At 42.7% G+C, this 68,462-nt stretch overlaps 1 pseudogene across 1 annotated transcript; it reads right to left on the reverse strand.

Annotated features, from left to right (window-relative positions):
* Positions 1-21,191: 21,191 nt before the first annotated feature.
* Positions 21,192-25,523, reverse strand: LOC308611457 (3-hydroxyisobutyrate dehydrogenase, mitochondrial-like; annotated as a pseudogene). The gene is made up of 2 exons: positions 25,512-25,523; positions 21,192-22,411 (listed from the first exon to the last, which is right to left on the reverse strand). The product of its transcript is annotated as a 3-hydroxyisobutyrate dehydrogenase, mitochondrial-like (transcript).
* Between the last annotated feature and the right edge of the window lie 42,939 nt (positions 25,524-68,462).

Genomic DNA, 68,462 nt, shown 5'->3' on the forward strand with positions numbered 1-68,462 from the left:
GGAGAAAATAGTTGCAAACGAAGCAACTGACAAGGGATTCATCTCCAAAAAATATAAACATAAATAAATTTGTAAACTAGATAAGCAACTCATGCAGATCAATATCAAAAAAACAACCCAATGAAACAATGGACAGAAGACCTAAATAGACATTTCTCCAAAGATGGCCAACAAACACATGAAAAGATGCTCAACAGCACGAATTATGAGAGAAATGCAAATCAACACTACAAGGAGGTATCACCTCACACCGGTCAGAATGGCCATCATCAAAAAATCTACAAACAATAAATGCTGGAGAGGATGTGGAGAAAACGGAACGCTCCTATACTGTTAGTGGGAGTGTAAATTGGTACAGCCACTAGGGAGAGCAGTATGGAGGTTCCTTAAAAAAAAAACTACAAATAGAACTACCATATGACCCAGCAATCCCACTACTGGGCCTATACCCTGAGAAAACCGTAATTCAAAAGGAGTCATGTACCAAAATGTTCATTGCAGCTCTATTTACAATAGCCAGGAGATGGAAACAACCTCAGTGTCCATCGTCGGATGAATGGATAAAGAAGATGTGGCACAGATACACAGTGGAATATTACTCAGCCATAAAAAGAAACGAAATTGAGCTATTTGTAATGAGGTGGACGGACCTAGAGTCCGTCATACAGAGTGAAGGAAGTCAGAAAGAGAAAGACAAATACCGTATGCTAACACACATATATATATATATATATATATATATATATGGAATTTAAGAAAAAAATGTCATGAAGAACCTAGGGGTAAGACAGGAATAAAGACACAGACCTACTAGAGAATGGACTTGAGGATATGGGGAGGGCGAAGGGTAAGCCATGACAAAGTGAGAGAGTGGCATGGACATATACACACTACCAAACGTAAAATAGATAGCTAGTGGGAAGCAGCCGCATAGCACAGAGAGATCAGCTCGGTGCTTTGTGACCACCTAGAGGGGTGGGATAGGGAGGGTGGGAGGGAGGGAGACGCAAGAGGGAAGAGTTATGGGAACTTATGTATAACTGATTCACTTTGGTATAAAGCAGAAACTAACACACCATTGTAAAGCCATTATACTCCAATAAAGATGTTAAAAAAAAGAACACATGTTTTTTGTTTTGTTTTGTTTTTTGTTTCTGTGTTTTTTTACCGTTTAGTTTAAATTTTAGTTCCTGCCCCCAAACATCCATTAAGCCCCCAGAAGAAGGAAAAGGGGATGTGACTAGCAATAGAGAGAAACTTTCTTCCCAACAATGGCCATGGCAAGCTTAGGCACTTTTGGTGAAATCTCTCTGGGAAGTACTGGCAGAGGAATAAAAGGCAAACTGACACAGAAGTATTGCCTGGTGTGCATTTCCAGGCTCTGCCTTCTTTCTCATGTCTTAGCGGCAGGTGGAGGAAGAGGAGAAAAGGTTAAACTTTTGTATCGACCGGCAGAATAAGCTTATAACATCCTCTCACTATCTCTGCATAGGTTCTAGTCTCTGCAGCACTACATAAGCTTTGCCCAAAGTAATGAACAGTTGAAAGTCAAATGTAATACTTCACCAAACAACTTAAAAATGCTTGCACACTGGAAAGGATTCAGTTGCAGAGAACACAAATGGACCCAGAGCAACTTTTGCCAAAAGAGAATATTGTGCTAAATGTACAGCCATAGCTCTTTTCCATATGAAGAAACAGTCAGAAAGATAAAAGAACTGGGTCAAAATCACACAAGCAAGTAGGACAGAATCTGGTCTGCCTGTCGTAAGGGTTGTGTTTTTTAACCACCAGGCTAGCTTTTCCCAAACCTGATTCATGCATAGAATAACTATACACCTCTGTTTGCCTTGAATATTCCGTTTATACGTATGCCTGCTGCAGTTTTTAATATTGCCCACTTTGACTCCCCAAAGCAACCGAGAACACACAATAATTTGGTCACTCTATCCATGGAGCACTGTGGTGGGACTGCCCAGGAAGCTTAAAAGTGCAGCCTCCAGAGCCCTACTCCAGATCTAGATAAGTTTTCTTAGGGTTGGCTCAAGAATCCAGGTACAAGTCTTTTTCAGTGCTTTTGTGAGTCTCTCGCTCTCGTAAATTAATAAAACCATTTATTCCGCCTTCCCCAGATGCCCAGCCAGGTCCTGTTAAGGTAGGAGTCCCCCCGCCACATCACAGGGATGCTCCCAGTCAAGTGATCTCTGGAGCCGTGGAGAATCTGAATGGTCTCATGCTGGCCCACCTGCCATGACAAACCTCCTCTAGAGCATGCCCCTTCACAGCTTACATTCTACCACTCCCAGAGGCAGTCCGCTCCAATGAGGCCTGACTTCGTCTGTCCTAACGTGTACCCGCTGATTCAAGCAGTTTAGGAAGAGAAGGTGCTGTGCTTCTCAACCACGGTGGCCCAACCTCTAAAATGGTAGTCGAAGCAGTCTCTACCTCCTGGGAACAACGCCTCTGCAACAGTCCCATTAAACGAATGTCCCATCTTTGCTTTTTCAGGGTCGGCAACAGGGAGTCCCCTCCTAAAGAAGGTTCTCTCTCATTGCCACACTATCAGAGGCTGCCCCAAATGTGCTTGCTTCCTGTGGGCCTGATCAGGCTAAGGGCAGAGTTGTCTCTTTCCTTCTCTGAGGTGGACCAAATCGTCTTAGTAACACCTCTTCACACTGTTGACCATGTTTCTCACGGGGGCTGCTGCTGAGTCTTTATCTCATTCTTTCATGGTGGAGAGAGAGAGGATTCTAATGACTTTTACTTCTAGGGGAGAGGGGCCTGTAGTAATTATGTTGTCATTTTGTATTATGTCCTTTTGTCATGAATTTGTTTTCAATTTCATGTTCAAATGGGCCCACCATTCCCACTCTGTGAGGTCATTCAGCACCCGCATTTTGCACCTTTAACATCTCTCTCAGTATCACTTGGAAATGTTTGAAATGGCAGGAGCTTGTCCTCACATTCCTATCAGCTGTAAACCTGGAGCCCCGACATGAACCTAACCATTGAGCAGAACACCTCTCCACTACCTGTGTACCACTGCGAAGGCCCCTTAACCTCTTGGTTTTTTTAAGTCCTCAGTTGTAAAAATTTCAGGGTGCTAGGAATTTATATTGGGGGCAGGACAAGGTCGAGAAGAGTGTGTCTTTGCTTTTATTCTTCCAAACTGGAATGTCTTCCCTCTCTTCCCCATGGGTCCAAATCTCACTTGTCCTTCAGGCCCACTGCAAAGGAGCCTTCCCTGATTCCCCAGTCCACACAAATCTCTGCCTCTTAGGGTAAGCGCCATACAACCTAGCTGTCTCTTACGTTAATCTTGCCTCTCAAGCCAATCACAGAATGCGGGTCTCTCTTGCCCTCCTGTGGCCCCTGGGGCTGTGCCAGACCACCAGCACGCCCCACCTGGGGTGTCTACTAGACTAGGGCATTGGTGGGGAGGCCCAGCTGTGAGGGGCCAGGCAGAGTACCTCTGCCTCTACCCTGTTCTCCTCCAAAAAACTGCCCCTCCTCCTGAAGCCTGCCCCTCAAGTCACAGGTTCCATATATGACCTCACTGGGTAGTGATGCCCTCGCAGGCCTTCTCACAGATTCCGTGGTAACAGATTCCATGGTAGCTGACAACCGAGCAGATTCGTACCTGGTGGAGAACTGGTGGGAAGTTTCTCTGACGGTCAGAGCCCATGTCTGACGTCATAGGCTATAGATACTCAACCCTGTGCTCTGTTCCCTGGGTGGGCAGTGCAGCAGGTACACCCGGACCGGCCACCTCCACAGGAGGTGTGGGATACAATCCACCTCACCTGGCTGGCACATGTTTTTGTGGGGCCTGCCAACCATGTACAACTGAGCACACTCCCACATGTAAGTAATACCAGTGACCTGGGACACCTTCAGGGACCCACAGGGCTCACTGCTGAGGACAAGTGAAAGGTCATCCCTGGACAAGTGTGCAGGACAGTTCTAAGCTTTATAAAGTAGCCTTCCCCTTTGGGCTACAGGATGCTTCCGTTCAGACCCTTTCCTGAGTGGCCTCTCAGCAAAAGACAAGTGCATTTTTGTTGGCAGACGGTAAATGGAGCCGTTTGAGGAAGAGGGGCCACAATTAGAAGCACACCTTCAAACCCAGGCACCTCTGTGTTGTCATGCAGACATCGCTAGCGGTCCCCTCAGACACATCCCGTACTGAGTTGCTGAGTACTCGGGGACAGGGTGGTGCCATATTGATGGGAAGACCGGAAGAATGAAGGGGGGGGTGGTGAAGTGCTAATGAGACTGGAGGGCTGAGGGGATGGTGTCCCAGGAGGCTGCGTTGATGTGAGCCTAGACTTGGTACCCAGACCCCGGTTCTGAGTCTCCTGATCACTCGGCCTCAGTATTTAGCCTTGTTCTCATCTAGATAAAAGTACCAGAGGGCTAGAGTTCAGTGTGGTTGAAACAGGCAGTATAACTGGGGCCCAAGAGGGATTGCCAAAGTGAGAGGGGTTCTTAACAGATTTGTATTAGATTATTTCTTTCCAAAACTTGAAAGACATTTCCATTGAAGCCTCAGAAGTGACAGACGGCAAGAAATGTTTTCTCTGTTGTGGAAGGCAGAGATGGAGAGCATCATGAGTGCAATTTCTTTCGGGTTCTACTGTTTTCCCTGGAAACGGTGAAGAGACTTCCTCATCTGCTGCAGCCGTAGGCTCTAGGGGTTGCTTTTGCAGCCAGTGTCCCTTCTCTAGGGACTCATAGAGGTGATGGGCCAAGGCTGTGTTTTGGATGTCAAGTACATTAAAGGTCTTCAGCCAGAAACTGGGAGAGACATGAGAGGGGGAAACTGTGGCAGGAGACTGTGCACAGCACAAGTGACTGATCAGTTCTGATTTTCTTTGCAGCAGCAGTGGCTCCCGTTTCTCCTCCCACACCCGGGCACTACCATGTCCTCTACCGAGGGTGTGGAGAAACGCAGTTGGGCTGGCATGGGGAGACATACTGCCTGGTTGGTGGCTACCGGGCCTACGGGGATGTCCCTTTGGCCCCACCAGCAAAGGTGGAAGCAGTGAAGCCAGTCCCCAGACGTGCTCCCAAACGAAAGCACTCTTCAGAAAGTTCGGACGAAGAGCTGGGCTGCTCCAGACCCAAAAACCGGCGATTGGAGCATGGTGGACCTGCTCCCTGAAGCAAGAACAGGATGGAGAGTCAAGCAGCATGCACCCTGCCCCGAGGTTCACATGCTCCTTTACTGCCAGCCCTTTCTGTCCCCACTGGGGTCCCTTACTGCTCAATAAAATGTTTGTGTGTTACAGATTTCTAGGGTCGCCAGTGCTCAGACTTAGGTCACTACCCCTGTGCTAGGCACTCCTGCCACCTGGGAAAGGTTCCAAAGGTGGAACAGCTCCAGGGGGTGCCAGGGATCAGAGCAAAAACTTGAGAGGCTGGGGATGAAGGAGTTTGGGCACAGTCCCTAAAGCATCTCTGTGGTTGAGCTTCTGTGAGAAGGCACATCCCCAGAGACAGAGAGAGAGAGAGAGAGAGACAGAGAGAGAGAGAGAGAGTGTGTGTTGAGGAGAAGGGGTCTCTAGAGGAGGCAGCTAGGGGGAGGGCCTGAGGCTGGAAATGGGGAATGGCGTGTGGCCTCTGAGTAAGCACAGGCACTTAAGCCCTTGAGCTTTCTGGGAAAGCTAGAGCCACAAGGGCCACGAGATAAGGCAAGTGTAGCAGCAGAACCCAGGTGCCAGGTCTTTCCTCAGAACCTATACTTCTCCACGAGGCCGGGCCTTCCACGCTGAGGTAGGAGGGATCCTGGCCAGAAGGTCAGCCAGCAGCTCTGGGAGGAAGGTTGCTGCGGTGGGGGCTCTGCTGCCATGGAAATCACTTCATTTCCTTCCAGTCAAATAGCCTGCTGACTGGGTTCCTGCTCTGTTGAGTAAAAGGGTCGCTGACTCTCCCCAGAAGGTCGTTCAGTTCACATCCCCAAAGTCCCTCTATTCAGGCCCTGGGGAGGTGTAGCGGCTCCTGAGGGCGCTCTTTCCTGAGGCTGGCTGACAGAAGTGGGGGAGGTTCCTAATAGTTCCCAGGTGCTGGTTGAAGTCCCCAGAGAATGGTCATGCAGGTTGGGGAGTCAAGTAGGTGGAGAGAGAAGGTCGGGGGCAGAGGGCCCCTTCCTGAATCCACAGCTCACATGGTTACCCCCCCATTTCCAGAAACTCTCTCTTTCCCCACACAAGCCCTCATGGCCCAGTCCCGGGAAACCGGGAGCCCAGAGCACCTGTGGCCACAGAGACACTGGCACGCAGCCCTCAGGGCGGGCGGGGCCGGCTGCAGGCAGATGGGGACAAGGTGTGCTCCCGGGAGGCCTCGGGCTGAAGGTGGCCCTCTGAGAGAAGCACCCCAGCTTGGACAGGAAGGTTACAGGCCGGGGAGAGCAACCTAGGGCGCCCCCTCAGAGCAGTGAGAGTGGGAAGAGAGGCAGGGGTGGAGGGAACCCACGATGGGAGGTGAGTGGGCTCTCCGCAGAGGCCAGCTTAGCCCGCAGGAGCTGCCTGTGAGCAGGGGGCGGGAGGGCACTGCCGCCCTGTGGCTGCTGGGCTTCCCGGATCGCGGCTCTCTGCGCACGGGTTGCAGGGTCCTGTGACTCTGTATCCCCTCCCTCAAACCGCCCCCCTCGCGAGGCCGCGCCGCTGGGTGCCCTGTGTCGACAGGCAGAACCCCACTGCCCGCCCCCTCAGACCCACCTCTGCCCGCCTCGATGGTCCCCGCGCACTCAGCCAGCGGCCTCTGCTGTGTCTGCTGCTCCTGCTGGGTCTGCTGCTGCGGCCGGTTACCGGTGAAGACCACGCCGGGCACCTCCAGCACCCCAAGTCCGCGGGAGCGCACGCGGGCCCTGATGCGGGACTTCGCGCTTGTGGACGGGTGGCTGCAGTGTGTGCAGGCTGCTGGGGGCCGCTGGGTGCCTAGCCTGGCCCCGGGGAGGGCAGGAGGTCCGGAGCATGCAGAGCTAGTGGGGAGGCTCCCTCACACCACCCCTGGATGTCCTCTCCATCATCTATGGATGCCCTTCCCCTTCTCTGTCATCCCCTCCCTGGTGGGAACCCCTCAGCCCAGGCCTCAGCTGCTCCTAGTATAGTCTGTGTGACAGTGGGAGGTGGGGGACCCACAGGCTGGCCCAGGCCAGGCAATGTGTCCTGCCTGATCCCAAGACCTAAGGAGCCCACCTATTTGCCTTGACCTCCCTCCAGCCACAACGACATGCCCCTGGTCCTGAGGCAGTTTTACCACCACGGGCTACAGGATGTTAATCTGTGCAATTTCAGCCATGGCCAGACCAGCTTGGACAGGCTGAAAAAATGATCTCGTGGGTGCCCATGTACCAAAGGGACACACAAGGTGCCACCATGGCTGCTGGGGAATGTGGGGCAGTTTGGGGGCCTCAGAGACCACAGGTTAGTCACATTGGAACTAAGTTACCATAGTGACCTAGAAAGTGCCATGCCATGGATGCTGGGGGAACAGGGGTCACAGTGAGCCAACCTGACGGGCATCCAAGTACCACAGAAAAAGCAACGCATTACATGTGACTTCTGGGCACAGTGAGTGTTGTGCCAGCTGAGGAGGCTATGAGAAGCCCAAGGAGCTCCAAAGCCCAAACTAAGCCCTTGCCTTCCCTCACTTCTGGTGAGCCTACGTCCCATGCCGGACCCACGAACGCGATGCTGTGCGCCTCACCCTGGAGCAAGTTCACCTCATCTGCCTCATGTGTGCCTCCTATTCTGAGCTGGAGCTTGTGACCTCAGTTAAAGGTAGACGGGGGACTTCCCTGGTAGTCCAGAGGTGAAGACTCCACGCTTCCACTGCAGGGGCCTCGGGTTTGATCCCCGGTGGGGGAACTAAGAGCCCTCATGCTGCGCGGCACGGCCAAAAAAACAAAAAAAAATGGTAAAGAGACTGGTGGTGGTAGGTGTTAGGGACTTCAGTTAGCTACCCCTGCCTCTGAAAATGATCATCTGACCTACCTGCCCCCAGCTCTCAACAACACCCGGAAGTTGGCTAGCCTCATTGGTGTGGAGGGCGGCCACTCACTGGACAGGAGCCTCTCCATCTTGCGTACCTTCTATGCGCTGGGTGTGCACTACGTGACACTCACCCACACCTGCAACACGCCCTGGTGAGCACAGTGCAGGTGGTAAGGGCCCAGTGAGGCAGGGATCTGCCCAAGATCACGCTGGGCCCAAAGCAAGTTTACCCCTGGGATCCAGCCCTGAACCTGGGGTCGGGAGGGGAATGGAGGTTTGCAGAACAAGACTGAATCCCCAGAAGGGCCCTCCTACTGCCAGGCACAGTCCAGTCTGGGTCCCTCCTCTTGCACCAGGGAGCTGCAGGTGTAGACGGTTCGACAGAACCTCTTTCTACGCTCTTGTAGCCAAGTCATGGCCACCAGTTAGACTGCCTCCTGGCCATCCTGCAGGGCACAGAGCTCAGCAAAGGGTATCCACCCCTTCTACAGCAATGTCAGTCGGCTCACCGGCTTTGGCGAGGTAAGGACCCGGCTTCCATACCCTGCCCCACATGGATGTACAGCCCCGCCTGTTCCCTACAGATAAATACACACAAGATAAATGCAGCCCTCATGCCCTCTCCCCATCCTGTCCCGGCAGAAGGTGGTGGCAGAAATGAACCGCCTGGGCATGATGGTGGACTTGGCCCATGTCTCGGATGCTGTGACACGGCGAGCCCTACAAGTGTCACAGGCACCGGTCATCTTCTCCCACTCAGCTGCCCGGGGTATGTGCAAGAACACTCGCAATGTTCCTGATGATATCCTGCAGCTTCTGGTGAGAGACTGCCCTGGCCCTCAAACCTAAAGCAAGAGATTCAAACCAGGAGCCCTTGAACCTGAGCCTCTTCTCCCTCCATTTCCTCAAACGCCAGGTTAAATATCTTCTGCCCCCAAAACCCACGGTCCACAGCCCCTGAACTCTTCAGCCCTAGGTGGGGGTCTAGGTGGTAAGATACTCCTCCAAACCCGGAAACCCAGGGCCAACACACCACCCAGACCAGGGCTGCGGCTCCTCCATTCACACAAACCCAGAGAGGAGACGACTCTGACCTCAAAGCCAGGGCTGAACACCTTCCTCACAGGGGCCGAGAGAGTGAACAGGCAGCTGGCTGTGCTGGGGGCCAAGCTGACTGTCCACGGGTCCACCCCTGCAGAAGAAGAACGGTGGCAACGTGATGGTGCCCTTGTCTGAGCGGGTGCTGCAGTGCAACCCGTTAGCCAATGTGTCTACTGTGGCAGGCGAGCCTCAGCCTGGGCTCTCTGAAGACTCGGATTTGGAGCTGAAGCTGGGTCCAAATTTAGGGAGGACTTCAGAAGAGCCCCAGTGGTTTGACCCACCTATTGGCAATAGGTACAGCACCCAAAAACCCAAGAATGGACAGTACAGAGCACCTTGGTGCCATGTGGAACTGGAGCCACAGAATCAAAACTGCGATACTGATGGGTATCAGGGAGGCTGTCAGACACTGCTTTATGTCAAACACATAAAGAAAATATCCACTATCAGAACCGTTGGTTGACTGACATTTTTTCACATCTTTCTGACAAAATTCGTGAAGTTGTGAGTACCTCAAGCGTCATTACACTTCTGTTCAAGATGGAATCTCTGGCTCACAATCATTGTTTAGCTTCTGTATATTGCAGTGTACATGAAGGTCTGTATTAGTCTGGTTGGGCTGTTATAGTGAAATACTATAGACTGAATGACTTAAACAGCAGAAATTTATTTTCTCACAGTTCTGGAGGGTGGAAGTCCAAGATTAAGGTATTGAATACCATGAGAATTGGTTCCTGGTGAGAACAATCTTCCTGGCTTGCTGATGGCTGTCTTCTTGCAGTGTCCTCACACGGCCTTTCCTCTACGAGCAGAGGGAGAGAGATCTCTGGAATCTATTCCCCTTCTTATAAAGGCATCATCAGTCCCTGTCAGATTATTTCCTCACCCTTATGACTTCAGTTAACTTCAGTTACCTCCCTAAAGGACCTATCTCCTATCTTCTACAGTCAAATTAGGAGGGGCTTCAACATATAATTTTTCGGGGGACACAATTCAGTCCATAACAACAACTTAAGATAGCTTTCTCTGATTTTCAGTCTTTCACTAATACCTCCCTCTTTGTCTACGAATTATTCAAGTTTCCTTAAATTTTTTTTTGATTTTCTTACATTATCCCTTCCCTTTAAAGGCTCTCTTCACTTCTTAATTGGCATTTCTTGCAAATGAAGGCAACTTTCCTCACAATACATTGATTACTCTCCCCACTGTAACACAGCATCTTCTCCCATGACTTTCCTGAAATGGTTCCACTTTTGTTCATAAAAGTTTAGCCATCCAATCAGATGCTTTATTTTCAGTTCCCATAGCATTTTGCCTTTGGGAAACAACTGACTCCATTAAATGGCGCTTCTTTGAAAACTACCTTCCTTTATGTTTTATAGCCATCTTATGATTTCTGTTGGCATACCACCTAGCTTCTTTCTCATCATTCTTTTTATTTTTATTTTTCAGTTGTTTCTCTCCTCACTCCTTAGCGTTAGATACTACAGACAGTTGGCCTTCTTCTCATCTCTTATATACTCTCTCTCTTACTCCAGCAGCTTTGTTTACCATTTAATATATTATCTGCCAGGCGCCTTCCATCTGTTACCAACATCTCTCCCTCTGTCTTTGTCATTTCAGCCTTCGCTATGCTCTCTGAGCTCTCACAGGCAGATCTATTGAACACAGGAATCTCAGTGGAAAATACGAGTACGTTATTTCTCTACTGAGTAAAGCCCTTACAGATCACATGGTCCTGATCCATCTTGCAGCCACGTCATCTGGACTATCTGACCTCCCATGTCACAATAGCAGAGGACCAGACAAGAGGGACACTGGCTCCTAATGACCTCAGCTCAGAAGTGATACACTTGATTCTGCTTCTTTGCCACTGGCCACAACGAATCAAAGGAAAACAGTTGAACTACAAAGGAGGATGAAAAATGTAGATAAGCACATAGGATATTTGATGAGTGCTATCTCGAGGTGACATCACCTCCCATCAAACTTTTATTTCACAGAGAAAACACAGACTATAAAGCAAAAACACCCCAAACTAACTTTTTCTCTTTACGTCCATGAATAGCTTTTCGACATAGTTTATCAATACCTATTCTCACTTTCTCAGTATCTTCCATTCATTTTCCCACCTCACTGGGATTGTTAAGGTTTTCCTCTTTAGCGATTTTATTTTGGCCCCCTCCCATTAAAAAGCTGCCCTCCTCCCATTAAAAATTACTCTTGCTTGATGCCAAGTAATTCTCTAGTTACCTTTTCTCTCTTCCTAATTTCACAGTGCAGTTTATCAAAAATTGTATTTATTCTCACTGTCTGTATTTTCTTATCTTTATGTACCTCGTGACTCACACAATTTTGCTCTTTTCTTCTTACTTATCTGCACTGGAATTGCATTCACCAACATTTAATTTGTGATTAAATTGAGTGAATGCTGTTTGGTCATTATGTCACCTTTCAGCAATATTTGATTTTGTTGATCAAACTTGTCATCTCAGAAAAATCTTTCACCTTAACAACAGTAGCATCTTAACCTGCTACTTCTTCCTCCTGCCTCTGGACATCCTTATCTCTTTCACTGGGCACTCTCACTTTGCCCTCTGCCAAGAGATGTGTATTTCTCAGAAGCTCTCTTCTGCCCTTGATAGATGGTCTCATCTACTCTTGTGATTCCAGCCACCATATATATCACAGATCTTGACCTAAAACGTACATCTCTCTCTCCTGAGTCTCTTACAAACTTAACTAATTGCCAACTGAACAACTCTGCCCAAATATAACATGGGCACTTAAAATTAATTATGTGATGTTACTGAACGATTAATTTTACCTTCAATACTTACTTCCACTATTCATCTCTCTACATCATTTAGACCACCACTATTTGTACACTTGTCCAAGTTGGATACTGGGGGAACACTGAAGACTCTGGACTCTGACAACCCTCAGAATGGGAGAAAATAGTTGCAAACGAAGCAACTGACAAGGGATTCATCTCCAAAAAATATAAACATAAATAAATTTGTAAACTAGATAAGCAACTCATGCAGATCAATATCAAAAAAAAACAAATACCGTATAATATCACTTATATGTGGAACCTAGAAATATGGTACAGATGAACTTATTCGCAAAGCAGAAATAGAGACCCAGATGTAGAGAAGAAACACATGGATACCAAGGCGGGGGGAAGGGGGGGATCAATTTGGAGATTTGGTTTGACATATATACACCAGTATGTATAAAATAGATAACTAATGATAAACTATGGTACAGCACAGGGAACGCTACTCAATGCTCTCTGGTGACCTAAATGGTTAGAAATATTAAAAAGAGGAAATATATGTATAGGTATAACTGATTCACTTTGCTGTATAGCAGAAACTACCACAACATTGTAAAGCAACTATACTCTAATAAAAATTAATTTAAAGGAATAATAAAACTCTGGACGCTGTATAATCATCCCTCACCTTCACAATTAATTCAGTAACCAAGTACTCTCTAACCTAAATTCCTACTCTCTCTCAATATTGTCTACTTTTATTCAAGCCTCTTGCCACTACTTGGTTCTGAGCTACATTTTCTCTTATTTATGGAACATAAACAGTCTCTTAACTTTTAACAGAATAAATCTTTTAACAGAATAAATATTCATTGAGTACCTACAACACTGGTAAATAAGGACATTGTTCACATGCAGTTTACAATGTAGTAGGGGCAATGAACTATAAAATAGAACTTTACCTCTCATAGGTAACTGGACAGCCAAGTTTTATAAGAACACGTAGAAAGGGAATTTAATCTCTAATGGAAGTCATGAAAAGCCAGAGATTCAATGTTTATTTTGAAACTTGTATGATGAGAGTGCATTAACCAAGGATTGAATGAGTAAAGTATGATACAAATTGATGACATTACCTGGAGAAAGTTCATCAGTAAGAGAAGTCTAACCCTGAAGTCTACTGAGTATTGCTGAAAATTTATGGAAGAAGGAGATGCTAAGTAAGGATAGAGAAAGCAGATGAGGGTGGACTAGTAGGCAAGAGCACAGTGCTTGAAGCCTTTTCCCCAAAATTAAAGAGAAGCTATCAAAGAGCTCTAAGCCGTTGAGTGAAATTTAGGTTGCAATGCAGAGAATAAACAAGACAGAAATAATACTGGAGTCAGGGAAAAAGTGAACTGGGATGTTACATCCGAGTAAGAAATGTAAAAGATATGACAATGGACATAGAGAAGAATGGACATATGTGTGTGTGTGTGTGTGTGTGTGTGTGTATACATATATACACACATATATGTGTGTATATATATGTGTGTGTATATATATATGTATGTGTATATATATATATATATATATATATATATATATATATACACACACATATATATATATATATAGTATAATTATGACGATTCTTAGGGATTGTTCCAGAGTTTAAGGGTGGGGAGAAGAGTAAAGAATGACTCTCAGTTTCTTGCTTGGTTAATTGGGTTAAAACAGTTTGCAATAAAAAAGATTTAGCTTAAGTCATTTAATCATTTTAAGTGCATTCTGAATCCTATACAAATAAGTTTGAGAAATTTAAGAAAATTGTGTTTCCTTAAGTTTTGCATATCTTTTGTTATTCCATGTAAATTCCCTTCTTTTTCATATGATTAAAGAAAAGTTATGAAAAAAATAAGAGAGAAATGAGAGAAAATAAGATCTTATGAAGAATTATGAATGATCTTTATCTGTTTTTGTGCTTACTGTAATTTCTTACTGTTTATCTCTCTATATACATATTCTGAGATATCTTCTCAGACCTGCTGAATCAATCTGTGAGGAGTAAGTTTAACTAATCACTCAGATGAACCTAAAATTGGTTCATCTACAGGAATAACCAACATAAGAGAGTAGTCATGGTAGTCTCAAAATTAGAGAAGACTTCCCAATTATTCCCATTATGTCCAAGAGAGAATATGAGCAGGTACTTCAAGTATCCGAACTTCGTACGATTTGATTCTGCAAAAGCATTTTAAATAGGAAAAATACATAGAAGAAAGGTTAAGACAAAACTTCCCCAGGATAAAATGGATCCCATATTTTCACCAGATGCCTTTACTTAGGAAAAAGAAATGTTGAAGAATTGTAACAGTATCCAACCTGGAAAACAAAATACAGAAATTTTCACCACTAAGCCTGAGCTCTGTACAACTCTGATTTAGTGCTTTTTCAAGCCTTACACAGCAGTCTCTATTTTTAAAATATTTATAAGTAACCCATTTTGTAGGAAAACACCTAACTTTCATCATAAGAATTATGACACTTTATACTTTTATTCCAGCCTAACTTTTATACTCTATTTTCTACCATTTGGCAACTTATACCCTACGCTCTAGTCAAAAAAATCTCAGTTACAATCACTTAAACATATTGTGTTGGTTCTCAAGTCCAGGATGTTCCTTCTGCCTGGTATGCCCCTGACCTTCTCTCCACGTGGAACATTCCTACTGACATTCAAAACCTAATTCCAAACCCCCTCATTGTTGGCATTCTCTTTAATATCCCCTATTAGCAGGGTTAGTGACTCTAAGTTCTGTTTTACAAAGTTACATTTTTATGATCTATTTATTTAATAGCCTCTCCCTATTTGATTGTAATGAGTTGTTTATGCATCTCTCACACTCTCTTTTGAGTTCCTCTGGCCTTTATTTTTTCTTTTATCTCTTACCCATAAGCACAGTGCTTGCCCCATAGTACGTGCTCAACGTGTTGGCTGAGTGAAAAAAGACACCTTTTAGCTCTCTAATCATTTGTGAAATGTCATTTAAAATGACATCAGATTACCCTTTGTTTCCTAACTTAATTTCTAGTACTATAGAATGTACACTCAGAACACCGTCAGTGGCCTACAGAAACAGTGTTCTCACTGGACTTCATGCACATAGTCAACCCCCTTATAACTTTCTCTGGCATACAACTGCCAGACATGTTATTAAAAGAAAATGATGTACCAACCCCTCACCTATTGGAAAACTTCCAGAAGCTCTCCATTCCTTATTGTATCTTTTCTACTTGATTTTTCAAATACCTCTGTCTTACTTCATCTATTCAGAACTGGCTTTTCTACCTTTGCTTTCATTTTCAATTTCATTCATATCATTATCTGCACTTACCCATAGAACCTAAGCATATTTTAGTTTCTTATGCAAGTTTCCTCACTAGAGGTCAAAGGGGCAAGGACTATTGTGATAAAATATTAAATAAATAGACGATAGGACTTTGTTCTATTGGTCTGGGAAAATTACTACCTGAAACAAAAGAATTCTGGAAACTGAAGGGGTCAGACCAGTCAGCTTTGTTTACTTCAGACTCAAATCAATGTCTTGTCTTTACCTGAGCTCTGGTTACATTTAGAAAAAAGTACTGTAAATACAGTGAATGAGCAAGGCCACTATCTGAGACGTGTCTGGGTCCTTAGTATAGTAACTGAGGGAATGGTAAGCATTGGTCAATGTTTGCTGATTGATGACTCAATAGATCTGGTTAAGCCTCACCGTCAGAATTCCAGATTTTTTAACAAGCTTCTCAGTCTTTTCAACCCAAAGAAAAAACTAAAGAAAACCAGATGACAAGAATTTCAAATTATAAAATATCCCGATTGTCAAATTTAAATAGGGATATCCTGTGCAATGGAGAGGCTGGCTGGTGCCAATTTCACATTTTGTTCTCTAGTGTCTGGACGAAGCCTGCTCTGCCAGTGAGCTGACAGGTCGAGAGCACTCCAGCTTCCACAGACACCCGAGAACTTTCTATTTCTCATGGTGTTCCTACCTTACCTAAGGGAAGGACTATATTCACAATGAAAAGAGTTATGATTCATCACCAGTAGAGAGATTCTTCCACTTTCTGGGTGCCCACGTTAAAAGTCTGGTATAGTCAACACTCCCTCTAACATAGATCATGTATTGAAATGAGAAAACCATCACCTAATATGGCCAGAGAGGTGAAGGGACTTGGCCCAGCTGAGCCCAGGAGACACCACTAATTCAAAACCTCAACCATTAACACAGTGATTGTGATCAAGGAGACTTACAGCACATAAGAGATTCAAAGAGCATATTAATCCACCTCTGGCAACACTGCCAGTTTAAAAGAATGATGAACCTTGTCTCCCACTTGATTCAACCTGGCTATGTATTATACCACTCTAAACGCTAGCAGACTCTATGCTATGGCTTCCATTAGGTAGCACTTAGTATACATGAAAACTTTCTTCAAGAAGTAATTACTTTTGAAACCATAAACATTTCAGTTGGGAAAAGTGAAAAAGAAAGGAGGTGCAAGTAAAGGGAACTAGGAAAAAATAAGAAAATACCCTCAAATATAAACATGTTGATTCAAAAAATAATTTAATGGGGATTTAAATGATACTAGGTGAGCATTTATTCTGTTTCTGCTTTAAATAAAGCATTCTGTTCTATTTGTTAGGTGTTGTACTTGTTTAAGATCTAATGTCTGTTAAAAACCTCTCGAAAGAGATGTATTCATTCTGGTATCCTAAGCACCTATCTGGATGAAAAGCACAAGCAATGGGAAGTCATGGGGCATAAAGGACCTTGCAAAGGCTCTGAAATCCATCTCTTACTTATGGCCTTTGAGACTCAGCCTCCTCCTCTATGTAGTGTTCATAAAACTTAGTGGAGATAGAACACTAGGGACACAGAAGGTCAAAAGAGGTATTTACTACGACTTTCCAAATATCTTCCTTTAGGAAAACAAATATATTTTATTTGCAATGAGGCTTTCTTGTGAATTTTATTCCTCTAAAGAAGAATATTTTTAGTGAACAATTGATTCGTTTGCCTCCCTGTGCTACTTTATTGACAATACTCAGGTAGGGGTGGTTTTCCCTCAAGCAGTTACCTCCATGTGATTTGTATATCAGACCTTCCTAAAAGCATGTTTTCCTGCTCTTTCGTTCCACCCCATCCCAGCTCTACTTCAAATATTGTGATCCTCTATTAAAATGCACAGAACCCTGGGAAAATAAGGAGAAGCAAAATGTTTGTCACTCCCAGCTCTGGTATGCATATATCAGAGGCTAAATTATAACTGATGAAGACAGAAATGGGACCCATATCTGTCTGACTTCAGAAACCAGAAGTGTATCTACTACAAGCTGATGAATGGGAACTCAGATCAAGGCCTAGAGTGGAGAGGAGTCTTCTGATCAGAAGGGGAAAGTAAACAAAGGGCAGCGTTTAATTATTTAATAATAAGTAAGAGAATGACTAGGGTGTTTTTACAGAACAGGATATAATATTGAAATAAAATCCCCCAAAGTGACACAGAAACATAATGCAATCCTCTTAAGCTACAACCCTTCCTAAACCAAACCATACCATTCTCTTCACACATCCTGGAAAGTCAAAAGAAAGGGGATACTGATCTGCATCACACTGGCATTAGAAGCAGATCTAGTTTTAATGAAGTATTACTTCAGGGACTGAAGTTTCCCCCCAAAAAGGGTAAGCTTTTTTCTCAAGAAACATCACTGTGTAATAATCAAGGAGCCAGGGATGGTGGTATTAATTGTTCTAAGTACAGGGATTTGTTTTGCAGAAAGAAGTACCAATCAGAAAGAGAACTGACCAATAATTACTTAACAAAACTGCTTCAGAAGTAGATTTCTAAATCTACTTTTAGACTGATAGTTAGAAAAATCTTACTAAGTTTATTCATTTAGAGGAAATCTGTGCAAGCCTCTGAAACCAAGAGGTATTGTATCAAAAGAGATAAGGTCACTAGACACTTATGTAAGAGCTACTTCTTCCTCAAATGGCCACCATTAAGAGGAGAAACTATTTGCTGTATTTTCTGACTATTACATTACCAAGAAGTAACAATGCACCTTTAGGAAACTAGTATGAAAGAAAAACATAATAAAATTTTTTGCAGGTGACTCTTTGATCTCATAGGTGTGTGTTAATTTTCCAAAGTTGGCACTGGATCCTGCCTTTACAAAATGCTCCTTGAAATATCACATTGAAAATCTTCTCTTTTACTCCTTATTGTAAACACTGTGTATGTTTTTAAGAAGACCAATAAAAAATATGGACTATGGGGCTTCCCTGGTGGCGCAGTGGTTGAGAGTCCGCCTGCTGATGCAGGGGACACGGGTTCGTGCCCCGGTCTGGGAAGATCCCACATGCCACGGAGCAGCTGGGCCTGTGAGCCAGGGCCGCTGAGACTGCGTGTGCAGAGCCTGTGCTCCACAACAGGAGAGGCCACAGTAGTGAGAGGCCCGCGTACCGCAAAAAAAAAAAAAAAAAAAAAAATATATATATATATATATATATATATATATATATATATATATAGAGAGAGAGAGAGAGAGAGAGAGAGAGACTATGAAATTATTTTTCCAATAGTGAAATTGTGGAGAATACATCTTGCATTTCTACTGTATTCCCGCAAAAAGAGGAAGTTCTTTTCCACAAAGACTCTCATCAATGTTAACTCTGGGAGAGAAGTATTTGTAGTTGTCTCATGCTTTGTGGTGAGAGACTCGCACTTTTTCCCCTGTCTCTATTGTGGGAAACAGGGCACACTTTGGGCTGAGAATTCATGCTGTGGTCGGAAAAGAAAGAAACGAAAAATACCCTCATTAACACTGCTCTTTAACAAGTTCAGCAAATGGGCTTCAGGCATTCTAAACAGCAGCAATTAAAAAATAACTTTAGATTTCATACATTTCTTCCAGTAGGATGAAAAGCTGAGGTATGTTAACTTTAATTTTATGGTTTGCGTGAATACCGAGTTCGATTACTCCCTGTCAAAGCAGAAATCAGCCTCTTACAGGGAGTAAGTGCTAATTAAGCAAAACAGAGTAAGCATGTTATCTGAAGTATATTTGATTCTTTCCTGTGCACTTTGGCTGCACAAGCTCTAACCACAGTTTCCGGAGGGACCATCAGTGCTCCCTAAGAATGCCAATGCAGTGTTCCGTCCAGTTAGTGGGGTGCAGAGACCAGTCAGAATGCTGATGCTTTCCACAAAGGAGATGGGGCTAGGGAGGCAAATGCAATCAGGGAGTATTAGCTCTGTCTTGTGTGCCTGCTACAAAACCGTGTCCTCTCAAGACTGCCCTATCCCTTCTTTGCTTTATACGTGTATGTGTAAGTTTGTATATGTAAGCTTTACAAGTCTCTCCTAAGAGAAAACTGAAAATGCCCAGGAAAAAGACAAAACTGCTTCAACAGAGAAAGGTCTCTCTGTTCCAGTTGAAGAGGATATAGAGTTAATAACAGGAAATATCCATCCCCTGAAACTGTATGAAACATGGATGCTTCCACAATTTACTCAAGGTCTCACTGACCAGGCTATAAGTAATTTTAATTATTATTTCTTATGATTATGGTTGATAAAAAGGCTCAGTGGTATGCTAAAAATCTTTAACACTTGTTGACCTTTTTTCTTGATAGCTTTCCTCCTCCCAGGCTCCAGCCAACAGGAGCAGTAACAGATATCCAGATCTTAAGAGGATAGAAGTATAATGGTGCACTGAATATGGAAAGGAAGAACCAGTAATGGTTCCTATACATTCATAACGCGAATCAGCATCAAACTAAGCTTCCCCAAGAAGAAGCTGACAGCAAATAGTTTCTCCTCTTAATGAATTGAGGAAACAACTTTGAAGTTATCCGTAGCCACCGCTTCTGAAGCAACCAGTAGCTTTGCAACTATTAGTTTACTTGTATTAGATTAATTTATATTAGAGTTTATTTAATGCAATTGCTCACAAATTTTAAACCATTTTGTAGAGTAGTGTTCTCTATCTGTTTAAATGAAATGCTTTCCTAAGCTCAAAATCAGTGTTTTTATGTTGTGTAAATTATGAAATTACTGTGAAATATCTGGTAAACTTGATAGGAAACCCCAGATGTCAGCACTTTGCTGGGCAAGATTTAAAGTGGCCCACACCATTAGCCCTCATCAGGAGCAGTAGCAGTGGGCTAAGTCATAAGGGCACGCCCGTCCATTACACTCACCCAGGATACTGTGAGTGAGAAACAAAGGGCAGTCAGACAGGGACCTCTATGCTCAGATTCCACTGCCAAGAAATGGCCTAAGTCAGCTCTTGTTGTTGAAGAAAATAACCCTTTAGCAATCAGACTGAATCCTATTTTAAGTTTTAGAGGAAGAAGGATACTATTTAAACATTGATGAAATGTGCCTCTCTTTTTTTATCAGCATAGAAATCTATTTGAATTCAAAAGAATATGGTTATATTTAGCATAGTGTAATAATTATCTAAAGCACATATCATCGTTGGCTCTGAAACAGTTCTAAAGATGTCATTCTTTTGAAGTCAAAAAATATGCAGTAAAAATGGACAAGGAAGCAAAAATATGAAAAAACAAGTTTGCTGAGTATGGGAAGTTGTTACAAGAGGGGCACAACAAGATAATGTAACAGAGTCCAAATTACATAACATGCAGCAAGGAGTTCTCTTGCTTTAACAACTCCTAGAAAATAAACCAGTAATCTCAATGCAAGAATATCACCACTGGGTTATTTAACAGGACAAATTTTCTGAGGGACACAGGTAGTAACTCACTATACTTCCCCTTTCTCTAATATCTTTTCTCACACCAATTTCTTTTCTTTCCTCGAGGATAGATTTTATCCTGTTGAAAACAATTTTAGTTTTATTTGTAAAGTGGAGTAAATAATATCCTGAGTGAAGTAGGCAGCGTTTTAGCTGAAGATGCTTAGGAATCAAACTTTTGAAAAAGGCCAATCAGCTAGCTAGCTAGCAGTTACCATCAGTGGCTTGCAGAGAAAAAAATTACAGATGATATGTTTGCTAAATAGATAAAAAGAATAAGCAGTTTAGAATGGGTGAAAAATCCCAGGATCTACTGTGACCTAGACCAGAGGTGCCTAAACTTTTTGGAACCAGGGACCGGTTTCCTGGAAGCAAATTTTTCCAGGGAGGGGGGGCGGGGTGTGTGAGGTTCAGGCGGTAATGTGAGGCATAGGGAGCAGCAGATGAAGCTTAGTTGGCTTGCTTGCGACTCACCTCCTGCTGTGCAGCCCGGTTCCTAAGAGGCTGTGGACTGGTACCCGTCCAAGGCCAAGGGGTTGGGAACCCCTGACCTACACACTCAAAAGCAGACAGCTGACCTTTGATTAAGCCCATTTTCCTGTGGAGTGAGCCATAAGGGGCTCCAAGACACAGTTTGGTTTCAATGTTTCAGTGTTCACAGCCAGAGGGCAAACTCAGAATGTCTCCTCCTCTTGCAAAAACTGGACCACGGATGAGAAGTCTTTTTTTTTTGAGTAGCCCTTCACGCACAACATCCCTGCAGATCTGATGGGCTTGACTGCCCAGAAGGACTGGGCTCTTTGTGCTGGTAGCAGAGTCTCATGCTAATCCCAGATCCTTAGCCATTAGTGTTGCTCCAAATCCGCCCTGATAGTAATTAGCCGAGGGAACTCCATCCATCACCCCAGGTACAGGATTATAAGTGTCACTTGACCAACATTGTCCTGAGCTCGTATTTAGGATTTTAGCCAAGAGTTTTGGGTCAAGCCCTAACCTGAGTCCCAGATTCATAGCTTCAGCAGTTCCAATCCTACTAATAGCCAGCAGCAAGTTTTTGCAGATCTTCGAAGCCTGGCCAGTCCCAACAGCTCCACGATGCACCACATGGGAGCCCATGCACCACAGCAGCTCAACCCCTCCCATCCTAAGTGTGAGGTGGCCAGATCGAGCCATTCCCACACTACCAGAAACAGGGGCATCCGTGAAAACCGCTCCCATTTTCTCAACTTCTTTGGCCAATTCTCCGAAAACCATAGGATCAACAGTACTGGAATCTATTAATAGTGAGTCTTTCTTCACTTTTTTTTGAATTCCATTTGCTCCACAATAAGCTTCTAGTGCATTGATGCATTGTAATAATTCTGTCACCTTTTTCGGCTACATCCCCTGCAGAAGACACTACAGGGTTCATCTGCATCTAGAAGCTCTTTGCATGAATCAGGGAACACATCAACAATGGTGAGTGGCTAGCCATGTTTCATGAGCTCTTTTGCCACTGGACTCCCCACGTTGCCTACTCCAATGAATCCAACTGGAGTCTTGGAAGCTACTGACCTAGAACACAGCGCTGCAAGGCTGGCCACCACTGGTTGCTGCAGACGACTCCCTGTACCGGAGGCCGGAGGTGGCTCCACGGAGACGGAAGGAGGCTGCCACGCTGCCCGTGCCCCTCCTTCCCACGGTGACCTCCTCGACTCCCGGCTCACCCACTGGCTGCTATAGGGTGCGTGATGCGGAGGGCCGGCTCGGCTGTGGCGATTCTTAATACCTCTTTGGTACTAGGTTACACATACAGTTTCACCTAGTGAGCGATTTAACAGAAGGAATTTTTTTCTACGGCATTTTTGCGGCACAGCAGATAGAAGCGAGGTCACTATTTCTTTGAAAAACTGAATTAAAAATTTATAGAAAGTCATGATTCATTCTACAAATATGCTGAGTCAAAGAAACGTGAAAATTGATGCGATGGAGGAAGAGCGCTAGACTTCCCTGATGCTCAACTGGCACCTTTCTTCTGGTGTCAGAACATGGTTGTGTAACTCCTTTAATCCCAGTGGATTTTCCAAAAATTCCAGAATCTTCAGATTTTGGTAGCCTCTGTTTACTGCCTTTGCCCCCCTATGCCAAACCCCACCCCACCCCGCACACATTCATTTTTTACCAGTTGTCCTCCGGGGTGTTTTTCTTTATAGAGTTATTGCAGCAGTTTGTTAGACTACTGACCCCCAGTGCAAATGCCCCTCCCCCCGTTTTCTCACCCTGTGTAGTTTTGTTCCACCTTGACCTGGGCTTGGTCACGTGACTTGCTTTGGCCCAATGGCATATCAAGAGCTGAAGCTTGAAGAGCACTCGTGCTTTAGGGCTTGTCCTCATGGAAACCTGACATGTTAGGAAGCCTGGCTAACCTAGTGGAGACTAGGCACAGGCCACAGCCAGCACCAATGGCCAGACATGTGAAAGCAACCAGCCCCAGTCCAGCAACCAGATGATGGCAGCCTCAGTAGTCACCTCAGGTGAAAGCAAGATAGATCCACCCAGGAGATCCCAGCCCATTCTGCTGATTCACAAATTGTGAGGAGATAAAGTGCCTGCTGTTTTAAACCACCAAGCTTAGGAGTAGTTCATCACACAGGAAGAGATATAACTATCTTTACTGTTAGATTATCTTCCCATTTTATACCATGTTTCCCCTCAAACGACTGTTCCTTAATCCAAGATTCTAGAAAAGAAATTAACAACTGATGAGGCTGATAGAGCCTTAACATTTTTTATAAGTTTTGTAAACTTTTAAAATAACTGTTAATAAAATCAATATTTATTTGATCACAAAATTATTTTCTTCAGTTGCCTTAAGAAGTAATGCAGAATTGTACTAAGTTTATACATTTGGAGGCTCTAAAAATGTGTTATTCCTTGGATTCAAGTCCTAGTGTACTTTATGTGGGCATTCACGTTTGCAAAATGATTCCAGGAAAGTTGCGATTTCATTTTACAACTTTGGCCTAAGGAGTCTTATGATATTTTACCTGAGAAAAAGAACACATTAATTCCACTTTCAGCTATTAAACCCATGGCTTCCTGTATTTTCTAAATTCCCTATCAGTGAAGAAGACTATGTATAGCGTACAAGACTGTCATGATTAGGAGGAAGGTAGTACAGAAAGAGCCCATCAAATTAGGCATTGCCCAGTCATGTCAGTATACTAACGTGGCGAGCCACAGGCAGCTTGAAGCCTGGAAAAAAGACAGATACAGTGTAATGATTATCCTAAGGATCCGGATAATGATTCCCATGATTTTGTTTTAAATATTAATGGCAGAGGATTCTGGGGAAATGGTGGTGGCTACAGAGAAGATTTTTATCCCTGAATATGCCACCCCTCCCCTAAATACACAACCCCCCACCCCCACAAAGAAGAAAGAAAAGCATCTAGGATAGCAAGATCAAAAACCCACAGACAACATCTACAACAAGGTGTCCACATTAACTGCAACATACAGCCAGGTAGGAACAAACCAACAACAGGAAAAAGACCTACATATGTGTATCCCAAGGTGTGTGGGAGGAAGACGAGGGAAGGACTCTCTCTCTCTTTAAGGAGAGCCAAAGGTTACTATGGTTCACGAACTCACTGAGATTGAAAAACTCACTGAGAACAGCGGCAGAAACCGGGAGTGAATGTTGCAGGCTCCACTTTGCAGCTGAGTGCAAGAACTTTGAAATGTTCTGAGGATGCCAAGTGTTCTGGGGTCTGTGAAACCTTGACACCTATCAAACCAAAGCACCATTCCAGAACAAATCCCCATACTCAACAAGGACAGGAAAGAGGAGGCCTGGGTAAATGGGCATAGGAGGGCCGAGGAGGAAGATTTTAGAAATTTTAAGGTCATTTTTTAAAATTATGTTGTGGGGCCTCCCTGGTGGCGCAGTGGTTGAGAGTCCGCCTGCTGGGACACAGGTTCGTGCCCCGGTCTGGGAAGATCCCACATGCCGCGGAGCGGCTGGGTCCGTGCACCATGGCCGCTGAGCCTGCGCATCCGGAGCCTGTGCTCCACAACGGGAGAGGCCACAGCAGTGAGAAGCCTGCGTACCGCAAAAAATAAATAAATAAAAAAAATTATGTTGTGAAAATAATAGAAGATAGTGAGCCCTGGAGTTCTGAAGCTAGAAATTATATTCTGATCTATGTTTCCCTCCTAAAGTGGAAACTTATTTCATTTAAAAATGAGCGACAGAAGAGTATTCCATTCACATCCTGTAGAAAATCAGTGAGAAAAAAAAAGAAAAAAGAGGGGTGAAAAGAAAGTTCCAGCAAATCCTGAAAACGTCACAGAAAGACACGTCCACAGAACAAATGAAATTTATTGCCTGATATTGCGGAAAAAGTAAAAGAAATTTTCAAAGGAATAGAAACTGGTTTTAAGAAAAACATAAAAGAAATTAGAAAAATTCAGAAATGAAGTGATTGGAGAATAGCAAGATTTGAAAAGGTGAAAAATTCAGTAAGTAATTTGTTTAAAAAAAATCATGTCTCGAGAGAAGGTTAAACTAGAAGGAACACAAGTTTGAATAAACACAGTGGATAATGTCTCCTTGGAGAAACAGCTGATTTCAAATCCAGCATAAGAAATGAACAAGATGTTCCTGGTACCTCTTGTCATATAAGAGAGCTGGGAAGACTTCAAAGACTACTGTGGTTGTGTGGAAAGGACTCAGGAGCCAACTTGAACAGGATCCGTGAACCTAAGAGGGGACAATCTCTGCATCGATATTTATAACAACCTCACTGAAAACAACAACAAAGCAAGAAAATACCTCATTAGTCATCTTTGGAAGAGTCAACCTTTCTCTCTCTTGTTTTTTCTTTTTTTGTAAAACTGGTAAATAAAATAAAAGAAACATTTATTCTTCCTTTCCTAATTAAACTGTAACTCAGGGCAACCAAGTAGTTGATGAAATAATGTTCTAGCTAGTAAATGAATAATCATCTAGTTAGTAGAATATCACCATTTGGTACCCTTAATAAATTAATGGATCTAGACATTGATCATTAATGGCTGCAACGTCACAGTAAGACAGACACTTTATAGTTCCTTTTGGAATTCATCAGTATTATCTATGAAGTAAACTTGACAAAAAAATCACACCTGAATTATGTCAGTGCTCTAGATCTATCTACCAACTGACAGTAAATACATGGACCAAAGGAGCATGATAAACATATAAGCAGAAAGGGGATGCAATCAGCATAATCCAGACAGTTGGGAACCCTACTGGATGAATGCTTTGAATTCAAGGACAAATACTTGCAAGAAAAATGAGCAAACTGAGTTCTTTTAAACCTATACTTTAAAAGAAATTGTGTTTGGATCAGCAATCAAATAAATAATGGTTATTAAAATAAAAATACATTTAGAGGACAATCAAGGAAACATGAACTGACTGGCTATTTGTTGATATTAAGGAATCATTATTATTTGCGGATGTGTGATAATGACATAGTTGAGCTTAAAAAGGGCAGTTCTTGCATTTTAGAAATATGGATACTGACGTTTTCACTGAGAAAAAGAAATCTGGGATTTGCTTTAAAATTGCTGGGGATGATGGTGGTAGTAGTAAGAGAGGGTGCAGAGACAATCTATTGGCCTGAAATGGACATTTGATGAGAACAATGGATGAAAGTTTCTACTTCTTTCTCTTTATTTCTGTAGATGTTTGAAATTTTCCATACTAAAACATGTTTTATAAATGTAGATGGCTTGCAATGTGCTCTTCTGAGCTCTCAGAAGGCAAAAAGCCATTCTTAAATTAGGAGCTTTCTTCTCTAGCCAAGAATTCTAATGATAATTTTGTCCCAACTGGCCAGTGCACTCAGATTGCTCTGAGATCTGTTGGTGGGAAAAAATCAGCACAAACAATAAAGAGGCTCTTCAGTCTTAGAAGAAAACAACAAAGAGTAAAGGCTGCTGCTAGGTCTGGGGCAATAGTGTAGTTACCAGTATAAGACAAAATATTAGTTTCTTCCAAAATCCACCTGTTACTACTGTGTATACTTTTGCAGCAAAGTATCTTTTCTACGTTGTCAGCATTAAAGTAAATTTACTATTTAGGTAGCATTTAAATTATCATATACTCAAAGCCTAGAAAGAATCCCCTAGGCTGAAATGACGTTAAATCTTAGTTGGGCCATTGCAGTGTATTCTCCAGTCTTACTTGCTTTGTCTATAACTGTCGTAAAAAGGTGTGAGGAGATCTGCCAATATTAATGCCAGGATTCAAAATGAGTTCTTTGTAGCTTGCTTCCTTCAGGATCTTCTGCCCTCAGACCCATGTATTTACTTAATGCCTCAGATTATTGTATATGTCACATCTTTCCAACTAGAAGACAAGCTCCTTTAAGGGCAGTGACTAGTCTCATCAACATCGAATTTACTCCAACACCAGTGCTTTCAAAATGTGTGTTGTTTAGTATATGTCTGATCGTAAGAAGTTATAGAAACATTTCTACTCTAACTAAATAATAATGATACTACTACTACTATTTCTACTACTACTGCTAATAAAATGTATGAAATAGAGTATAAATGGGAAAATAAAGATCACACTGGAAATCCCAGACTATAAAATGAATGATCCCAAAGCCACTGGCCAATCCATCGACTGTAAACAGTTACTTGTGAATTGGTCAACATTTAAATGCATAATTGAGACAAGGGTTAAAACAAATTTTATTACCAAAAAACACAATTTTTATACCTACAATTTTTGAGCTCAACTAACCTGTAGTTTTAACAGAAATAGATGAGATTCAAAGTATTCATTCAGTTTCCTAAGTGATCCATTCCCTATCTTTCCTTATGAAACAATCAGTTACAACTCTAATAATTTGTCAAGGATTCACCAATCTCTACTTCCTTTATTTTCCAAGGTTTGGTATCATTACAGAATCAAGTCCTTTGGCGGAATTTAATAGTTTCAAAATCCCTCAGCAATATTATTCACTGGGATAAAATAATATGAAAATTTAACAAACACTGACTATGTGCTGAGAAATGATCCTTCAGTGATTCACTCAAGGTGGAGACTAGCATTCAGGCTACACCTGAGGTAGAATTTGAATTCCAAAGTGGACCTTTAAACCACAGCTCATCTTCTCTTTTTAAAACCATCAGAAAGAAGCCTGTTGCCTGACCTTTGAGATTCTGCAAAGAGACCATATTTAGATCTTTTGTCTCTTTTAACTTCCCTAGTCCCCTTCTCTACTTTCAGAATAGTGATTCCCAGATAAGTACAATGAGTTCAAACAGTGTGGTTAAAGGGGTAATTAGTCTGCTCTGCAGCCAAGTTACTCACAGAATAAATAAGTTGGCTTTCACAGTTGTTAGCTTCTTCCTGGGCTTTGTTTAGAGGGGTCTCAGCTCAAGCAAGCAACCTGTCAGCAGCCTGAAATAACTCTGTGGAAATCTAATGGCATATATGTAAAATATGTCTATGAAACCTTTTATTCAATCTTAGGTGCATAATTTTACTACTTCTTTAGGCCTGGAAAAGGATATTCAGCTACAAAAGGACAGAAAAGAAAATGTGTAGAATACCGCATGCCCTCCTCACACCCTAGAACCTTATTTTACCCGTTTCATCAGAAAATGATGTATACTGTAAGAAACATTTTTTAAATTAGTTGATCAAATATTTAAGTGCACTAAGTCTCTGTATTTATTAAAGCAAATATAGTTACCTTTCTGTCCCTTTCTAAAAGAAAGCAAAAGATACAGTTCTTTTTTCTTAAGACTCAGGGTTTATGGATATTAATTATTACACTATATTGACACCCAGACATGTTTATAGGAGGCTTTTGAGACATACAGAGCTATTTATTCCCATACCAAATGGCACTTCTTTTTCCTCTGCCTTCTGCTTGTATTTTTTCTGTTGCGATTATATCCTACTAAGGCTGCTACATGTCTTTGTTTGAGTTGAGGTTCTGAAGGTAAGACTGTATAGTCTCCTTTTTACAGAATAATAATGGGTTTTATGACTGTTTGCCTTCAGAAGCCTCTTTTTCCACTCATTCTCATTTCATATCTATGGTGAGGTGTTGAAAACAGATGAGTTAGTTCTGAACTGGTGATATATAAATCAATTATTATTTGATTCATATTCAAGGCAGCTCCTCCTAAAATAGCGGCCTTCCTGCCTGTGGGATGTAGTCTAACCTACTGCCTGGATCTACACCCACCAACATCCATATTTTGTCTATTGTTACCTTGGACACTTGTAGGAACTGAGTGAGTTTCTGTTTCTATAGTGTCCATTGACAGACAAATGAATAAAGAAAATATGGCACATATGTAGAATGGAATGTTATTCAGCCTTAAAAAATAAGGGAATCTTGCCATTTGCAACAACTTGGATGAACCTTGAGGGCATTATGCTAAGTGAAATACGTCAGAGAGAGAAAGACAAACACTGCATAATCTCACTTTTACGTGTAATCTAAGCTGCTCTCACAGAAACCGAGTAGAATGGTGGCCGTCAAGGGCTGGGGAGTGGAGGAAATGGGGAGTTGTTGGTCAAAGGGTATAACCTTCCAGTTATAAGATGAATAAATCCTGGGAGTCTGATGTACAGCATGGTGACTATAGTTAACAACACTCTATTGCATACTCAAAAGTTTCCGAGATAGTAGATCTTACATGTTCTCATCACACACACACACACACACACACACACACACACACAAAAGGTAATTGATTGTGTAAGGTCATGGATGTGTTAACTAACCTTATTGTGGTAATCACTTTGCAATATATACATGTATCAAATTATGATGCTGTACACCTTAAACTTATACAGTGTTACATGTCAATTACATCTCAATAAAACTGGAAAGAAGAAAAAGATTCACATGGAGAAGGGTGAGGCTGGTAGAAAAAAGCCACTGCCTTGAGCAGTGGGCGGAGGTGGGCGGAAAGCCATGGGCCTCTATTAGCACTGCTGGGTAGGTTCTGTTCCCACGTGTGGGGAGGGGGTAGGACAGCACAGCTGTGATCCTTATTGCAGACCCTAGGCAGCCTCAGGCAACTTTTCAAAGTTAGATGCTGAAAACCAATAAATGAAACTATAAGGAAGAATTACATAAATGCCTTTATTCTACTTCTGGTCCTCTTGGCAACTTTTTCCATCTAAAAGCTGCACCCTGCAGTTCTCAAAGCAGGAACATTAACATGGATCAGAAGTTTCCAAACTTTTCATCATCAACCCCTACACCAAAAGAAAAGTTGAAATTTTATGACCCCTAGTAGATGAAGTACCTTGTGTGTTTTTCACATTTATCAAGAGAACATTTAACAGTTACCTACTATGTGCCAAGAGAAAATAAAAATAAGACACAGACTTTCAATGCAGACTTTGTTCCGGTATTATTCTTCGTTTTGACTTCAGTATAAGAACTATTGAGCTATTTGCTGTCCCAATAAGGGGATAAGCAGACGATGACAGAATCCTGTGATCTCTTCCCAAGTTTGCAACTACAGGGTTGGTCCTACAATTGCTCAGTAACTTTGTATTTTGATTTAAGGGGAAACTAAACGAACTTCCTGTCCCAAAGTAACTCTGCTTTGTGGAGACTGGAGGTGCCCTGCAATTGACTCAAGATACTGTTTATTTGTTTAAACAGTTCAATGAGTAGTTTCTATTTAACAAGTGAGCACAAATTTTCACAACAGTACCTACCCCATGACATAGCTCAGACGAAAACTCTGAGGGAAAGGAAAACTATATGGGCAAAAAGTCCAGGTTCCATCCACTGTACATGGGATATTGATAGGCTTGTAAAACTTACAGAGGTACCTGGAGGTACCCAGGAGCCCTGGGTATTTAGTATACAGATCAGCAAAGGATGGTGGAAAATAAGACGACACCAGGTCAGGGGACAAATTAAGCAGGTGAAGCTGGTCCTTTATACTCTTTTCCCTTCTGATACACCACTGCTCTGTCATGTCCAGAATATGTTCTGTATCCTCAGTAGACCTACACACACACACACACACACGTGTAGCACACAAACATGCATGCATGCATGCATGTACACATACATGGACTTCCCAGTCTTCTCAGTTAAAATTCAGCTTGTAGTAACTAAAGAAAATTTATAATGCTCTATATTTTATAGAGTTTAAAAATACTTGCACTTTAAGAGAAAACTTTTCATGTCTGAAAATCCCTTCTCACGAAGGAAGTTATTTCTGATATTGGAGGTTGACAGTTTCACAGAGAAAACTTCAGGAGCACAGAGATATGCCTGACCCTCTCCACACGCACCATCTGGGGAGAATTCACCAACACAGAGGCTCAACCCCTCTGCTAAGTCAAAATCAAGTATCCCAACATCATTATTTCACAGAGAATACCCTACCTCATGTTAGGCATTCATATGTATTTTATTTGTTGAAGAGAGGAAGAAGATATAAAGGAGGGAATCATCCGAAATTACAGAGGACAGCATTTAAGTCAATATAGATATTTAAATTTAGGGTAAAATTAAATGATAATTTGAAATTATATGTGGAGTTTTATTTACTAAAGAATATTTTGGAAAGTTCAACTCCTATTTTCACTTATATTTTCAGAGAAGGTATTTGGTCCAAATGAAGAATACCCTCAATTATTGTTCTTTTATTGCAAGCAAAAAAGGATTTATACTTCTTTTCATGAAATATGGTTGTTTGACAACAGAAGGATAAATATTTTATATTTTTAGAAACAACAGTCAGGCTACTGATATTCGTAATTAGTTTTAATAAATCTGAATGCTTCTTATCATCTACTCTTTAGCTTGTACCTGAGGAGTTGAATACCTCCGGGAAGATACGTGCCCCAGACCCGTAAATATGCAGTTCACAGAGCCCACCACCAGAGGGCAATAAAGAAGTCAAATCTTGAAACCATGGAGTGAAAATAGTGGGAGTTTAAATAAAAGCAACATTTCACAGTATGCTTTTCTGACCAACGTTATATCTAATAACTTAATGGATTGTATGTACATGGATTCTGAAAAGTCAGCAGCACACTTCACTGGTCAATTTCTATGATAAGGGGAACGTAATTGGAGTGTAGAAAAACAGTATACTTACATCTTAAAATTCCACCCCTACAGAATCTACTACTCACTATTGAAAAATGGTAAGAAGAATAGCTTTCTGTGTCTCAGTCACCAGTTAACATTTTCAAGAGTAGAATTTATCTTCCTATGATGCTCAAATACACAGGAAAAATGCATATCTAGGACAATGGATAAACTCTATACGACATGTGAAAATAATTATTCAAATGGAAAAAGTAAAAGATCTACAAGGAACAGTTTTATATGCATTAGTGTGGATATATACATAAAGAGGCTCTAAGAAACATAAAAATCACTTCCAGGAAGTAATTTTAGGTAGAAGAGAATTAACATGGATGAGGAAGAAAAGAGAGTTGGTTTTAAGATAGTTTCATTTACTTGTTTTTTTGTGTTTATTTATTTGTTTTATTTATTTGGTCTTTGGAATATAAGGAAACAGTGGCTTTCACATCCGTATCCCAGTGGAACAAAGGGACCGAGGTCTATACTGGAGCCCAGCCATTGTTTGACTATCTTGTAATAATACTGGTGAAATACAGCCAAATCATTTGAACTACAAGCATCCTCTCTGACAATAATCTTAAGACATCAACATTATAAATTAAAGAAAGGAAAGAGAGAATACTGTTTTCTTTAGAGAGAAAATACAGATTCTGGATCAAATCAATAATGTCAGCAAACCTCACGGGTATAAAATATTCTGCTGCCTATCATTCAGGTCATGCCTCTAGAAGAGGGAAACTGGGTGATAATTTCCCCAGATTTTATATTTAATTCAAATATTTTAGGTAAGAGGCATCTCTAGTAAAGCACTGTATCATTGATTTTTTCCAATAGGATAGCTCACAGGAGTTCCTCTTTCCTTCTCAAATACATATGGGGAAATGGAACTGGGTGTGGGTTAGAGGAACTATCTAAATAGAGCATAGTAATCAACAGTTTGTTTTTTAAAAATAGCAATTTCTATTTAAATTGTTTCCAGAGACAGAAACACACAGAGACAATTCCATGTGACAACAGTGGAAGAGACCAGAGTGATGCAGCTGCAAATCAAAAAATGCCAACACCAGTGATTGATGGCCACCACCAGAATCTGGTTAAGACAAAGAAGGATCCTCCCCTCGAGGCGTCAGAAAGAACATGGCCCTCTCAACACTCTTGAGTTTGATCTTCTGGCCTCTAGAGCTGTGATAAAATAAATTTCTGTTCTTTTAAGCTAACAAGTTTGTGGTATCTTGTTATGGTAGCCCTAGAGATAACAGTATTTGATTCCTGAGATGGCAACTGTATTCTGGCTATGTAATGACTATTCCAAGATGATCAACAGACACAAAGATAAAGAAAGGCAAAACTGAGACTAAGCCCAGTTCTTTTTATTCCCAGAATAATAAATGATTTTTTAATTAATTTAGATCTCTTTGTCTAACCCCTCTGCTTTTCAAAAGACTATGTGCGACCAATCGAATATTAACATGTTATACTTTCCTTTTACTTCATCTAAAATTATTTCTAATTCCCCTTATGAGTTCTTACTTGACCCATGAATTATTTAGGAATATATTGTTGAATTTCCATTTGTGATTTTCAACAAATTTCTTTCTGTTAACGATTTCTTATTGCATTCTGTTGTCATCTGAGAGCACTCTTTGTATTGTTTATATCCTTTAAAAGTACTGAAATTTGTTTTATGGCCTAGCATATAGTATATCCATGTGCATTGGAAAAGAATGTATATTCTGACGCTGTTGGGTGGAAGGTTTTATAGATGGCTGTTAGGTCTAGTTGATTGATAATGTTGTGCAAGTTTTTTTTTTTCTTGTTGATTTTCTGTCTGTTCTGCTATTGAAAGAAAGGTATTAAAGTATCCAACTATTATTGTAGAACTGTCTGTTTCTCTTTTCCGTTGTGTTGATTTTGCTTCAATGTATTTTGAAGTTCTGTTGTTAGGTGCATAAAAGTTTATAATTATTATACATTCTAGATGGTATAATCATTTTATCAGTTTAAAATATCTTTGTCTCTAGTAAAAATGTTCATCTTAAAATATATTTTTTTCTGATATTTTCTTAGCCACTCCAGTTTTGCTGTTGTTGTCTTGTTTTGTTGTGTTGTTACTGTTATGGTATATCTATTCCAACACTTTTACACTTCACCTATATATTTTCTTGACTCTAAAGTGGGTCACTTTCTTGTTGATGTTATATACATATATAACTGTATATTACATTCAAAAATTACATATATAATAACAAATTATGGCAGACTTTGAACTGGACCTTTTATTTTTTTCCGTATGCAGGCCTCTCAGTGTTGTGGGCTCTCCCGTTGCAGAGCACAGGCTCCGGACATGCAGGCTCAGCGGCCATGGCTCACGGGCCTAGCCGCTCCGCGGCATGTGGGATCTTTCCAAACCGGGGCACGAACCTGTGTCCTCTGCATCGGCATGCGGACTCTCAACCACTGTGCCACCAGGGAAGCCCTGAACTTCACCTTTAAATGAGTATGATTTAGACAGTAGAGCTTCCCTACCAAATGCAAATAACTCACTTGAACTCTCTTTTTTGTAAAGGACAGACCGATTCTTCCAAGGGGAATTCTTGAACTCATTAGATATGTGATATTCATTATAATTAGTTGCATTTAACACCACAGAAAGGACTTGATCAAAGGCTATTTTACTCTTTTCTTCCTCACTGGATGATTAGCTAGGTTCATTTTTAAATGGAAGATATACTCTAGATATTTCAACGTAGGGCATCTCTTCCTTTCAAATCTCAGAAAGAAAGGTGTGCTTCAGTTTCCCTGCAGAAAGCTCTAGTATCTTGCCCCCCTTTTGAAAGAGGAACGAATCCTTCTTTCTCTATTCTTCTTTGTCTTCTTCCCTTCATCAGCAATGAGCCTCTTTATCATTTTTGTCAGCCCAAAGAATAATTTTTCTCTTTCCAGGCCATTCAAAAATTGTACACTACAAAGTAAACAGGAAGAGCTTTATTTATAAAAATAAAACAGCTATGGCATTAGTTCTTAAAGAGTATAAAATTTTGATCCCTCATTCCAACAAAAAGTCTTGTTAGCATTTAGGGTTCAATGAGAGGCAATAAACAAAAATGTTTTGGTGACTCATTTGACATCTTTACTAATAGGTTTGAATTCATACTGGTGAATATCAGACATATTTGTGTTAGGCAATTAAAATTAAATTATATCTAGAGGTCTTTTAAGTTACCATATTAACATTAACAAGTAATCTTAGAACTCATCTTGAAAGTAAAAGGTACTTTTATACTTTATAATGAAAAAATCAATAAAATGTGCCTTTATGCAGAGAAAATGTAATTATAATACCAATTAATGTTAACTGGTCACTTTTTTATTGAAGTAGAGTTGACATACAATATTATGTTAGCTTCAAGTGTTCAACATAGTGATCCAACATCTAAATACATTTGAATTGGTCACCATGATAAGACTAGTAACCATATATCACCATACAAAATTATTACAGTATTATTGACTATATTCCTCATGCGGTAGATTGCATCCCCAAGACATTTATTTTATAACTGGAGATTTCTACCACTTAATCCCCTTCACCTATTTCTCTCAGTCCCCATCCCCCTTCCCCTCTAGTAATCACCAGTTTGTTCTCTGTATCTACAAGTTTGTTTCTGTTTTCTTTTCTTTGCTTTATTTTTTTAGATTTCACATATAAGTGAAATCATACAGTATTTGTTCTTCTCTGTCTGACTTATTTCACTTAGCACACCTAGTACTCTAGGTCAATCCATGTTGTTGCAAGTGAAGATATTTCATTCTTTTTTAGGACTAAGTAATATTTCATTATATATATGTGTATATGTACACCACATCTTCTTTATCCATTCATCTATTTATGGACACTAGTTTCTTCCATATCTTGGCTATTATAAGTAATGCTCCAATGAACAGAGGGGTGCATACATCCTTTCTTATTAGTGTTTTTGTTTTCTTTGGATAGATACTCAGAAGTTGAACTGTTGCATCATATGGTAATTCTATTTTTAACATTTGGGGGAACCTCTGTACTGTTTTCCATAGTGGCTGCACCAATTTACATTCCCACTAACAGTGCACAAGGGTTCCCTTTTTGATGATGGCCATTCGGACAGGTGTAAGGTGATATCCCACTGTGGTTTGGATTTGCATTTCCCAGATGATTAGTGATATTGAGCATCTTTTCATGTGTCTTTTGGTCATTTGTATGTATTCCCAAAGCAATGTAACCCCGATCAAAATACCAATGGTATTTTTCACAGAATTAGAACAAATAATCCTAAAATTTGTATAGAATCATCCAAACAAACAAACAAAAAACCTCCAATAACCAAAGCTATATTGAGAAAGAAAAACAAAGCTGGTGGTATGACATGCACTGATCTCAGACTATACTACAAAGCTATAGTAATCAAAACAGTATGGTATTAGCATAACAACAGACACATAGGTCAGTGGAATAGAATAGAGAGCCCAGAAATGAACCCACAGTTATGTGATCAATTAATCTACAACAAAGGAGGCAAGAACATACAATGAAATAAAGACAATAAATGGTGTTAGGAAAATTGGACAACTACTTGCAAAAGAGTGAAACTGAATTATTTCCTTACACTATACATAAACATAAATTTAAAATGGATTGAAGACTCACATTTAAGACCTGAAACCATAAAACCCCTAGGAAAAATACATTGACATCGATCTTAGCAATATTTTTTGGGGGTCTATCTCCTCAGGCATGGCCAACAGAAGTAAAATTAAACAAGTGTGATTATATCAAACTGAAAACCTTTTGCAGAGAGGAGAAAACCATCACAAAATGAAAAGGTAACTTACTGAATGAAAGATTTTTTCAAATGATATATCTGATAAGGAGTTAATATCCAAATTATCTAAAGAAATCATACAATTTAATATCAAAACCCCCCAGATATTCCAATTTAAAAATCGGCAGAGAACCTGAACTCGTTACTTTTTAAAGTGTTTGATACAGTACTTAGATGCATTCTTTTTTCATTAGCCTTGAATATCAATACTCTTAACGTCTCCGTTTATAAATGAAGAAATTAAGGAATGGAGAGATAAATGACTTGTCTAAGGTACAAAGCTTATTACAAAAAAGATTATACTAAACCAGACCTCTGATTCAGATTCCTATACTTTAATCATTATGGCTTACTGCAGAAGATTAGAGACAGAATTTGACATTGAAAGCTTAGATTCCAGTTTTTAATGTGACTTCTTCACCATGCCTTTATGTCTAAGGGAAAAAATTCTGGTCTGTACTGCCATTAATGATAATACTGCTTTAGAGAAATGTTCTGGAGGGAAAGGATATTATTCAAATTTATTTTTAAAGTTTTTTTTTGGTTTGACTTTGTTTCTTAATTTTCTCATGCTAGGATGGGAGGGCAAACCAAACCTAAACTAACAATACCAACTATATGTGTGTGCGTGTGAGTGTGCCTGTACTTATAAGTATGAAAATACATCTTACAAGAAAAGGCAAGGCCAGAATCTATAAGGCTAAGGATTTCGACTTTATCTTAGATGCAAGAGAAAGCAATTAAATGAAAAGATAGTTGTGTAGACACTAGGCTGTTCAAGTAGAGCAAAGGAGAAATGGTAGTGGCTAAGATGGTGGCAATGAAGATGAAGAGAAACATTATGTATGTGATGAGAGGGAGAGAGAGAGAGAGAGAGAGAGAGAGAGAGAGAGAGAGAGAGAGATGAGATTCCAGAGGACCTAATGATGCAGTCTATGCAGAAAGTGAAGAAAAGGAAGGAATTGAGGACCATTCCCAGGTTTTTGCACTGAGTTAGTTTTTGTGTGAATCATGGCACCATTCACTGAGGAAGAAAAGATTTGCAGGATGGGACAGTTTGGAAGAAGGAATAATTGAAGTTTCATTTTAGACATCTTAGTTGTAGAGACGTCAAGCAGCGTTCCTCATATTTCTCCAATGAAAAGAATCACCTGGGGATCTTATTGCACATATGGATTATCACCTTTTCTGCTAGAACTTCTGGTTTGGTAGTCTGAGTTGAACACAAAGTACTGGATTTTCTCACACTGCAGAAGAAAAAAAACACACTGAAGGAGGTGGGAAAGAGCTAACCTAAGTAACTTTGGAAAACAGTATTTTAATATACTGTAATTAACCATGCAGAATATATACTGAAAAGCTAAAGACAAAAAAAAATGTACACAAATATTGAACTTGTTAGTAAATTTATTTTTCACACGCGTACAGGTTAATGATTTTTAAATATTTTATGTGTATTCCAGAATTGAGCAAATGACTAAATAGACTGCAAATAATGAGAATCAGGTTTCTAATTGTTAAAGAGTGACAAATAAGGAAAGGGTAAGGGAGGCTAGAATAAACCCTGTGGTGTTGGATTGGAATCAAGGTATCAATTTGAATTCATATATCAATTTGAAGTTATATATATATGTAGGTAGACAGATGATAGATAAGGTGTGTGTGTGCACACGTGTGTGTGTATACACACACACCCAGATAGATAATATGAAAATAGAGATACTTGTATATTTTTATGTATTCGTATATATTTTTTCAGCTCTCTCTGCTGAAAACACAATGAGGTAGCTTGGATAGTGATAAATCCACCTCATACCAAGATTCTGGTTTCTGAATACCATTATTAATGCAAGGAACAAGAACTTCACGGAGAAATGACTGATTCAAGGCTGAGACAGAGGAAAGTAAAAGATGGGTCTGGAGCATTTTGTGGTGTCAGAAAGTAAGATATTACTCCAAAAATTGTATGGTCATGTAGGAAAAATATAGGAGACAGCTGGAAGGAGTACCAGTGACCAAATATGGAACACTTTGAGAAACAAAACTATTAATGATAGTAATAAATTTTAACCCGTAGAATAAAATAAATATCCACAAGTTCACACTGATGTATGTATATATATGAACAAATAACCAGATAAATACATAAATGAACGAGAAGAACAGCTCTTTCTTATACTCAAATTATAGTTAATAAATGTAGAGGGAATGATGGGAATAGAAAATGAACAACCATCAAACACCACAGTAACTGGTGGAGTCAAAAATTATTGATGGATGCTAAAATTAGTATGGGAAAATTAAACAAGAAGCAGAATATTTGAACAATTTCAAATAATTACAAAGGGAAAAATAGTGATTTTGCAGCTATCATTATAACTAAGTCATCAAAGTTAGCATCCCCAGTAGTGAGACATACAGATTTGTTTGTACCTCTAATATGTACTGAAAATGGCATAATATCTCTCCTGATGTGTTCATGTCAAGAAATTCATATCCTCAGTCTAACCATGAGAAAATATCAAACAAACCCTATTTGAGAAAAATTCTACAAAATGACTGGATAAGATTTTCCATTAGTTCAAGGTCATAACAGACAAAAAAAGACTGAGGAACTATCCTAGATTAGAGAAGAATGGGGAGATATGACAAGCAAATGCAATAAGGGATCCTAGATTTGAATCTGGACCACAAGACAATAGGCAATATTTGAATACGCGTCTATAAATCGTTAGTAGCATTGTGACAATGTAAACTTTCTGCTTTCAATAATTATACTCTAGTAATATAAAATGTTAACATTTGGGGAAGCTGAGTAAAGGGTATATGGGAACTCATACTGCTATGTTTGAAGTTTTTTGATAAATAAGATTTGATAACACAGTTTTATAAAAACTTAGTTTGGACATTTCTGAACCTCTTTTTTGTTCCTTATGGAAGAAAGTTGCTTGTTTAGGGATAATACTAATTCAATGGGGGTAAGATCTACACAGGACCAACCCTAACATTCATAGTGTGTGGCACAGGAAACAACTTTGAATGGCCATTTCAAGGAACAATATACTTAAGTGTATACAATGAGTAAAGTGGATGAACTACACAAATTAATGAGTTGAAAAACCATAGAATCATAGAATTTTCTCACTGTAAAGGCTCTTACTTTCATAACTTTTCATAACTTTTCAGTTCCTATGGGTAAATACCAAAGAGCATGATTACTAGATCACTGTATGGTAAAAGTATGTTTATTTTGTAAGCAACTGCCAAGTATCCCGCTAGCCACAAATGAGATTTCCAATTGTTCTGCATTATCACCAACTTCGGTATTTCAGTTTTGGGATTTTAGCCATTTAAATAGGTGTGTAGTGGTATCTCATTATTGTTCTAATTCAAAATTCACTGATGACATGGAATGTGCAGCATCTTTTCATATGCTTATTTGCCATGTGTCTATTTTCTTTGTTTAACCATAGTAGTTTTGTTGTTTTTTTTTAAACCAAGGCCTGCTAACTCTTGTCCTCCTGTGTCTATTTATGTTGTCTTTTTTCTTTCTTTCTTCTTTTTTTGAACATTTGATCATTTAGTATTTTTCCTGGTTATGTCCTATTATTTTTTATACTAAAATTGGGCTTAACTTATTTTAGGAAACTATAAAGATACCTCCACATTCTGGATGTTGTTATCTTTCTCTTGAAAAGATTTACTTTGGCCCATGGCAGACAGTTACTATAGGGACTGGTAACCTTAGTCCATTCTCAGTTTCAGCTCATTCAAAGCCGTTTTTCAGTCTGTGTGAAGGTTGGTCTATTTCTGTCTTGTCCTTCCTCTATGGGTGTTGCCCTTTGGGATTACCATGTGAATGTTTGGATTCTCCCTATTCCCAACTACCCTTGTATTTGTTAGGCTTTAAATGTAATGGTTCCCGCAGCCCTGTGAGACTAAAGATACACTTAGCTTGTCATTCCATTAGTTGTTGCCTTTAGCTTGAGCTGTTGCCCATTGGCTTCTGTGGTTACAGTCTTTTGAACTCTTTGGCTTTTCAGCTCCTAGGCTGTATGAGCTGAATCAGCAAATGCCCCAAGGACAAAAGCTGCACCAAGTGTCAAGCTTGCGTCTGTGTTTCCCTTCTCCCCACAACTTGGCCCACATGTCTTGGTGTCTCTCTAACATTCAGACGCCAGCGAACAGAAGTTTTCCTACTCGATCCAGCTTGTCTAAAATTCCTTTAGACTTCGCCTGATCTTATGTTATTATTCAACTATCATCTCAATTACCCCAGGAAGAAAATTTACAATTTTATGTTTTATTTTTTCATTTTCTATATTACCTCAGTTTCTGTAGAGACCTTTTACCTCCCTGTTCAGTCTAGTTCCTGTGTTAGCAGCAAGATGGAGATAAGGTGGAGGCTAAGAATACTGGGGGGAAATCACTGATGAATGATATGTCTCGTTCTTTTTGTTTTTTCCTCTCCTTATTTATTACTCTGGCAGCCTACACCTGCCTTTCTTCATTTGACCCAGTTGCCCAAATAAGAAACCCACTCTGGTAAAGACCTGACTTTACTCTCAACAATGTCTGCATGTTAGGATTAGCTAGATGATGAACACCATGCCAGAGTTCTTTGTGTGACACTTTTGCAGACTTTTGTTAGCCCTTTAGTTTGCCTCTTGCAAACGCTGCTCAGATTGTTGAGGTTTTCTAAGATTCTGTAGGTCAAACCTCTCTACCTGCATACCAGATGAGCCCTTCTCTCTTTCCTGACTTCACTTGTGGGAGGTTAGCCCTCGGTTCTTCTTTTTCCCCATCCAATCATAATTGTTCATGAATTCCAAAAGGCCCTCAAAATATCTGTCGTCCCTTTCTCTCTTCTCTTTTTTATCAACACTGTTAAATATTAACCATATATTTGCATACCTCTTTCTTACTTACAGTGGAATATTGGAAGGCTCGCTCATTAAGTGTGAGCCCCACCAAATTAGGACTCATACAACACTCTCCTCCAGGCCAAAACTTTTGATATCCACTGGGTTTTTTTATACTATCTTATATGTATCTAAATTTGTAATGATTTAGTTAATTCCTGAGTTACGTGACAATAAGAAATCAGTCAAATTAGCACTACAGAAGTGCAGCTTAGACCTAGGGACCAGAACCAAGGACCACAAAAACCTGTGAACCAATAAGTTTCACTTGTACTTCATGTTTAACAACTGCTGAGGGTGAATGGGAAGTGAGGGAAAAAGAGTTTAACTTCATATCACAGAAACTTGCACTAAAATGAAGAGGAAAATGACCCAGTTCCTGGTTCAAGTCACTGCAATCTGCTTCAATAAATAATAACAGCACACAAGGAAAACAAACACTATATGATAGGAACAATGGATAATTAATTACCAGATCAGGGAGGACAGATTACACTTGCTATGGGATTTCATTAAAGAAGGATTCCAAAAAGTACTGGCTTCTTCTGAGAAGACTTCTCAGGACAGGTAGCATTTAAACTGAGTCTTGAACAAGTATATAGAGGGTAGGGAACAGGCCTTCCGGGCAGGGAACAGGCACAGTGTCAGGAATGGCACAAAGGCCTTATGGAATACGGGACAAAACTGGCTGAACACAGGAGTGCTACGTGTTGGGGAATATGGGGGAAGGCTGGCTGAGGTTGGTTAAATGAAACATAATTAGACAGAAGAGAAAGTAGGTGGAAAGACACGTGGAAGACTGTGGAAAGCCCCTGAAGATGGAGGTCAGCATAATAATATGAAGAACTCAGTGGTACTTTGACACTGTATGAATGTCTAGGTTTAAAAAATCAGGAAAACACAATAAAAGAATAAACTACCGATATAATGATATGTAATCAGAGGCCAGATACCAAAGAATACACACTGTGTGTTTCCACATATGTCATATATGGTGATAGATAGAGGTCAGCTTAGGTGTTGCCCTGGGAGAGTATGGAACAGAAAGAAGTAACAGAGAACCGTGTAGGCAGTTAGAAATATTTTATAATATCTTGATCTGGTGTTGGATACATGGGTGCATAGAGATGTAAAAATTCAGTTATTAGCAATGTAGTTAACCTACTAGAGTTTTTTTTAATGTATGCGTACATTAAAAAAACCTCTAGTAGGTTAATTAGGCTGTCAGTTGTATGAAGTAAATTTTGGTCAAGGAATAGCCAAGGTAGTAATGCAGTAATAAGTTATAAATGTACTCACTGTGCTCTAGAATGTCACAATTGGAATACAAGAAATATGTGTAAGAAAAAAGACAAGTATTGAATATTGATGGTTGGATGAGCTGAATAAGTTAGATCACTCTACTTTCAATTTAAGAACTTGGCCAGTGTTTGGATACCTTTGAACAAAGAAAAAAAAGAAATACAATTTTTATTACGCATATGCTATGTATCAATTCCTGACTTATATTTTGACACATATAAACATGGGAAATATTGCACCTTGTAACTGAGACAATGAAGATGAGTGAGGTAGCTGGTTTTGACACTAGAGGCTGAGAAAACCATCAGCTCATAATCGTAAGAAGTCTGAAGTCGGAGGAAAAGAATCAAGAGGAAATAGTGGTAAGTGCCAGGAGCTTCTGGAAACTACATCAGAGATGAAGACTCCAGGATTGTTGAGCTTTCTAAGAGTCCCAATAACTCAGGTAAAAACAGAAGGCTTAAAACTGAATCCTGGGGATATATGTATGCACATAGCTGATTCACTTTGTTATACAGCAGAAACTAACACAACACTGTAAAGCAATTATACTCCAATAAAGATGTAAAAAAAACAAAAAAAACTGACTCCTGCAAAGTAACAATTGTTAGGACAAACAGTAAAGAATTATAAGAAAAATAATCACATGCCTGTCCCAACAGAGAAATATCCTAAGCTCCATCTCACCATTTCTCCGATTGGCCTTTCACAAAATACAGTCCCATCAGCTGAATATAGGTTTGTCAAGTAACTGTAAGTAAGACTGAATTAAACAAAAATAAATCAATTCCTTCCTCCAAAACTTTTCAGAGTATGTAATGTAACAAAGTGAAACTTGAATTTCATGTCGGGATGTAGAGTACGGCTCTTCCCAAATGCTTCTGTCTTCTAACTACATTAACATCATCTAAAACCAGTGTTCTGCAGGACAGAGATTGTGAAACGCTGCTCTCATCATGTAAGATATCAAGTCTTTCTGAAAATCCATTCTTCCTTCTGCCCTTTCTTGTGTTGTCCCTGTCACCTGGAATGTCTGTCCTAAGCTCCACCTGCCAAAACCCTACCCATTTTTAGGATCCAAGAGATAATAAAAGGCTTACATTACTGAAAGGCAGAGAAAGAAATCCCTTCCTAGGGATCTACATTTCCTTCCTAGGGAGAAGAAAAATTGTAAAGTATACCACAGTGACCTTAAGTCTATGAATGTAACTATGTTGTGTTACTTTGAGTTCTGTAAAAGTCAATGTGCTACAATATACATGGATATGAATGTTTAATCTCTTACAAGTAGAACTTGCTGATAACTTTCATCATGAGCGAGGTTAATGATTAAGGGAGCCATTGTATTTGGCTCAGCCCTTATAACTAGGGAATATTAAAATTGGAAAGGTCCCTAGATATTAGCAAATCTATCCACCTCATATTCTAAGTAAGGAAACTGAGACCTTCATAGATTGGATATTTATATTAACAAAGGAAAAGGTTATAAGATTGGCAGAACTACCTTTTAGATTAAGAATTTTGAGATTTTTATAGACTACTAGGACATTATGTCCACTGATATTGAGACAATGTGTTTCTTAGTCATCATTTTCTATTGCACTGACCAAGCGAGGTGGCAGTCAGTAGTTGTACAAAGGGAAAAAGAAAACTTTAGGAACTCCCGATTTATATACGCAGGGAAATTCATCATTCATGTATTTAAGCTAACTGGATGCAGTTTATCAGCTACATTGAGGAATGGTGAAGTGAAGTGTCTATACAATTAACATGTTAGTTTGTGTCATGACCTCCCTGTTGTTCAAGTGAGTTAACGGTTAGCACTCAACTAGGCACTTAAGAGTCCATTATAAATCTGGACTAAACGTTTATCTGTGGCATCTTTATTCTTCTTTGGTGCCCTTAGGCAGAATTAGCCCTCTTATGTTTTGATAAATTCAAGTATTAAACAGGGCTAAGGTTTCACAAGTTCTTTGGCCTAAACATGGGGGTAAGGGAGACCAATGAGCTGGAGTACTTCTAGATTTCAGAATGGTCAGATTGAGGAAGAAGAGTCTTATGCCAGAGGGGAAAGAAGACTGATTATAATTACCTATTTTTAAAAATTCCAACCCTTTTCAATGTTCTAAAGTGATCAGGAAGTACATGGGTATGCTAGGAAGTAAGGGACTCAAGCAACAATATTCTCTAAGAGTTTGTGGATGGCAATGAAGAGGAAAGGAAGATAGAGACAATCCTAGAAAAGGTTTTAGTTGGCCATAATAATGAAGTCAGAAGGAGAAGAAGAAGAAGAAGAATGACACACGCAATGGGAAAGAGAAAGCAAGAATAGAGAAGCAAAAGGGAGAGTAGAAAAATGAGACAAATTTGGAGAAGGAAATGAGGAAGAAAACTGGGTGAAAGAAGGAAGCACTGATGGTAGACCACTTGACACTCAAACATTAACACGATGCACATTTAAGATGTGTCATCCATGGCCATGGTCATTACCCTCAAATAGTTTACAGTACGTGTTTCAGAGACATTTATAAATTGAAAATGCCATTAAAATAAGTGCCAGGGTATAAGTATTCATGGAATTGTATGGGAGAATATAAAGTCCCCCGTCAAAGAGCCTTCTGAGACATCGGAAAAAAAGGAAAAACCTAAAAAGCATAAGACTCTTCCTATTTTCATTTCCAACGATACATCCCAATCTTGATGATCAATCAGCGATTTAAATATCAACTATAAACACAGTATTTTATGAGCTGCTATGCAGTATACTATACTAGAGCAATAGAACAGAGAGGACCTCAAACCCTCTGTTCCCTCAAATTGAAAGGCACGCTTCCTGACCCCTCCAGACCACTACTGGACACAAGGAACACACACTAATGTTTCAGGACCCCAACCAGCAGTCACCTGCTTTGTGATTACTTCCATGACACACCCTAACACCACTGACTTTCCTGCTCCTACGGGACATGACATATATTTCCTATTTTAACACATACCACAGTGCATTATGATTGCAGGTAGATGTTCTAACAACTTGAAAGAGAATGATGACTTTTTTCTCTTTACATCTTGTTATTTCCTACTCCTAATATTTCTTGAAGAGAAACCATAAAAATATAAACAAACACAAAAAACAGATAATATACAAAACGTGTGCTTTGCACCTTAACACAAACTTAAGTAAAATTAATTCTGACAGTATCCGGCATGACAAACTTCCATGGTACAAATGAGAGTGGACCAAGGTTTGAGCAGGTACAGGAGACAATCCAGGCATGAACAACACCAAGGAAAGGTAGACAGGAAGTAACATGGTGTGTAGGAAATCACAAGACCAGTCTGATGGGAAGAGACTTAAACAAGACTGAAACTCACTTTCTAAACCTCCATCTCCAACAGGACAATTCGCAAGACACAGGTGCACCAAAGTGGCCCAATATTCAATCCCTTTAATGGTGAGGAACAGTTTAAAATTTTATAAATTTAGTTTGCCCAGAAGCAACTATCAGATGTTGGCAGGACACAATGAAGGCTTACCTTTGTTAACATAGTTAAGTCTCTCTCTCTCACAACTAGCCCACTTGGATCCACGTTCCTTAGCACACCCGACGCACTTACACAGCATTGATGAGCTTTACGCAACTGGAAGGTCACATCTTTATTTCTTATTGCAGGAACACAACATCTGGAAACTTTATTTCTATCAGAAGCTAAAGCAAAATTATTGTAAAATGAGTCATTTAAACCATACATTTTATCACCGTTAAAAAGCATCTGCTCTGTGCTAAGGATTAGAAATGATTCCTGTCCTTAAAGCCTCATTAAGGACGAAGATCTATAAACTCAAAATTTCAATCACATGAGATAAAGAACCAGAACCTTTAAGCACAGAAGTGCCTATGGAGGCCAAAAGTTATAGCTAAGTGACGGCTTCATGATAACCCTGAAGTACAGTCTAGAAAGATGAGGCTATGCAGAGTTGGAGTAGGAGGTGCATTAACTGCAGAGGAAACATCTGTGAAAAGACACTCGAGCCTGACACCTGCTGGGCACTGTAAATACTGCAGGTGGGGATGACGAAAGACCAGGAGTCCAAGTGTGAGAAGAGACAGAAATAAAAATAGACATGTTGGCCCAAGCAAGCCTGGGAGAGAGCATGGCTTGTATCCCACAGGTGATGAGGCCTGGGGCTACCACTGGCTGAGTAAGGGTGCCTCCGCTGATTAGAAAAAGGCTCCCCGCTTCTGAAGGACCAATTAGACAAAGGGAGTGATCACAAAAAGCTCCCCTTCCTCAGGGCCAAAGAGCCCCAGGAGGCTTGGCAAAGCACAGTTCAGATTACAGGCCTCTGTGCAGAGCACATGCTGGGCGGCTAGTATGCACTAACTCTGTGTGGGCAAGCCATTAGCAGCATTATTTTAGGCATATCTTGTCATGTTAGAAGATCACTCAACCCGAGTAGGCAGATGAACTTAGAGGCACTGAGACCAGGGGCCACGAAACCACCCAGGAGTTTCTACCATAGTCGGGGCAAAATGTAATGTGGACGAAGAAGCAAATTTAGGAGGAGGCCAAAATTTACAAGCTAGACCCACTGGATGAAAGTCATAAAGAAAGTTCAGGGAAGGAATTCTGAAGAGAATGGGCTCTGCATTTTTCTGACAATCAATGTAAAATATTAGGCAAAATTAAGTACAGTGGCCTTTAAGGTCCCTTCCAGCTCTAATTTCTTTTGATTTCTAACTTATTACTCTGGTTAAGTAAAGTCCCTTCAGAGGTACAGAACAGTTCCTACACCTGAATGGGATGCAAAGAATAATCTGACTTCTCTTCACCAGGGGATGTGTGGAACTGTCCTTGCAGAAGAGGTAACACATGGTGAGAACCCCAGATCCTAGAAAAGGGCCAGGCACACGATAAGTATTCAGCTTTTTGAAAACAAATGAACAATCATTTCCTCTTCTACATCTTCACACCCTTTATCTGCTGGTTGCTTTCTTTCAGCTTATAAACTTCCTCAATATACCCACTTAAAAAGCCCTCAGACCTATGATTCTTTGTATCTTGTTGTGGGTAACCTAAGTCTCTCCCATGCCTTCAAACACCTCTCCTCCCCAAAAGCCCAGATATGAACCTTGGGCCCAGACCTGTCTACCAGGCCCCTCTAAAGCACTGAAGATGAAGTAAGATCCTCTCCCCACCCCCAATCCCTTCCTACTGTGCTCTGTCTCTCTCAAAAAGATGCAGCTGTAAACTGTCACCCACGCTTGCTGCCCTCCCTTTTCTAACTGGTCACCAGGCCCCACCCATTCTCTCTCAGATCTGCAAAATCCAGTCCAACCTTTTATAACTTAAGTGGGAACCTTAGATTACAATTCACCCTGCACCCAATCAAGTGCCTTGCACATGGAGGTCCGAGTGAGTCTCTAAACCACAAGTCCATCTCACTGTTCTTTAGGGTTTCCCACAGCCCTCAGGATAAACATCTAAACTTCTGACAGGACAAACAAGGCCCCCTTCTCTTGGGCCCCACTAACTTTCCAGTATCAACTCTCATTTCTTTCCCAAACCCTGAGTTCCAGTCCTATACCTTAGTTTTGCCATATTTTCTTATATTTCTCAAACTTTGACACACACTGCTCCCTCCTGCCACCCCAGGAGCTTCTACATATCCTTAGAAAGGATGGCACCTCCTCCAAGAAGCCTACCCTGAACTTTCCCTTCCAAGATTCTGTGCTCTGCAAAGGGGAAAGGTGGGGGGGGAGGGATACATTAGGAGTTTGGCATTAACATACACACACGACTCTATATAAAACAGATAATCCACAAGAACCTACTGCATAGCACAGGGAACTCTACACCATATCCTGTAACAAACTCTATGGGAAAAGAATCTGAAAAAGAATGGATATATGAATAACTAAACCACTTTGCTGTACACCTGAAACTAACACAATATTGTACATCAACTAACCTCCAATATAAAATAATAATTAAATTTTAAAAAAAGATTCTGTGCTCTGTAGCACCAGAACTCACTTCTTCCAGAGCACTGACTACTGCGCTTGTGTTTACCTGCCGCCCAGTAGAAGGGGAGATTACCTAGGGCAGAAGCATCGTCTCCAGCAGCCCTTGGTTCTGACAACTCATTCAAGTGCCAGGCTACTTTACACACATAACCTGCTTAATTCATTCTAAGAACCCACAGAAAGAGTGGTTTTTAATGTCATTTTACAAGTGTGGGGATTGCAGTTCAAAAGGAACCTGCCCAGGCCACAGACAGCGTAAGCCCTGGAATTCAAACCCTAAGCTGCCTTCACACCAGTGCTCCTTCCACTATATGATACGACTACTGAAAAACAGATTTTTTTTCCTGAACCCTGTTTTAATGGAAAGGAAATGAAGCTGGGATATATCCATTTCCTAATCGCTTTGGCGTGTACCAGGCAAAGTCGTTCAACAGACCAGGTAACATCTGTGGAACAATTAACGATGCTCCAAACTGTCCTAAGTGTTCTACATTGTAGGGTCTACAAACATGAACACAGTGCGACCTTGTAACCTCCAGAGAGAGTGAGTCCTGTTCAGCCCATGCTACAGATGAGAACACTGAGACCTAGAAGCCTTAAGGCACTCGGCCGGGGTCACCGAGCTGGCAGGAGTCCTAGGCCGTACGCCCCATCCAGCGCACACACACCCGGGCACTGGGCTCCGGTTCTAGTGCCCACCCTCCACCTTGCACCATCTAAAACCCCGCTTCGCAGCGCCCACATGAGAGCCCCTGGAAGCGGGAAGTACAAAGCTGTCTCAAACAGATGAACCAGTTTGCAGGGCAGAAGTTGAGACACTGATGTAGAGAACAAACGTATGGACACCAAGGGAGGAAAGCCGCGGCGGGGTGGGGATGGTGGTGTGCTGAGCTGGGCGAGTCGGATTGACATGTATACACTGATGTGTATAAAATTGATGACTAATAAGAACATGCTGTATAAAAAAATAAAGTAAAATTCAAAAATCAAAAGAAAGAAGAATACTGTCTACTGTCCTCCACGCCCCCTGGAACACTCACTGTAAATACCCAGGAGGTGCCTGCAGAATGAATGAATCAATGAACAAACAAGCTCACTCATTTCAAACGTGCAGTCACATGCGTAATCTGACCTTCTGAGAAGTTAAGCTTCTGGAAGGAGCCCATTTTCTTAATGTACTCAGCATCGAGTCATCACAAAACATGAACTCTTATAAAGCACTGCCCCCTCACCTCCCATGAGAGAGCAAAATTCCTCAGCAGGGAAATGGGAGGGTAGCAGACATTACGCGCAAACTTTAGGAAGGCTGCGGCTCACTGAGCACTTCACTAGGGCCCCTGACCGCCTGCCTGGTAGTAGGACAGACACACCAGGAACGGCTGCTGACCGGCAGAAAGAGCGCCCGGCCATTCAGGCAGCACACCCCGCACCCTGCCAAGCGAGGTCCGGCCAGCAAGGGAAAGACGCTCTCCACTGCAGAACCGCCCACCACTAGAAAGCCAGGTCCTGCCAGGGCCTGGACACACGAGGCCTTCCTTACAAGGGTTACACATCTGTGGCCTTGCTCTGCCTCGAATAAAAGACAGTGACGGGGACAACGTGACCATCTCCAGATGAACTTCCAACTTCGTTTCAAGTGCCTGGGTGCTGGGTCACAGTGGATTTCTCAACTCTTCCAATATTCAAAAATATCCATTTCTAAGATGCAGGAGGGTTGTTAAACATACACTTAGCACAGACCCCAGTCCCACTCCTGAGTATTTTCTCAAGTGACGTAAAAACCCAAGTTCACATGGAAAACTGCCCTGGGATGTTTACAGCAGCTTTATTCCCGATCCCCTCAAAAGTGGAAACATCCCACAAGTCCTGCCACCCGCAGGCGAATGGACAAACGGAAAATGGAATACAACACAGCCAGAAAAAGGAGTGGCTTCTCATACCCGCAACAACAGGGATGACGGACTTCCCTGGTGGTCCAGTGATTAAGACTCCACGCTCCCAATGCAGGGGGCCCGGGGTCCATCCCTGCTCAGGGAACTAGATCCCCCACGCCGCAACTAAAACATACTGCACGCGGTAATGAAGAGCCCATGTGCCGCAACTAAGACCCAGCACAGCCAAGTAAATAACTAACTAAATAAATATTTAAAACAACAACAACAACAAAACAAACCCGGGAGGAATCTCGCATAGGTTTTGCTGAGCCAACGCAGCCAGAATCAAAAAGCTACATGCTGTTGTTCCGTTTATCTGACTTTCTGGAAAAGCCAAAACCTTAGGGACAGAGAGGAGATTAGTGGCCAAGAGGCTAGAGGCACCCTGGCGCCAAAGGGCAGCAAATGGGATGACAGGATCGCTCTGCCGCCTGATGGCGATCAAAACTCCTACAACTGTGCACTACAAGTGAACTATGCTTCACGGCTACTAAGGACACACAAATTATTACATTTTGAAAAATGCGCCGGCCAGCCATCCCGTGCATGACAAGTGCAGTAAGAAGGGCGGGGAGGCGAGGCAAGTGGATCAGCTGGAGTTCTGAAGGTTCTCCCCACTTTCAGTTTCCCTCCCCTGGCATGTCTCCCCGCCCGGCCCACTGCTGCTCAGGTCGCCCACCCGGGACACCCGGAGTTACCCAACCGGAAAAGCCAGAGCCCAGGCTCAGCCACGCCTCCAGGCACAGGAAGGGCAAAAATAGAAAGCGCCAGTGCGCGGTGGAGGGCTGGAAACCCTCGGACCTCAGATAACTGCGGAGAACCGGGCCTCGGAGTCAACATCGGCTCCCAGGCGGTCCCAGCGTCCCAACCCCGACCCCGGTCGCGACACAGTTTCCACAAAACTGACACACACGGAGCCCGCGCGAGGGGCGGGTCGCGCGGGCTTCCCCGCCGGGTCGCCTGGAGGCCGGTCCCCCGCAAGCTGAGCGCACGAAAGGGCGCCCCAAAGGCGCCGGCCCAAGGCGCCCGCTGCGCTTTCCCTCCGGAAGGTGGGCTGCGGGGCCCAAGCGTAAACCCTGAGACAAGGTACACGCACACCACGCCGCCACAGGGGACGAGAGGCCGGGCGCCCACCTGGCCGGACACCCTGCATTTCTGGAATCACCGGACTTCTGTGTAAATTTCCCTTTGGCGTGTCATTTTCCAAAGGCCACTCAAGATCAGGGGACGGAACGCCTCCTCTCCAAGTGTCCTGCCAGCCCACCCACTCAAGATCAGAGGGACAAAATGCCTAACTAAAACAAAACAAAACAGAAACACAAAAAACTGGAGAGAGGGAGGAAAGGGTGCCCTCAAAAATAAAAAAAAAACCTAAGCACGTTGACAGCGCTAAGAATAAACTACCAGGAAACAGAATCCCTACATGTCAGATCCTAAAGTACAGAAGGGCAAGCCCGCCGGCAGTCCAGGCCCGGGGGGACCGGGGTCCCCAGCCCTGCAGAGCCAACCGCAGACCGGCTCGGGCGCCCCTCGGAAGCGCGGGGTCCCCGCGGCCGAGTCTGCGCCCCCGGCCGGCGCCGGCTCCCCTCTGCCCACCCTGCGCGCGGGGGCTGGAAACGGCCGCGGAGAACCACGGCGCGGGGGAAAGGGGGGCTCCAAAGAAGGTCTGGCGACTCGAGTCGCTCCGTTTCTCGGTGGGCTCAGCGCGCGCCGTGGGGGAAGAGGGGCGGGGGTCCGGGAGGAGGGGACGGGTGGCACTTACGTAGACCTGCAGCGGCCACAGGCAGACGGCGGGCTCGGCCCCCACGAGCGACTCCAGCCTCAGCTCCAGCTTCTCCCCCATGTCTTCGCGCGCGGCCCCCGCACCGTGCTAGTCTGGCGCTTGGGGGAGGGGCGCGGCGCCGCCGGCGGGGGCGGGGCACACGGGCAGGCGGGCGGCTGAGGGGAGGGCGCCTGGCCTGGGCCTCAGCCGCCGCCGCCGCCGCGCTCCCGTCCGGCCCCCGGTTCCCTCTTTGTGGTCACAGGCCTGGGGCCTCCAGCGCTGCTGCGAACTCGGGCCGGCGTGAGGCGAGCACAGTGAGCCGGGGGCCGGGGCGAACCACTCACGGCACGCGCGGCCCACCCCGTGGACTCGCCCGCTCTCACGACGCACGCACGCACGTCTTCGGCTGACCCCGGCCACCCCCACCGGCCCGAAGTGGGGACCCGAGGAGAGCCCTCGGTGCCTGGGGTGGCGGGTTCGACTCCCGCCCTTGACGTACCGTGACACACACACACACACACACCCCTCCCCCCCAATAAGAAGACTATAATTCCTCATTAAATATGACAGCCGGCATCCCGGCTTCTGTTCACAAAAATGCCGTGTATGTAGCCTATGCTAGGCACCAGACCACGGACGCTCAGTACTGGCAAAAAAGGAAATGCCCTGCCCTCATGGCACTGCCATTTTAATTGGAATAGTAGTGACAATGGTCAAGGGAGAAAATAAAGTGTCATCATCGCCACGGGGATGGTTAATCTCACGTGCGCACTGCGTGGGGCCCCGGCAACCACAAACATTATTCCAGATGTGGCCAGGAAGGTATTTTTCGGAAGAGATTAACACTGAAATTGGTCCATTTTGCGTAAAGGAGATTGTCAGTGCCGTGGCGTGGGTGGGCCTCGTCCATCAGTTGAAGGACTGGAGAGAAAAATGAGGTTCCCTAGAAAGAGGGAACTGTTCCTCCAATGGCCTTGGGACATCAGCTCTTCCCTGTGTCTCCAGCCCAGAGTCCTGCCCTGACTTGCCTGCCTCACGGTCACGAGTCAACTCCTTAAAACAAAACTATATATGTAAAAATACTGAATATACACAAGCCTATTAATTTGTATATGTGTGTCTACATATTATATATGTATACACGTTTATATGTGCGTGCGTTTGTAGTATATGTGTAAGTACTATATACAGTATACTTACAAGCCTATATGTGTGTGTATATATTGTATGCATGTATGTATGTGTATATATATAGTATACATATTATAAATGTGAACATGCTGTATATATACACACACCCATATATTGATATATGGGTGTGTGTATATATACAGTATAGGTACACTGTATGTATGTATGTATACAGTGTATATTTATATATAGGTGTGTATATATGTTGTATACCTGTATGTGTATACGTTGTATAGGTATTATATGTATATATGTATATACTATATATAGACACACTTGTGTATGTATTTATATGTGTATTTACATGCACATATGTACATATAGGTGTGTATGTGTGTGTATACGTTGTGTATATGTATGTGTATATATCTTATATATATATGTATATATATGATGAATTTATATATACAGTACATATATATTTTTATGCTACATGCTTTTATATGTAGGTGTATATGTGTGTCTATATGTACGTGTATGTATTGCATATATTATATATGTATGCATACTATATATATACACACACCTAAATATCTTTGTATGTGTGTATATATGTATGATATACATGTACCTAGGTGTCTATTGCATGTTATACGTATGTGTACATACTGTATATATATAAACTATGCATTTTATGTGTGTATGTATAGTGTATATGTATGTGTGTATTGTATATGTGTATATGTGTGTATACATACTGTATATATACAAACTGTGCATTTTATGTGTGTATATGTGTGTGTATTGTATATACTATATGTGTATATGTCTGTATGCATACTGCCTATATACACAGCTGTATATTTTTGTATGCATGTACATATGTACGTGTGTGTGTATATATACACACATAAACCCTATGGATTCTGTTTGTCTGGAGAACCCTTACTGATACGGACACTTATGACAATTGAGCACCTGCCCTTTGCCAGCCAGGGAGCCAAACACTTGTCTTTTCGGTGTCTGCCTTAAGTGTCACAAGTCCCGGGAGGGAAGGTGATGCCGCTCCTACCAGTTGAGGTGCCTCAGGGTCAGAGAGGTGCACAGCGCGGGGGGCTGGAGCCTGGTGGAGCCCAGGTGGAGTTCTAGCAGCAGTACAGCCTAGCAGTCCCACTTCCCCGGGTGCTTCTCACAAAGACGCCGAGGGAGAGACTGGGTCTGAAGGAGGGGATGAGGAAGCTTCCGTGGGTCTGCAAGCCCAGACCAAGGCTGACTCGTCAAGGGTGTTAGAGGTCAGGACTGTGGTTACCCCGGGGGTGGGGTTACACAGAGCCATTCCCATTCTGAAAAAGTATCCATTCTGCTCTTGTTTGTATGTTTACCCCCCTCCCCCAAATCTTTTAAAAACAGATTCTCTTGGCTGCTGGGAGCACACACGGGGAAGTTGTGTGTGAGAGGGTGCAGTCCAGGGGACAGGGAGGATAAGACCCCCACCCTTAGCGCCAGGAGTGGCTCAGCTTTGTGAGCTAAGGATGGCCCGCGAGGTCCCAGAGAGAAGGGTCCCTACTCCGTCCCTGCTCCGTGCACCCCATTCCCAGCCTGAGAAGCCTAGAGCCACCCCCCACACACACACACCAGGGAGGAGAGCCAGTCACCCTGGCTCACAGGCTGCGGCTCCAAGACTCCTGGCACTAGGAGCTCAGCTTTCATGCCCTAGGACAGGGCCAGAGCTGTTGTCTCCGGAAACTCTCTGTCTCTCGCCCGCCCTCCCTCCCCCCCTCCTCCGCCTCTTCCCCTCCCGCTCCAGCTGGCCTGCCCTCCACCCTGCATTTCTACACAGGATGGCTCACAGACAGCTGCTCCCTGTGTCCACCCACCACCATTCGATGGATGTCAAAGCAAGCCCTGGGGACTTCCCTGGAGGTCCAGCGATTAAGACTCCGAGTTTCCACTGCAGGGGGCGCAGTTTTGATCCCTGGGCAGGGAAATAAAATCCCACATGCCGCACAGCACGGCCAAAAAAATAAATGAATAAAAAATAAAGTTATAGTGATGAAACAGCCCTAGTGGTGCTAGGATGGGACATATAGCTCTATGGTATAGAATAAAGGTCCAGAAACAGATATATGAGAACTTGATATGACAGAAAGTGGGGAAATTAAGGAGTTTTCAATAAATGGCATTAGGACAATTGCATATCCATGTGGGAAAAAGTAAATTAGAAAAAATAAAAGCAAGCCCTGGTCAGGTGTGACCTTGGGCCCAGGGCCATTGGCACACGTTGTCGTGTGGGATGTTCTTCCTTAGACTCCTCCCTCCCTCCTGTGCCACTTTCCCCGCCAGGTAAAGAACTCTGCCTGGTCAATAAGACCCTAGAGGTCCTTGGCCATTGCTATTGCAGTTGGAATTGTTACTGTGTTTACATAGGGTGACCAACACCCGCCTGCAGTTTGCCCAGGACCGCTCAGGTTTGAGCGCTGGAACTGTGGGGAAACCCTCATTCCCGGGGAACCCCAGAAGGCTGGTCAGCCTATTTAGGACGGATCTCTCACTTGATCTCCCAACCCCCGAGAGCCAGAAAGGGAATCTCGCCCCTCCTTCCATTGTAACCTTCATTCATTCATCCACTCATCCCTTTATTCAACTCCTTTATTCAGCAAGTATTTATGAAGCATCTACTACACATCAGACACTCTTCTAGGTGCTGGGGACAGTAAACTGAGAAGGTGTGATTTATTACATAGGGATGATGTCTCGGAGACCACTGCAGGGCAGGGGAGCTGGGAAAGGGAAGGGGCAGTTCTAAATGCAGGCTCTGACGGGATTGGGGCAGACCTTGCCCTGGGACAGGCTGGTTGCTTCAACACAGCTGTCCTCACCCAGGGCCATCCTGCCCCCGCCTCACCCAGTTCTTTGGTCATGTCTGGGGAAAATCTGTGGTGGTCACAACTGGGTGGGAGGGGCCCCTGGAATCAAATGGGTGGGGCCAGGGATGCTGCTGAACCCCACACAGTGCCCAGAAGAGGCCCCCAGCAGAGGATGACCCGCCCCAAATAACCCCAGTGCTGTGGGGGAGACCCTGCACTGATATTATTCAGACCCGCTGGTGCCCCTAGATTCCTGCACAGGCAGGGACTCTAACCAGGTCATCTCTGTATCACGAGGTGACCTAGAGTGGGGCAGCCAGGAGGGCTGAGTATCGGGGGTGAAATGACAAATCTCTGTGCCCACTCTCCCCGCCGCACCCCAGGGTCGATGGCCTCTATCTCCTCCCTGTGCAGGTAGCTTTTCCCTGAGCCATTTCTTCTTGTCAAGGTCCCTGTCGCAGGTTGGGTTCCCCAAAGATGACGTTGAGAGCAAGGATTGGAGTGCAGGTGGTTGATGTGAGACGTGCAGACAACAGATACAGCTGCCATAGGGTCCCGCAATTCCACTCCTGGGCATAGATCCGGAAAAAACTCTAATTCAAAAATATACGTACACCCCTGGGATTTCCCTGGTGGTCCAGTGGTTAAGACTCCGTGCTTCCAGTGCAGGGAGCATGGGTTCCATCTCTGGCCAGGGAACTAAGATCCCACATGCCGTGCGACAAAAAAAAAAAAAAAAAGAAAGAAAGAAAGAAAGAGAGAAAGAAAGAAAAAGAAAGAGAGAAAGAAAGAAAAGATACATGCACCCTAATGTTCATTGCAGCACTATTTACAATAGCCAAGATGGGGAAGCTACCTAAATGTTCACTGATGGATGAATGGATAAAGAAGATATGGTACATATATACAATGGAATATTATTCAGCCATAAAAAGAATGAAATAATGCTATTTGCAGCAATGTCGTGGATGGACCTCGAGATTATCATACTAAGCACTGTGAAGTGCCTGGGGCAGCCACTCAGAGCAAAGCGGCCACCAACCCTGCTGCAGCTGCCCAAAGAGAGAGTGGAGGGCGAGGGAAAAATACGTTGGCTTCTCCCATCCCCCTGCCCTCCAACCTCTGGCCAATGTTTTCCACTGGCTGAACCTACCTGGAAAAGAGTTGGCGAGGAAATCTGGGCGATGGGGTTTGCAGGATCAGCCCTGTGACACGGAGCAGAGCAGTGGAAAGACAGGGAGCTGGTCTGAGGCAAACAGGCCAATGGCAGCGCAGTACCCACTTCTCCCTACCTCTCCTGTGCCACTGAGTGGAACCATCTTCATGCGCGACCTTTCTCTTCCCTCATCTCCAACATCTACCCATCCATCCTCTCAGGAGCTCATCCATTCCTCTCTCTTCCTCACAGCCTCCGCCATCACTCACTATCGTTACTGCAGCAAGCACCGCTCTGCCTTCTCCTGTCTCCAGACTCCCTCTTCTAATCAGTCACTACACTCCAGCCAGAAGGATTTTTCTCAAATGCCTATCCTACGTCACTCTGCCGCTTCGAGTCCTACAATGGCTGGCCCGTTGTGCTTAGGATCCAGTCCACATTCCATGGCAGGACTTCATCACATCTCCAGTCTCTCCTCCCCTGACATACGCTTCCATCCTCCACACTCCCACATCCTGAACCTCAGGCCCCTGAATTTCCTGGGGCGGCTCTCAAGTCAGGGCCTTCACACGTGCTATTCGCTGTCTTCACAGAGCCCTCCCCTATCCTGCACCTCTTCTGACTTAAGCCCTCTCATGTTGGCCTCAATGGCAGTACTTCTAGGAAGACGTCCCTGGTCCTCCTCACCTGTGTTCCCTTGCACCCAAGACTTTCCCCGGTGGTAGGGGTATCAGATTTAACAAATAAACCATGCAAGTTTAACCGGGTGTCCTGTATTTTTATCTGCAACCCTACCTGATAGGCACTTGTTCCAGAGTATGACAATTGCATGTTGACATTTTAATTTCCCTACTAGGCTCCAAATCGCTTAAGGATAATGATCTTGTCAATACGATTCCCCATTTTGCTAACTAACTAGGTAAGGTTGGATGAATGGATCAGTGACTTGTGGATGGGAGTTTTTACTTGAAATCGTATAGAACTAGACTTCAGCCCTCAACAGGAGAGATGCTTAAGAGACTCAAGGGAGGCTAATGACAATTACTCACCCAAGTGGAGGCTCCTAGGTTGGTTCTGGGCCAGCCTCTCAGGGTGTAAGAGAAGAACTTGGAGGTGGAAACTGTACACTAAAGGGAAGTGACCAGAAGGTATGACTGGCAATGATTATGTAAAGCTTTCAGGCTGCACAAAGCTAACAGACTAACTTCAGCTGGTTTGGGGATTGCTCTGGCTCACACAGCTGGAAAGTTTATGCTCCTGCTGCTGGGGTTAAAACAGTGGAAAAGGCCAGAAGGGTGATGCCAAGGATCATCGTACTCTTTTGACCTCGCGATGGTTTTCTAATAGAAAGCTGAAATCTTGCTATTTTCAGACCTGGTACCCAAGGGCAAGTACGTCACAAATATGAAAAAAGTGAGAAAGGTGGAAGAAAGGCAAATTAGAGCCCACCATCTAAAGAGGCAGCCTCTACTGGCTGCAGACAAACCTCCATGCTGCAACGCAGGCCCAAATTTTCTCCCCCTTCAAGAAAAGACAGGAATCAAGATGTTAATGCTTCATCTCATGATTTTTTTTAACATGCCCATTAAGTCAATAAGTATTAAATGGTTCAAAAAGAACACAACTATAAGTTTATTACTCCGTGCGGGCTTCCAACCCTTTACGTGGAATCAACATGTGTCTCCAGGCTGAGATTCCCCTCAACTTGCAAACCTCAGGCAGATGCTGATTCAAATCCCAGAAGCCTCTAGTTGAAAATCAATGTCTGAGATGCTCTGCGGAATCTAGGGAAGCATTTGCTAATTTGCTCTGGGGCGAAATCTTCTATCAATATCAATCAAGCATGAATGTAGATAATTTTCCCACGCTACCAATATAGTCATCTATATGTTTAGTCAACATTTATTGACTATCGCATGGGGAGGTTTGGTGGTCAGTAAACAGTGGAAAGAGGCCCAGAAAAAAGGGGGTACACTCAGGCTTGAAATCCACCAGGTACACGCCTCTGCTGCCATACCAGTTATTTATATACTTATCTACTACTTCCATCCTAGTTGGTTAACAGTCTCTGCCCCAGCCCTAGCCCTGTGGGCCTCAGACCCCAGCAGTGGGCCACTCATCTGTGGCCACCTACGGCAAGGTGGTGCTTTCCTGGAGTCATCCTCCTTTGGCCACTTGTAATTTGGCCCTCTTTAGGGTACCATACTAGTTGTTCAATATTTTGAGCATCACACACCAACTCTCCAAAGAGAAAGTAAAGTGATAAAGGTTCCCCCAAATGCTCACGTGGCTTTTGTCTCTCCCTAACCTCTTTTCTTGATTAACTCCTGCGCAACCATTCAGATCTCAACTCAAATGTCACTTCCCATTTCGCCGTCTGGACCGTGTCTCCCTGACATTTATTCTCAGAGCTCTGTTCTTTCACTTCATAGCTTGTATCCATTTGCTTATTTGTTTGTCTGCCTCCCTGATGAAGCTGTAAACTCCATAAGGGCAACAAAAAGCAGAACTTATTTGGCAAACTGCACAGGCTTCTATATGGTTTACGTGGGACTGGCCACCTACCCAGCTCCAAAGATGGGTCCTGTTGTATTCCAGCCAGTTAGCATGTCCCTTCCTCCAGGTCCTACTCATTGGCACAGGAATGAGAACCTGATCTAAGGCAGCCCAAGCAGAGTGAGGCTGGACACTCTGGCGAGGAAAGCAGAGCTACAGACCCGTTCTGAAGAGGCAATGTCACCAATGTGGTTATCATGAAGCATGACACAAAGGAGGACAAAGACGCAGAGTCCCAGAAAGGTGGCTCCAAAGGATACACAACATGGGCCTCTCGAGTAAACCAGATCTGGGCTGGCCCTTGTGTTTGGACTGTTCAGTTACATCAACCAATAATTTTTTTCTTTTCTTTTTTTTGCTTTAGCCAGTTGGGACCAAGGTTTCTATGTATTGTGACCAACAAAATCCTAACTGATATATCTTGTCCCTGTATCCACAAGAACCTTGCTCATGGAAGACACCATATCTTGAACAATATGCCATTGGGAGAACTGGAGATGGTTTAATGGGGGAGGTGACTGGGTAACATCAGCTGGAGCCTTAATTTGAACATAGTTCTTTAGAAAATATGTTAGACTGCCCAAGATTTAAATTCATCAGAAATTCAGGAGTATTTGCCCCGGTGTGTTTTACAGCAGAATTGTTCCTACCTGAGGTTACTAACCTGCTCACCTGTCATTTCCTAAGAACTCCTAAAGATTTCTGCTTCAAATCCTGGACTTTCAACCTAAAGAACCTATGGTTTTAAATTGGGGGAAGGGAACAGGAAAGAATGATTCAGCCTCTAGCCGCTTTTTACTCTGCTGGATAAGATCATTAATTTTTTCCCCCAGAATGACCTGTGACTTCCTACATTTCTTACATTTCAACTTCAAGTTTCATTTCTCGGGATGCCTACAGCTTTTCACCTGGCTAGATGGAAGCCAAGATTTTACTTTTCTCTTGGGGGCTATTCTGCTGGGCTAGAGTCATTAGAAGCAACTTTAACTTCAGGTTATTATAAATATCACATCTTTTAAAGCATAATCAGGCTATGTGGTTCATGATCTGGTTCTTAGATTAAAGGTCTGTGTGGCCAAAGGGCTGTACTTCTACAACTACTGAGAAATAAACAACCTTGACTAGTCAGGGAAGGAAAAGTCTGCAAGTCGGTCCCCATAGCCTGATCAGGGGATTCTTTTCCTCCTTCCCTGATTCACCAGAAAGCACACTTGCTCATACTGTTCACATTCTCAAAATATGTTTGTTACTCTCAGAGCTCCTGGAATACATATCCTCCAATGGTTGCCTTTTGTCAATGAACTGTTCTGCACAGCTCCACTGCTTATATTTTAGCATTTTTTTTCCTTTGGGAGAGAGAAGAGTGGCTTGTAAAACTACTAGTGGAAAATAAGCATTAAGAATCACTTCACCTTCTTCATCAAATAAATCCACCTGAATTACTGGTTCTGTGAACCAGTATGTAATTCAAAAGTTTGATGAAGAACAGAATACTTTGAGTCTCAAAATATCTCTCCATAAATTACTTATTAACTACAAAGGGACAAATAATAACTTCACAGTGGAGAAAGTGCGGGGGCACCACCTTAACCAAGATGCTAATGAGACAGATGACCATCAAGGGGCTCCTGTAAGGATGCACAGAGAGACACACCGTCACCTCTGTGGAACCCCATCCAAAGCACAGAACATGAAAGAACCATGAGGAAACAGGACAAACCCAGAATCAGGATCATTCTACACAACAACCAGCCTATACTCGTCACAAACTCTCACAATATGAGGAACAAAGAGGCTGAAGAATTATTTCATACTTAGACCAAAGTGACATGAGAACTAAGTGCAATGCATGATTGTAGACTGGTTCCTGGCCTGAAAAATTTAGCCATTAAGGATGTTACTGGAATAACTGGCAAAATTTGAATATGCATGGTAGATCAGTCAACAGTATCAATGTTAAATTTCTGACTTAGACCACTGTGCTGTGGTTTGGTAAGAAAATGTTGTTTCGCTTAGGAAGTAATCACTATTTCCAGGGAAAAGGGCAAAATGTGTCCTTACCCTTAAGGGGTTCAGGAGAAAAAAACATGTATATATGGAAAAGACAGTGAATGCCAAAGCAAATAAAGCTAAATATTAATAATTGGTGAATCTAGGTAAAGCACATACAAGAGTTCTTTGTACTAATCTTGCAACTTTTCTTTAAGTTTGAAATTATATCTATAACTATATATCTACATCTATATAGATATATAAAAATCAACACACACAATTCAAAATAAAATGCATCAACCTAAAATCCAGCCTATTCTTCAGGTATTGTTGGCAATCTCAAGAGAAACAAAGGCTAGGATACCAAAAGGGATTGGGTCAGTAGATTCATTCATTAGGACCCTGAGTACATTTCTACTAACTTAAATTATGCTTTCATTTGAATCAAACATTTTGGACTGCCTTCAGCTTAGTGCCAATTACTTATACATTTAAACACTCAAAGGATGAATTCCATACTTTTCCCCAAGCGAGGCACAAGGCTGTCAGTATTCTCGTGCGCTAACAAGGAAGCAAGGCCAATTTCTATAACCTAACTATAGGACTTCTGGGTACGTAAACTTTTTCTCATATGCCCAGTTCCCTATTTTCTTAGAAAGTCCAATTTGCTCTGGGATTTCAAATACCACAGGCTCTTGTTTTTGTCACAACAAATGAACTATTTTATTCTGTAGATTCTTAAAAAGAAATTCAATGAATCTTTGCTCACTGCTAGCTTTTCGAGATCTCTCCCAATATCTCTTTGATCAAGCTTTTCCACCCACTCTGGAATAATCCAGGGGTAATTAGAACTTCTTACCTTCTTTAGCCCAAAAGGAGCCAATTCATCACAAGCTGTCATGGATTCTGATTCTAAATTACCAAGAGCCCCATTACTAACAGAGGCAGGGAATCTTCTTTGCAATTAAAGTGATTGATTTCTTTGCAGACGCAGTAGCATTTCACTTCTTAATTATGTTCATTCGGATCAAATGTGAGAAAATTCTTCCTCATTTTGTTTTCCATCCAAAGGACACGATACAACAAACATTAATCCCAGAGTGATACAAGGCCAGACCTGCAAGGGCCTTAGGCAGAGCTGGACATCTATCAATGGGTCTTGTCCATTTTACAGGGTCTTCGTGGCTCCTTAAGCTCTAAAGGGGAGAAAAGGGGCTAATTATTTGTTCCATCACATACTTCACCTAAGCGCTGGCCAAACCTTCCAGCATCCGCTAAGTTGTGATGAGACAGCATTAGACGTTTAGATAAACATAGACTAGCGCCGAACAGAACAACTTTGTTCCTCGTGCAGGCAAAGAACAGAGCCACCGTGCTGGGGATGAAGCAGTGTGTGCAGGGAAACATAAGCAACGAGGGAACAAATCTGTTTTTTCTCACTTAGGTGGTATTAACATGGTTATGTGTTGTCAAATTTTGAAAGAGAAAAATAAACAAAAACAGTTTGGGAGAAGGAGGAGGACACTCCGGAGGATCTGAAGGAACGTGAGGCCACCAAGGCTTACACAGATTTCCCGAGGCCTGAAAGACACCTGCCTGTCCACTTTGCTTTTAACCTTAAAGACTGGCCAGTTGTGGCTCCCGCAGCCTGTAGACCCGGGGCCTGCATCCTTAGCTCCCCTTCCCCACTCTCCACGTGGTCAGCAGACTGGCGTCCGTTCACTCACTTGAGACATTCAAAGGTCAAGGTTTTCGCTCAATGAGTATCTTCCAGCGATCTGTGCTCCAGACAACAGTGACTACCCTTTGTCCTGGTATGAATGCAGTTGCTCGCCGTTTTCCAAACACTTTCACACATATGTAAAGAAGAGTCTGGGAGCCCTCCAAGATTTTAAATTTTAGTTTAAAATGAAATTATATAGTAAGCTTTTGAAAAATTAAAACATCCACATATGTGAGATTGTACCTCTGCCTTTACTGCAGGCTGTTTGCAAAATTCAGGAAGCCCTGCCTTTCCATTCATTAAACACATAGTCGTTGAGCACCTCCTAAGGGCAAGGCAGGATGCCAGGTGATGGAGGTGGAGAAACAGGGCTTGTTCCTTGCTCCGATGGGGAAGGCACGTAAGCAGACACCCTCGGCACAGGAAAACACAGAATGGAGGTGCTGTGATGGGATAAAAGGGTCACGCTTATAAGAACAAAGGAAAAGCGCATCCTTCCAATGCAGGAGACACAAACAAGCTCAGGAGGTTGGCAGGTGTCTTGAAGGAACATCAGTCTTGCTGAGGGGGGGCAGAAACTCCAGGCTTACCCGACGTAGCACGGGCATATATGCTCGCCACATTCCAAGAACCAGAAACACAAGAAAGAAGAAGCCAGACCAGACACCACAAAGCTGTGACCGTTGGGCTCAGAAGTCTGGGATTTTTATGAACCAAGGAGGAGCATGAAGGGGAAGTGACGGTCCAACTGGCTGTGCTGGTAGGGGCAGGTGGGGGCAGATGAGGCTGCTGAAATGATCCACTGGGGGCTGACAGAGCTGGCTGTGGCAATGGGAATGGAAAGAAGTGGAGATTCAAGAGATTTGGGGCCGGTACAAACCACAGGGACTTGGAACCATCATATGAATGGATGAGGAAGTAGGCAAAATAGACTCTGAGCACTATTATATGTGAACACTTGGATGGCGCCCATGGACTGGCCGGCTTTTGCTGTTGAAACATTTCCTGTGTTTAAACAGTCACATCCTGCACTGAGCCCTTGTTTTAAGCTCTTCAAACATCCCTGAGAGAAGTGGGGGAGTTATTTCAATCCTCCTTTTTACAGATGAGAGAACCATGACTGGCAAGGTTTAGCCCTAAGCAGGAAACCCAACTAACCCAACTGATCGGTGCAGAGCTGGGACGAAAGAACAGTGTAGTCCTCATTACACAATCCAGCGAAACACAAAGATGGCTCAAAACTGTCCTAGTGGCATGTTTCCAGCCTAAGTGGGACAAAGTTCATACAACTTTATACCGTGAGCTGTGTTGTAAGGTGGTCTGTTGATAATGTCCATTCCAAAAGCCAACGGAAAGCTACCAGTACGCTGAATCATTAAAAACATGGAGGTACAGGACTCAAGTCTTACACGGTTCTGAAAAAAATACCCTTCACAGATGCTATCTTTAGACTCAAGTTTTCCCAGCATAAAGTTTTTAAAAGAACAATCCAAAGAAATTCATTGACAAAGGTTTAGATGTTTTAGGACTTTAATGTCCTTCACACGGTCAACATAAAACACTGACAATGGATGAACAATAGGGGAAAAGACTATTCAGCAAAGATCTTCCTTCTTCGGCATCACTGGTCAAACACCAGAAGGAGAACAATCACGTGAAGCAACAGTAAGGGAATTTAACACAGATTTTTAGTTTAACAGCATAACTGAAAAACAAAACCAACCAACCAACCAACCAACCGATCTTCTACCCACTGAAAGGAAAGGAAAAGTGAATCAGGGAGCTTCCAAATCTTGTGAAGCAGCTTAAAAAGGGAGAGGGGAGGGGGAAGGGAAGGCACACGACTGTTGAGAACCTAACACTCTAATGCACAAGGTCAAGGATCCTAACAAATTCTCAAAGTCTCAACATATACCAACAAGAACCGTATTATTAGAAATATAAAGGCACAGAGATATAAATGCATAGATATATAAACTATTTGGTAGTAAAAACAGACCTTGCTATACAAACATATAGTAAGTCACTTCTATCGCTTTATGAGAACAACCGTATAAAGAAAGGATCCAGAAGACCTCACTGCTGTCATCTTGCAAAGGATCAAAATTCAGCACCTAGAGGGCCCCACCCACCCTCCATGCTGTGTGTCTGTGTGTCTCTAAAAATAATAACCTGCAATTGGCATATAATTAAACCCATAGGCAGCTTTGAATATGAGATCTAGGCAGCAAAGACAGCAAAGACAACAGTAGCTGGAATTTGGTAGAAAAGTAAGAGAAGACTTTTTAAAAGCTTCCAGTTCAAGTCAGAATTAAGGTTAAGTTTCAACAGCTTGGCATAGCTGTGGATGCTTTTCTGTTCTCTGAAAAAAGAAGAAAATCTATCATAAGTATGTGCATTCGAAAAAAATACTGTGTTTCTTAGCCATGCCCAGGTGACTTTCAATTTTGTACACTGTTCAAGGGCAGAGTGTATATTAGTTAGGATGTGCTCATAGCTGGTGCATCTCCAAAAAATGCTTCATGAAGGCTGCCAGCTTCTGACATCTTCGATGGTGACAGCATTACACAGAGAGGCCTGAATGCCTCCCACGGACCCAGAAGAACCACCGATGCAGCCGTTAAGAACAGGAGCATCTGGTTGAGCATCAGGATGACCCTCCTTCCCGTCACCAGCTCCTGCGAGAGTCACGGCACCTGAGGCCGTCGTGTCCAACCTCCCACCTGAAAGCCCCTGCAGGTGGCCAGGAGCGTCACACATCTCAGTCATTAGAAAATTCCTTTCCAACGGCAGTGAAGGACCGTCATGCTCACAGGTAACCTAGGTTAGCTCAACTCTTCAATGAGCCTGCTGTGCAGGGGGCAGGGAGCGGGCAGCTATTCTCATGCGTGAAAACATACATCTTCCATGGAGCTCACAGAATTAACTACTCTCTCTGATGTTCAGGGGAGCAACAGTGTCTGTTCTTACACTGAACAGGCTTGTGCCAGCTGCACTACAGACGGGATGGCACCCTTTGTGCTGTCAGAGAAGAGACTTTCAAAGGAAATTTTGACCAAAGCTCCTAGAAGGTGTGCCCCCCCCCGCCCCATGCTCTCGGCCATGGAATCGTGCTATGGGGCCTGTAAGCAGCAGCAGGAGCACCCCCGTAACAAACGGTCTTTCCCAACTAGTTACAATACCTGCTACTCCAGGATGGACAGGGTCCTAGATGTGTTTCCTTCAGCGTCTGAAAACTAAACCAAGTCTCTGACAAGCTTCTGGATGGGACACGTACTCACCACCTATGCCCTTTCAGGGAGACCATACTGAGTTCAAGAGCTTTGTCGAGAAATCTTTTTTCTAAAGCATCATCTCCTTTGGTGTTGCCAATGCAGAATGGAATATTCATCTTGCTTCTATCCTGGGCCTGCACTGGACATCTGAAAAACATGTTTTTTCTTCCAGCTATTTTTCTGCAATGTGCAACTGCCATTAACAAAGCAACAGAAAAGTTTTAAAAACCATTTTCCAGATGCAAACAAGGGATTAAAAAAAAGATCTGTGCCAGGACATTTATCATTTACTTAGGGAGATCACTCTTGCATATGGAACAGTGAGTTAACATTCTCTTATACGACTCATACTTAATTTCCAAGAGCCTCAGTTTCCTCATCTGAATATTAGCAATAATAATAATATCTCCATTTCATACTAGTTATGACAGTTCAGTGGTACAACATAGATGAAGCTTTCAACCCATGGCAGCCACCCAGCAATGTGAATGACCCTTTCTCTACAAGGCTGCAGAGAAAAAAAATAAGTTGGTCCGAATAGTGGCGGTAAGATTTAAAAATAATGAGCAGCAGCTTTCAAAGCACTTAAAACACTGTATTGTCCCAAGCTGTGTGACCTTGAACAAGTTACTAAATCTCTCTGTTGTGCCTCTCTGATGTGAGGACTAAATGGCCACAAATTCTCTGCAGCCCTCTCAGCAAGAGGTGGGGTCTAGTGCTCCGCACCTTTTGAATCTGGGCTGGCCGTGTGGACTTGCTTTGACCAAGAGACTGCAACAAGAGTGATGCTGTGCAACTTCCAAGCTGAGGCCTCAAGGGGCATGAGGCTTCTATACCTGCCCTCTTAAAACATCACTGCCATGGAAGCAAGCCCGAGCTAGCCTGCTGGAAATAACAGGCCCAGCCCACAGTCAGCACCAGCTGCCAGACAGATGAGGGGGGCCATTTAGCCTCTAGGTGGATCACCAGATGACTTTGGTTGAATAAGTGATCTCAGATGAGACCAGCAGAAGAAACCACCCCACTGAGCCCAGCCCCACCTGCTGACTGAAAAGAATCCTGAGCAAAAGAAATGGCTGTGGTTTTCAGTCACAGTCTTGAAGTGTTCTATGATGCAAAAGTAGATAACT

The sequence above is a fragment of the Mesoplodon bidens genome (genome assembly GCF_964165515.1).
Source record: "Mesoplodon bidens genome assembly, contig: HAP1_SCAFFOLD_436, whole genome shotgun sequence".
NCBI classification, from domain to species: domain Eukaryota; kingdom Metazoa; phylum Chordata; class Mammalia; order Artiodactyla; family Ziphiidae; genus Mesoplodon; species Mesoplodon bidens.